We start from the raw sequence: 72,089 nt of genomic DNA on the forward strand, positions 1-72,089 counted from the left end.
CAAAGCACTCGGCAATGCTGCAACCAAAGTAATCGAGTTAAAAAAAAATATCGAATTAAGTGGGCTGGAAAACAAGTTATGCATCCTCACAATATTGATTCAAAAATGGAAGATGTAAGAACAAGGTAAAAACAGGACATTCTAACACAAGAAGGTGCATGAACGTTACCCAAAATTTATAAATAAGTCCCACCAGCCAAGAGCACCAACATTTCCTACAAAGGTTAAAATGATCAAAATACATTGACAAGATAAGCTCAATGCTTTCAATATTCACAACCATACACATATATAATTAAAAAAAACGATCTAGCACTTGTTTTCCGGCACGATAATGTTAATCCTTCATAAGATGAAAATTTCTTGTCCGACAGCATGTAGACATATGGTCAGAACCAAATGATGATCTTACAAGACTTTAATATTAACAATTAAATAGATCCATGCTGTCAACAATCCAGCACTCAACAAGAGTGTTACATGCATACAACATACATAACCATCCACGCAGCTGCATACGATTTAAAATCAAACTAAAAAGACTATGCCATCTAAACTGTGGGAAATAACTATTTAAAGATTAATACAAACACAAAACCTGGTTCTGAAAATTAGTGGTGATTTTCAGAACTGAATGCAGTTACTTGGGATCACACTTCATATGTAAAGAATAGGGGTGGAAAAAAAGCAAAAATATAAATACAAGAACTTACCACATAGCTTCAGTAGGGTAAATACTGTAGCAGCGACAAAGAAGACCATTGAAATGGCAACCCAAAAGTGCTGCAGAAATAGAGAAGAAAATTAGCTTTTCTCCAACAAGAAACTAATCTGAATGCCACATAGAGTACAGCAATTTTTTTTCAAGACCTCCCAATTGATGATTATATTCACTTGATATTTGCAAGAGAGGAGTGCATAATCCATATCTGGTTCATCATTGTCGTTTCCTTGTTCTCAACAACTTGCTTATTTAGAATATAGGTGAAACCTATCTAAAAGTGAAAATTGTGGACCTTTCTCTATGTGCAATAAGAAAATTGGTGACCAACTGTTAGAAACCTAGTAAGAGAATCTATGACATGTTGTGAAGGTAGCAACAAGGAGTTCCAAAACCACACAGTAGTTGAACCCAAGAGTATCCTAGGGGCCAACTCAATCCTTGTATTATTAAAAAACCCGTTACCAAATAGTCCAACACTTCATTTTTATCTCGTAAGTCAGGGTTAATAATTGTCAATCCAGGCTCTGCCTCACCAATGTAATCTACCAAAACTAGAGCCAGTTTACTGTTCTCTCTCTCCGAAACTAGCGCCAATTAATGATTTCCCATTATAGCAAATGATCACAATAAAAACAATTTAATGTTGTAACAAACCATAAAATAACGAGTTTGGGAGATCAATTTTATAGCACAAACACTATAAGACATCAAATACTAACAGCCAGAAGATTGTTGCTCTCAGCTCAGAATATAGGAATGCTGAGTTCTTTCAAGGGAACATATAACTCAAAAAACTTCAATAGGTCAGGCATTTCAGCATTCTCAAAACATCAATTTAAGATAAGGGATGGCCACATAGAAAGGTTTACTGATCAAAAATCTAATAAGACTTACAGGCAGCGTCTCCCATATTGCCTCATCACTCATGCTTTCATCATCACCAGGCATCAGTGACCTACACATTCTTCAAAGATAAGAAAGGCAAATCAGATCAACGTAGAACTTAGCTGAGATCCAAACACGCTCTTAAGAGCAAATAGGAAAAGTCAGCAGGCTTCTTGAGAAGGATTATTTAAAATACCAATTGCATATATTCGTGCATAAAACGTGTTTTTCTTGTGTGGACCAACTTGATCTCACCAGGCAACTATCCAATCTAATAATACTTGGCACTGAGAAACTCACAATATCTTGGTAAGAAAAGAGAGGCTAATTACCTAAATTCACAATTTAGAAAAGAACATTGTCAGACCAAAAACAGAATGCAAAACTGAGAGGGAGACCATAAGTTATGGGTTGTAAACATAACTACTATATTTATGTTCGGTAAGAAACCAAGCTCTCCACTGAGAAGAATGAAGGAATTTACAACATAATTAGTAAATTCAATATTCTATAACAAGACGATGTTAATTAAAAAAAAGGTAGAAATTCAGAACCAATTCTAAGATGAAATGAATTTTGTCAGAATGGTCCCAAGTATCAACAATAGTTTGGTAAGGGTCAAATGTGATCCAGCACAACAGCAGACATGCCAGTTGTTCTATTGGGACATATGGGGAGAAAGATTTAATAAGTTAAATGTCAAATCCACACAAGCAAGTTTAGATCAGTTAATCATAATTCTAACAAATACAAAGGTCAAGAAGGATGCAAACCATAAAGATAAGTTAAAAGACTACAGCATCAGAAAAAACAAAAGATATACAATAGTAATACATAATATCTCAATACATACAACATTAATGCAGTGAAAACTTTGACGAGCAAATACCTGAAATTATCAATTAAAATAATGATTTCAAATGCCAGCAACGGTAGAAAGACAATCTTCAAGTTCACAGCAGCAAAACCATAAACTGCCAGAAATGGTATTGCCTCAATTAACATACAGAACAATACCCTGTTGAATACTGAAAAATCGGGAACAAAAAGTGTTGCACTGGAAATAATGCATCAACATTAATAAACAATTACAAACCATTTGAAGGCGCCATAATTGAAATCAACAGCACAAAGAAAATGATAGATTACACTATCATGGACAATGGACATGAAAACACATCAATAACAATGGCATACCAGATAGGCTCTCGAGGTATATACAAAGAAGTAATTCAAATGCTATAAGCAAAGGTGTCGCAACGACAGCATGGCACGGTGCCCACTGTTCAACAGAAATACATTGCAGATTCACAAATTATGCCATATAAAAGAAACCATCAGGTAAAAAACACAAAACAGAGTCAATCTCAACAAAAATTCATTTGCCATTAATAGCTTACATGACGATTATGAGGAAGAGATGGGGCAGGTAATGAGAACCTTCCTCGAGCAACAACCACATGAAACACCCAAAGTGGAAAAAATATGACCCTGCATATCAAAATTTGTAAAACTTCAAAAGATATAAAGAGGAAAATGTGGTTTTTCATAAAATTACCACTCCACGGTCTACAACATTTCAAGCAGCAAGTGCACGCCTAGATTAAAAGTATCCATTTTAAAAAGAAAGAATTGCAGCGTGCAGCCACTACCTAGACCTCGAAGAAAAGTGCTCTAAAGAAATCATGCGAACAGGTTAAATGGGACTGGGACAGAAGGCCCGTCTTGGAAGGGAATGGAGCCTCAATTAACCTCTTTCCTTCTTTCTTTCTTTCTTTTTCAAATGAAGGAAAAAAAAGTACAAACCCGAGATTCAATTCTCGGATGAGAATGAGGAGCCGTTTCAAAACATGAAAAGACATGGTAATACATTTTGGACTCAATTTCAATTTATTCCTTATTTTAAGAGAACAGAAAATAAAACAACTACACACCCGCCGCCAACCTTTGAACTCAATCACATCTCCATAAAGTTTCAAAACTCCATCGGCCAAGGTTTATGATCACCTCAGTCTCTAAAAACCAAATATCCGATTAGCAATTCATCCTCCTATTGATATCCCCCAACGTTGTAGAGAAACAGTTCATAATTAACACGACCCATCGACCTGGAAAACGCATTAGCCCTCCCCAACTTCACAGTATTTTAATTCAAAATTGAGAGAATAGAAAGGGGGGGCGCGGGGAAACACAATCAAGTGAACCGCAATGGAACCTAAAAAATATAAAGACCCAGAGAAAAACAAAATTTAATCATCAGAGAGATCGAAGAACAGAGAAGGAAACAAATAAGTTAATAAAGTACCACCAACTGTGGGAGAAGAAATGATCGAGCTTGAGAACGAGCAAGAGCGTGAAACAGAAGAGTGAACCGTGGGCCAGAAGAGCCTGCACGGACTTCAACACTCTTCTCCAAGTCATTCCTCCTCTTCCCCAACTTCCTTCACCTCAAAAACCCTCCACCCTTGTTCAACACGCACCCCCTTCAAAACCCAAAAACTCAAAAACCCATCATGCAAATCATCGAAAAGAACAGACCCAGAATGGAAAGAAAGAAGAAAAATCAGAAACCGGGTGTGTAATAGGAAAAACAATGAAGAAGAAGAAAGGACCGGAAGCTCGGAATCCCGGTCTCTGTTTCTATCCCCAAATAGCAATGAATTGATGTAAAGTGAAGAATGAATTAAAAGAGAAAGGAGATGGATGGGTCTGTTTCCACCGTCGAGAAAGGAAAAGGAAACAAGCCCCCTTCTTCTTCTTTTATTTCTCTCTTTTTCTCTGTCAGACGATAATTATTTTAATCCCAGACTCTGTTCTGGCGAGTGTAAATGTTTTTGCTTGACGGCAAAATATACCCAAGTTTGAAATATCCAACCAAGTGGAGTGGGATGGATGGGAAAAGGGGCAAATGGCGAAGCGATGGGCGCTTGAAGTTGAGTTCATTGGGGGATTCTAATCTCACCCCCGTTTCTCAACCACCATTTTTGGTGCCTTCTTCCACGTGTGTAGGGTGAATTTTGAATAAGACAATCAACCACAACAGAGGAAGACTCGAAAATTAAAATCAATTCCGCTAGGTTAAGGTTTGGATATTCAAATTTCAAATGTTGTTTTTTTGTTTTTTATTTAAAAAAAAAAAAAGAAAAAATCAATTTAAATGAATCAATTTATACTCTAATTTCACTTCTTTTATTAAATAAAATTATTTTTTCCATTAAAATGAGATTTGCTTATATTATCATTTATCACCGATTCGTTTCCATCTCCAAAAAGAAAAAAGAAAAAAAATTAAAAAAATAAAATCTTTCCAAATTTGGAGTACGTAATTATTTATATATAATTAGAAAAAAAAATAGTTTACAACAATGGAAAAGAACTTTAATTAATTAAAAGTCGTTACTATATTAATTCTTGCATTAAATTAAATTTCATTTAATGGAAATTTTTTTAAAAAAAAGAAGAAGGAGGTTGCCAACAAAGCATAGCTCAACTACTATAGTGACTAAATTAGGGATTACAGTTTTTTTTTAAATCTTTTAGTTACTTTTATCCATTAATTTGGGGTCATGAGATTTTCGGCTGTTTCATTTGGAATAGTAATTAGTAAAGTTTCATCTTAAATAATTCTTAAGCTTTAAATGGTGAAACACTAATGTCTCTTCTATTTATTCTTTTTTATTGCTACTTAAATTATCTCTCAAACGTTTTTTTTTCTTTTTTTGAAAAATGAAAATCTTTTTACTTTTTAAGAAGAAAAAATCGAGTTCAAGATTTACATGTTTTGGAAAAATCTTTCTAACGTCAATAAATAACTTTATTATTTAGGCCTTGTTGGTTAGTCATTTTGTTTTTATTTTTAAAATTTGAAAATTAAGTCTATTTTCATCTCAATTCTTACAACAATTTGCAACTTTAAAATGATTTAATTTTTATCTAAATTACAAAAACAAAAACTAATTTTTAAAAGTCGTTTTCAAAATTTGACTTTATTTTTGTAAACGATTGGTAAAAAAATAGATAACAAAAAAAATGAATGAAGAAATAATGTCTATGGGCTTAATTTTTAAAAACAAAAAACCAAAAGTGAAATAGTTACTAAACGGAGTATAAATATTTTGTTTAAAATATTTACTATTTAAACCCTAAAATAATACTTTTTTTTTTCTTTTGCCAAATGTGACAGACAAAACTGTGAAGGATGTACATATAAATAACATGTATTAGGGCAACTAAAGGACCAATGGCAAAGGTTATTCTCACTTTTTTTTTTCATTGAAGTATCCCAATTTATGTTTCCTCTTTTTTTTTTTAATTTATTTCCTTATATGAATATAAAGAAATAATATATTTGACATCAGTGGATTTAAATTTCAAATAAAGCTCTACATCAACCCATATTAGCTTGGAGTGGGAAAGATTTGTTTTTATATATAGCTGAAAAAATCACAATTTTTACATATGAGATATTTTGGATAAAATTTGTATAGATAGTATCATTTAATTATGGGATTGTGGAGGACTCCCAGTCAAACAAGTTATGTTTACTATTTTACTGAGTTATATATGTTATTATTGTTCCATATTTATTACTAATTTATGATCTTTTTTAATGTTTCATGAATATATGGGTCATGAGAGATATTGATTGATATTTACCATTGATATCCAACTCTCCATTTTTTAAATATGTAGGGTGTGTTTGTAATTTTAATTTAAAAAATAAGTCTTTTTGAAAAGAAAAAAAATCAAAGTATTTCGCAACCACTCAAAATAACATTTCAAGTGTATTTTAATTCGTAGAGTGTTTAAATAAAAATGAGTTTTTTAAAAAAAAACATTTTTTTCATGTCAATCCAAATAAGCTTCTAAAGATATTGGAAATTTTATTTTTATAATCCATGAATTTTGAAGAATATATATATTTGTTCTCATAATTTTGGGAACATACCATTCTAGTTCTTGAGATTTTTGAAATAGGTTAACTTGGTCCCTAAATTTTTAAAACGAATCATTTTAGTCCCCAAATATTTAAGAACATGTTTAAAAGGTCATTGATTTTTTTTTTCTATTATTTTAAATAATTACAAGAAATTTTGAATTAAAGAATAAATTTAAAGAGAAAAAAGTTTTTTATAATTATTTTTCTAATATAATATCATAATTAAAAAAAATAACTGCAAAGACCCTTAAATCTATTTTTTTAAATATAGAGACTAAATAATGTAAATTTAGAAAATTTAGAAACAAAATATACACTTCAAAATTCGAGAGCTAAAAAGATACATTTTGAAAACTTATAAACTGAATGCATATATTCTTTAAAATAGAATATATTTTATTCTTTAATTGATCAATTGTCGATATTTTCTGTCCGTACGTATGTGCTTTTACTTTAGACTATTATTTTTGGTAGTTTGCTTCAAGAATCCCTCAAATAATTTAGGAGTGGCTTGCAAATTATGTCTAAAGAATCTTTCATGCTATGATTGTTTTTTTAATTTTGTTTATGATAATAAAAGTCTTCTATATATCATTATTCCCTAAAAATAAAAAAGTCTTATATCATCATAAAACTTCTACAACTTTTTATAGATCGATTAATCACATTTCTCATCTAAATGCATAGGTTTCATGTTTATTATGATTATTTCAAAATACGTATATATTTTCATATAATCAAAATACGAGTCTTCCACATTATATGATTACACAGGTTATATTCTCGCCAATTTAAGGACCATGCAATCTCAAGGCACGAACCACCTACTTACTAGGGTATGAACAATCTCATGTCGGATGTCGTTCTTCAATGAAAATCTTCACTTGTATAGTCAACAACTCAATCATCTTTCTTGTCCACCGTACTATAGTTTTTTTTATAATTTACATTCATATGAATTTACTAGTTAAGTGACACGTTAAATAAAGTGAGTGAATTTTAATAACACGCATAACAAAGTAAAAAAAAAAAAAAAAAAAAAACACTGTAAGTTGTCTTTACCTGTATTTTCTAAAGAACTTCTCAGATGATTACATATAAATCATCTATATTTAAATTAACTACACTATTTTTATATATGGAATTGCATATATAAGTTTATATGCACATTTATTAAGAAATACGTGATACTGCAAATATTTTAAACAAAAAGTTTCTTAAATAAAATTTATTTCCAGTTAAACAATTACATGAATAGAGAGGATGTCACCTAATTATTAACATTAGAGATTATAATGTATGTATTATATAACCAAAAGAGATTTGAAGCTCGATCTATTTTTATTTTTCAAAATCAAATTGCTTGTCATTTATTCTATTTTTTCTTAAAAAGAAATATCATTAGTCTTATCTTCATGAAATTTATATCTTATTTCAAAATAATTATTAAAAAAATATAGATATATTGAATAAACAAAACAATTCCTTACAAAACAAGTTATCCAAAAATTTAAAATATCTATTCATTGTTAGTAGAAGACAATATTTCAAACTAATCCAATTTATATCAAACTATCTAACTAAATTCATCCTATAAATTAATAAAGTCAATTCAACATTGTAAATACAGAAGCTCTTAGTTCTTCTTTTTCCTGTCAGGATCATTTAAAATATTTTAGAAGAATAGTTATTATATTCACATCTATTTAAAATGTTTCATTTGTTTGAGAGATGTAAATTTTGTTTATACATAAGGTTAAAATATCATTTTATTTCTTATACTTTAGATTTAATTATTCTATCTATCTTAATCCACTTTTTTTCTTTTTAAGTGTACAATTTTTATAATAAATATTAAAACTAGTCTACTAGTTTATCAACTTTTCAAAAGGAAAAGTTTCTATTTGTCTCTCTTCTATAAATTTTTAAAACAGGCTCATATTATGTCCCATTTTAAATGAATTTTATATTTTCATTTAAAATTCATTAAAACCAAGAATAGGAGACTATTTTTAAAATTCATTAAAAGTATCCGACTCAATTTCAATATTTAAAAATATAGAGATTAAAATAAGACGAAACTGAAAATACTAATTATCAGTTACGTTTTATTGACATTTAGTAAAATTAAGATTTCGACATTTTCATCCGTCAACATTAACATTTTAAACCTTACATACTCTATATACAAATAACTAAAAATATAAAATATAAGTTAAAATATCATTATTTATCCTTGTCCTGTGAAGTTTGTTTGATTATAGTTCTTCAATTTTCAAATGCCCAAATTCAGTTCGTCTTAAATTTAGTCTATATACTTATTTGTTGTTGATTTTTTTAATAAAAATCTCTTTGTTATTTATTAACATTTCCACGATAAGATTTTAAAACATATTCACATATTATAATTTATTACATGAAATTATTATTATTATTTAGTCAATTTCGATAAAAATAACCTTGAATGACTAAATTTAAAATTTATTAGAATTACATGAACTAAGATTGAACAAGCAAATTATTATTATTAGAAAAAATATCTTTTTGGTTTCTAAATTTTGAGTATAGTTTCTATTTAGTTCATGGATATCAAAATATTACACACTTCACCTTTAAGTTTTGAATTTGGTTTTAATTTAGTCTCTAAGTTTCAAATTGCTATAATTTTTCCTTTGACATTTGAGTTTTGCTTCAATTTGGTCTCTATGTTTCAAGATTTATACTTTCGACCTTGATTCTTTACTAATTAATTATTTTTAATTAACTAATAAAACTTGACATCGATGATTGAAAGTGAGTATTTAATAAAAAAAATGAGGTTAAAAATGTTGTAAAATCAAGAAACACATAAATAAAAATTGAAACAAAATCAAATCTCAAGATTAAAATTGTAAAATTTTAAAATTTAGGAGCTAAATTGAAACAAAACTCAAGATGGATAAAAAATAATTATTCTCCTATTATTCATATTATTATCTTCGATAAATCTAAAAGGAATGGAGACCAAAATAATATGGTAAAAAGGATGGGACCCACATGCATCAAAGGAAAAAAAAAACAAAAGGAAGAAAAAAGAGTAATAATAAATAAAGAAAAAAGGGGGACGCACCACCCCACCAATATGAAACTTCTTTTTTAAACGGGAACAGGCGTGAAATACAAGGCTTTGGTTTCCGAATTCCGAGTTGAGTGGAATTATCAGAAACAGGAAGTGCCCATTTCATCACTTTTCTTAAAATTACCCGCAGGTTATGCATTTCTGTCACTACCGTAAATTTGAGATAACGAGCAGGCTAAATACCAAAAAGAAAGGGATAAAAAAAAAAAAAGAAAAAAGAAAAAGAACTTGCAAATGACAAATACGTGCAAATAAAACTACACAAACAGGTCACAAGAAAAGGAATGAGGTATCCTGTGAAGTTCGAGGATCAAATTTCTATTTTATTCTATTTAATGTAATAAAGAAGAAAATAATGTTAATATGAACCTAGTTGAATGGTAATTGATATCTATCCTTTTTTTTTGTTTGTTGTATATATAGTCTTTAGCTTTTGAATTTTCAAAATATTATATTTTTAATTTTTTAAGTTTTGAGTTTAAAGTCATTGAGTTTTAAGATTTTATTGTTAAAATTTAAATTTTGTTTCAATTTGGTTTGTAAGTTTCGAAAACTATTTTTTGAATCTCAAATGTTCACTAAATGTTCACATTCAGTCTTAAATATTAATTTCAATAAATTAATTTTTAAAAATTATAGTTATTTAAATTTCATTATTGAATTATTTTTAAATTTCCACTTCCTAATTTTTTAAATTAATTCATAAATATTCCCTTCAAATATTGAAGTAGAGCATTTATTAAAAAAAAAAAAAAAAAAAAAATTGAGGTGACAAGTGTAATCTTGAACTAAATTGAAACAAAATTCAAATTCAAGTAAAATTGTAACATTATGAAACTTAGTAACTAAAGTCTAGTTTGGTAATCATTTGGTTTTTTATTTTCATTTTGATAATCAAGCCTATCGACATTACTTTCATCTCCAAGTTTCTTCATTTGTTATCTATTTTTTACTAATGATTTAAAAAATCAAGCCGAATTTTGAAAACAAAAAGAAAAAAGTAGTTTTTAAGAACTTGTTTTTGTCTTTGCAATTTTGCTAATAATTTAATCATTGTAAGAAATGAGAAGGAAATAGACTTAATTTTTAAAAAACAAATAACAAAAACGAAATGGTTATCAAACGGTGCCTAAATTAAAATCCAATTCAAAATTTAAGTAAGACGGGTTCAATATTTTGAATCCTAAGGATCAAATATAAATTAGATTAAAAAAATGTACGGATAAAAAAATATATTTTCCCAAAAGAAAAAAAAAATAAGAAAAGAAATAATTAAATATGTAATTTGGATGAACATTTGGCGTAATTCAATCAATTTGAATTTAATAAACACCCACCATATTAGTTTTAACCTATGAAGCACATATACTTCATGTGAGGGCAAAGAACGTATCAGGCACATATCGGATACCGATACTTATTTGACTTTAACATTTTAGATATTGTTTTTTGTATTGCATTTTTGTGTTTGTATTGTTTTTGTATTATTGTCGTTAACTTATATGCTGAATTTATTTATATCTTGTTTTTTAAGAAAAAAAAGTATATTCAACGTATCAATATCTTAATATTTTAGAAATTAGTGTATCGTTGTATTTTATCGTATCTATATCTTATATCTGTATGTGCCTGTACTTTATCAATTTTAACACCTTCCAAATCAAAATGTTTTAAAAAAATTAAGAATTTGTCGCAATAGTTGTTAGACATTCTGAAGACCAAAGAGGGCCTTCATGGAATAAAGCAGATACTTTAATAAAGCTCCAACAGCCGACAAGGTCGGTTATCCCACCAAAACCAATTATTTTTTTTTTCTTCTTTTATTGGACGGAAATGACCCTATTATTTAATATTTATATTTGAACACCTATGACTTGCACCATTTTTTTTAGCCAGACAATATCCGGTATTTAGAAAGTAATTTTAAAATCATTAAAATTAATTTTTTTTAACATATTCAATATTATTCTAAATATTATTATCTTTTATTATTTAAAATTAACTTAATATTTTATATTTTAGCAATTTTTTATCATCAGATTTGATATTAAATAATTAAAAAGTATCTTTTATATTTATTCTGAAAATGATAAAAATGATTTTTAATAATTTAAAATTACTTCTAAACATATTGATAATGCTATTTTTTAATACATTTTTTTTTATAATATTTGTTTGTGTCAACTTTGAATTGATCAAAGTATTGTATAAAATAATAATAACAATATTTGTTTTAATCCATATTTGAATATTTATTTTTTTCTATGACATTCCAATTTTCTACTATCTCCAATTGAATTTGGGATATTTTAATAATTTTCAATTATGTTGTTAGTAAATGTGAATAGGAGACAAAATTTCTTTGTTGGAACCTTACCTAAAATGAGGAAGGAATTCCTTGTTTGTGGCATTCCTTGTTTTAATATCTTTTGGTCTTCCTCATTTTCATTATTCACTTTTTATTTATTCTTTTCTTCATTTCCCAAGTTTTGTTTTTCCTTCACCTAAATAAAACATTAAATGTGTATTAAGAAAAAAAAATCATACGAAACCCTACTCGTCTAATTTTTCAATGAAAATGATCGACACAAAAATTATTAACAAATTTTGTAAGAACGATAATCGATTAATGATTGGAAAGAGAACGATAACTGGAAACGTCCAATTCATCAAGCCTCTATAGATGGGAGAATTTGCATTCGTCTTTGTCTATTCTTCTTATACCATTTTGAATGTTAAAATAAGTTATGATATATTATGTGACATAATATTAAAAAGAAATTAGATATTTGAGAGAGATTTTTTTTCCATTTATTCTCTACATTTACATTAATTAATTAAACTCTAGTTTTTTTTTTTTCTAACGAAAGCTCAAGCAACTTAACTTATTCACTAAATTATTATAAACTCATTAAGTATTACATTATATAAAGTTAATTATTATCAATTTCTTGTTTTAGTACACTAAATGGAGGTCAAGGATATTTGAACTTTCAACCTCGAATAAAGTAATATATATGCTAATTACAGTTAAAATATGCTCATTTGACAATTAGTGTATCTTTCACTCATGTATAAATATGTATAATAGGAAAATAATGAAACATAAGGGATCAAATTAATACTTTTGTTTATAAATTAAAACCTCAAAATTTGAGATTTAAGTAGTAAATAAATTTGTATCCAATCAAATGTTTCTTTTTATTTTTCTTGTGGCTTTGAAAATCTTTGTTTCAAATGTCTTTATGCCTATTTGGTACCCCTTCTCTCCACCCTTCCTTTTCTTTTATTCTTTTTCTTATATTTAATTCAAAGTTGTCTTAGCTTTCAAAAATATTTATAAAATTACTTATAATTAATACATATAATTAAGCGTTTAGTAAATCTTAAACTTAAAAATGAAAAAAAAGTTATATAGAATAAAAGTGAAGAGTCTTTTAGTTTGGTAGGAAGTCAATCTTAATAATGAAAAATAGCTAAAAGTCTATTTGATTCATTGAATTTGACAAATATGTGTTCGACAGAAAATTCGAATTTGATTTTTGAAAACTCTTTTTTTAGTTTATATAATTTAAACAGTGTAAATTCTAAAAACAACATTTTTACGTTTTCATTGTGTTCAATTACTTAATTTTTAATTTTCAAAATGTATAATTATATTAAATAAAAGATAACAACATTTGGAAATACAAAATGTCAAGTTATAAGGTAAATTTGTAATGTATTATAAATTATATAGTCTTACAAAATAATAATTGTACAAACTTTTTTTTAATAGGAAACATGATTATAAATAAACTATATTTTAATAGGAAACATGATTATAAATAAACTAATAATAGTTTATCGTCAACTAATATTTAATGGATGACTACAATTAGTTTTATGATTTATAAAAGTAATATCAAATACATTTAAAACAATTGTTTATATTATAATTGATATATATATATATATATATATATATATATTCGCTACCAACTACATATGAAAATTTGAAACATGAAATACAACTATATTTTCATTGAATTTTCTGTTTTCAAATGTATATTTTTTAGATTCTCTACTAAACAAACCCTAAAACTTTTAGCGAAAATGAGCATAGTTGCATTAGCTATCTACAATAACTTCAAGGTCCATTTTCCCTATCCCACATGCTTAAAAAAAATAATGAAAATAAAAAAAAACCTTAAAGACCTGTTTAGTAGAAAATTTGAAAACAATAATTAATGTAAACAAAATTGTATTTTATGTTTTCAAATATGTGTTTAGTAGTCGATTCAAAAATTAGATTATAATTTAAACAGATGTTTAAAATGCGTTTGATAGTATACATTTATAAATCATAAAACTAGATGTAGCTAAAATTTAGTTGATAATAAACTATTTGTTAATTTATTTAGAAATATGATTTATATTTTAAAAAGATATATAATTATTATTTTATAATATTATATAATTTATAATACATTACATAATAAATATTATATTTTTCAAAAAACTTAATTGAATTTATAACCCGATACGTTACATTTCTATTATATATTAAAATTTAAAATATGGATAAAATAAAAATAAATAAAATTTTATTTTTATTATTATTTTTTTATTTTATAAAATTCGAGTTATCTTGGAAACACATATTTACTAAATTGGATGTATCTGAAAACATACAACAGAATAAAAACTTTTTACTAAAGGGACTTAAAAATTTGTTCATAATCACTTTCTAACGACTTCAAAATCAATCACAAACATAGCTTTTAATGGAATGCCTTGGACAGTCAAAAGGCTAATAGGACGACGCTCCACTAGCCAAATAATGATGACGGTTGTACCTAATGACACGTGGAGCCAATATTTAAGATTATATTGGATTAATGTGAAACATTAAACAAAGATAAGTGTACTTAAAATATGGATGGTCCTACACGTCATTCTCATAATTACAATATGCATATTTTTTATGGACGTATTGTATTGAAAAATATCCTAGACAGGATAATGATTTTTATCATAAATTCAAACACAACTGACAAGATAATTTTATAGTTTGTATCGTTATCATAAATTTATTTAGACTAAATATAAAGTATTTAGCTGGTTTTTGTTTTTTCAGAAAGAGTATATATATATAGGGAAAATTAAAAAAATAGGGTAGTTTTAATAAGTCGAATTTTGAACCATCCACCCTTACTTCTTTTTTTTTTTTTTTTTTTTAATTTTCTATTTTATAAAAAAAAATTCTAAAATATTTTATTATTTTATTTAAACTCTAAAAAATAATATCTCATAAAAATAAAAATAAAAATGTAAATTAAAATATCTCATTTATATAAAAATAATTACAAAAATTAATGTGTCCCACAAGGCGGACGTCGTCGATTTCAAGCTGATTGTCGTCGTCGACTTCGAATTTGAGGTTGCTCTGGTTCTTCTTGATGTTGCTTTGGTACCTCTGCAAACACTTCATGATATAAATATTCATTATGCTCTCCATGACCCTGACCATGTCCATGCACGTATGAAGACGAAGGACCGGCCTCTAAGTCATAATGTCCTGAATCAAATGCTGGCATCATCATCATTGGACTAACATAATCAGTTTGACTCTGTGTCTGCATCACAGGGGCAACTCTTCTACATTATGGACAACCTCATCAAACTCATCATTTTCCCGTACAGGTCCTATACGTCTAGGAGCTAGTGGAGGAACAATAGGTATATCGTACATATAATGTATCTCCTCCATATAGCTTTGGTTGTCACTACATATAGCAAGAACCTGGTTCAGATCATTCGCAACATCACGGAGTCTACTGTTGTTCGATCTCTGTGAATTATAAAACAATTAGATAAAATTTAAAATGAATTTAAATTATATAATATTCATTCATTTACTAGATGAACCACATCTGCTCCCGGACAAGTGACGTAGCGCCTTGTGATATTGTTATACCAATGAATGTAGTCTTGAGTGACATCCCTGTTAAACTGTTCAATAGAAACCCCTACTGCAATAAACCTTATACGATAGTGCCATCGCACTACCAAATGTGCAACTTTTTCGGACAAATTTACCGTTCTTAAGTCGATATCATGCAGTAGGGGTTCAGTATTACAAGGCGATGGGACATCCTGCTGAAAACCGAATTGTCTCATCACCCTGTCAGGAAGATGCCACTCATCAATGTGAAAACATATGAGAGGACTCATCGTTCGCCATATGTTTTGACCATTCGTACAGAAATTGGGCAAAGTATGCACAATAATTTTGTACGGCTCTCAAATAAACTGAAACACAAAATATTATATTGGAGAACATTAAAGACAAATACAATAAAAATATGTATAAAATAATCAATTAGGTTCAGTGTAATGTACCTGATCAGGTTGAAGCAGATCAAACATGTATCTGTACTAGCTGACTACATGTGTGGCTGTCCTAGTCACACAAATTTGTCTCTCCATCTAAATTTTTAAATTGATAATTTAGAATATAAATTAACTAAACCAGAGATATAAAAATTAAATTGAATTAAAACAACATACTAAGAACCGTAGGCTTGTCTAGTTAACTGAGTTTCATTAACATGTTGTAGCTGTGGAGCTATTGTTGGAAATCGCTCCCAAGCCCATAGTTGCAAAAGTATGAGAGGTCCAAATATCTCTCGAACCTCAGATCTTGTTGCTTTGCATAGTTGCCTATACAACCATGTCAAACATGCTTCACCCCACGAATACCGCCCCGCATCATAGAGGTTAGCTAATGTTGACAGGAACATCAAGTAAATAAAATGACTTGATTTTTCGGAAAACAGACTTCCACCTATCATTTGTAGTATATATGCTCGCACATATCTTATGACGGTTTCCTCGTCTGCATTATCTATGAGCTCATGGAATTATGTTCCTAACCATATCAAACTTAACCTCGATCCTTTAATTTTTTCGGTAGGTGGGGTCACACCGAGGTACAGTTGACAAACTTGTGACCAGTCATCTCCGGTGACCGACTCACCGTCAACAGGTAGCTCCAACAACACTTCTATGTCTTGTAGAGTGATAGTGCACTTTCCATCAGACATATGAAATGTATGCATCTCGGGCCTCCATCTCTCGACCAAGGCTGTGATCAGATGTCAGTTAAATCCCAATCTGGCAGCCCATAGAATCCAGATGTATGCAGTAGCGATAGTATTCGAGGGTGGAGTGGGATAGTGCACTGGAGAACTGTCTCTCGACGCTTGCAAGATATTTCTCCAGTAGTACGATCTCGCTATACAACAGATGATCGATGAATAGACTGGCCGTACAAAACATCATGATCAACAGGTCCTGGGTTTAAAGCCATGATCTAAAAGAAAAAAATATATTTATTTCTCAATTAAAAAATATTTATTTCTCAATTAGAAGAATAATGTACAACTTAATTAACTTAATTAAATAATGTACAACCTAATTAAACGAATAATGTACAACTTAATTAAAAGAATAATGTACAACTTTACAAATTATGATAAAAAAAATTGAATATACAATAAAAGTATCTACACTTAATTAAATATACATGATAAAATATTAATTTATTTCTCGAATTAAATAATGAGCAAACTTAATTAAGAGAACAATGTACAACTTTATAAATTATAGATAAAAAAGATTGAATATACATAAAAGTATTACACTTAGTTAAATATCGTGATAAAAGATTATTTAAATTTATCAAATTAAAAATGTACAACTTAACTAAGGGGAGAGAATAATGTAGCAACTTAATAAAAGAATAATGTATAGACTTTATAGACTACAATAAAAAAAATTGAATGTACAATAAAGTGTTAATTTTTTATCAATAAAAGAATAATGTATAACTTTATAGATTAACAATAAAAAAAAAAAAATTAACAATAAATTATTATAAAAAATTGAAATATACGAAATTATAATAAAAAGAAATTTTTGAAATAATACCAATAAAATGAATATATAATAGAAAAAAATATTTATTTTTTCAGAATCCCTAACTATCTAGAGCCCGTCTTCAGTAACGAAGGAAACAGTTCCTTCGATTATGCCTACTGAATTACAAAAATCCACATCGTTGTCGAGTGACTGTTATGTCTAAATCCATTCGTTGTGATAACGTGAACGTTTCGCGTCTACCAAGTTTTCTCACAACGATGAGGATTCAGGAAGTAAAGTATGAAGTATATTAGGGTGCATGATCCAGTATCTTCATGCGTACGGTGAAATATAAGGAAGCAGGTACCGCTCGGACCTTGTTTAGCCTCAATATTTGAAGTTTGTGGACTGTAATTAGGGTAAGGCAATCGTGTAGGAGTTTTTGTGGGCCCGAGTCGTGTTAGTGAGGAAAGAGAGCTCTCAAGAGGCCATGCACACGTGGCCTCATCGTGTACTTCCACTAGAGCGGGTCGTGTAGTAAAGCTTAGCGATCGTGTAGCATTTGGTATACACGATCGTATAGTAAAAGGTAAGACCATCGTATAGGTTTTGATGAAGGAAATCGTTCTAAATTGTAATAGCTAAGCGATCGTATAGAAGTTTGTGGGCGATCGTGTAGTAGGGGAAAGAGAGCTCTTGAGAGGCTTTCGCAGTGTTGCCCTTCATCGTGTACTTCTACTATGCGGTCGTGTAGGCATTGGTATAAGCGACTGTAATAGTAAAAAGTATGCGATCGTAAGGTTTTGAGAAGGCATGCGTTATCTGTAATAGGTAAGTAATGTATGAGTTATGGTGAGCGATCGTGTAGATGAGGAAAGAGAGCTCTGAGAAGGCATCAGTAGCGTCGCCCCTCATTGTATACTTCCACTATATACGATGTGTAGTAAGCTTAGCGATCGTGTAGCAATTTGGTATAGCGATCGTATAGTAAAAGGTGGTGATCGTATAGGTTTTGAGAAGGCGATCGTCTAATTGTAATAGCTAAGTGAATCGTATAAGGAGTTTTGTGGGCGATCGTGTAGTGAGAAAAGAGAGCTCTCGAGAGTGGGAGTTCGGAAGACGCTGTCGCGGAGAGACCATCGCAGCGTGCCGCTCATCGTCTACTTCCACTAGGCGAACGTGTAGTAAAGCTCAGCGATCATATAACTTTTGGTATACGATCGTATAGTAAAAAGTATGCGATCGTATAGGTTCTGAGAAGGTGATCGTGTAATAGTAATAGTTAAGCGATCGTGTAGGAGTTTATGACCAATCACAGAGGATTTAGTAATCGATCGTTTAGTCATACTGAGCAATCGTGGAGAGATTGTAAACGATCGTTTAGCTTCTAATAAAGAAGTTGTTCATCGTTCACTTGTTCTTTCCGGAAGTTTGCATCTATTGTTACGTTAATAAAGAATTACTAAACGATCACATAGTAATTTTACTAAACGATTGTGTGCGATTGTGTATATAATTACTAAACGATTTTTTAATTTCCTTTTGATCGAGGGTTTATTCTATAATTTTTTAGAGGTTGAGGGTTTGTTCTATAATTTTCGAGAGGCCGAGGGTACCCTCGACCTCTTTCAAATTTTCTCATCTTCCCTTACAGATCTTCTTTGGTTTTCGACAGGTCGAGGGTTGAACCCTCGTCCTCTTCTCAATTTCCTTTAGGTTGAAGATCAAACCCTCGATCTCTTCTTTAATTTTCGACAGGTCGAGGGTTGAACCCTTGTCCTCTTCTCAGGTCGAGGGTCAAACTCTCGATCTCTTCTTTAATTTTCGACACGTTGAGGGTTGAACCCTCGACAAAATATTTTAAACTAAATCTCCGCCTCGAAATCTCCAAAACAACCATAGATTTCTAAATAGTTTCAAAACCACTATATTTTTCTAAATAGTTTTCCTAATCACAATATTTAAAAAAAAAAAAAATCCATATATGTATATGTATGTATATATATATATATATATAACTAACTGATAATATGCTTACGTGACATGACATCTTAATATATTATTCATGATCGTATTCATATATATTTATGAAAACAATGAAACTTTGATTATTTTCAAAAGATAAAGAAACTTCGATTAATTGTGATGCATCCACTTTTACTTTTTGAAAAGCTTGCATCAAAGTACTATTAGAATATAAACTTTTTGTCAAATATATATATATATATATATATATATATAATTTAGTTCCATTATTTTTTTCTAAATGAATTATTATGATATTTTTGGCTTTTTGTTAACTGATATTTATTCCACAAGTGGTGGATAAGGCATTTGACAAATTCACGGGTTGCTCTTTTGTAAGCACTAAGGGCTTCCTTTGAATGTGATTTTTAGTGGAATTTGAAATTAAATAGGAATTCAAAAGATTGTTGATTTGATAGATTTTTCGTATCATTTCGCAATCAATTTTCCATCAGTCAATCAAATCATTATGGAGTAAAAGAATAAGTTTAAAGAGGGAAAGACAAATAACCTCGTGTAAGGGTCGAACTTTGTAATAGTAAATTAACCAACAAAACATGTTACCTTTACTTTTAATTAGAGTAATATGTACGCGGAATTCAAAAGTTTGTGTTTAAGATATAAAATTATTTAGCTTTGATTTAGGAAGTATGTGTTTTGGATTTAAAAGTTGAGTTAAGTCAAAGGTATCTTGTGCAATTTTTGTAATCTAGAAAATTATAATTTTCATTGGTTATTTTTGTTCGTTTAACCTTTCAATTGCACACATATTTTTCTAAAATTTTAACACTCAATTGAAAAGCAGGAGGTGATAGAGTTCCTTAGTAAACATGCAAACTTCAATAATGAACACAATTGAAATTAATAAAGTTAAGTTATTTAACACTGACTAGTGAAGTTGATGGACCAAACACTGAGTTGAATAGAAAAAACCAATTCATTTCAACTCAAGTCGATGCTCCAAAGACCACTTTAGGAGATATTTGAGGCAATGAGTGGAGTTGTAAAGTCTAGAGAATTGTGAACTCATTAATAAGGTATAAAAATGATGTGTTTTTATTGAAATAGAAGAGAAAGAAACGATACAAGGAGTTTACGTAGAAAACCCTAATTCAGGGAAGAAAAACCACGATAGAAAAGACCTTATTATTTTAATGTCATACATACAATAGACCCCAACCTCAGATATAAATAAGATGAGGTGAAACCCTAATTTAGCAAATATAGTATAAATTACAAAAATGCCCTTAGGGCTAATTCAACGTATTTCAACACTCCCTCTCAAGTTGGGGCATAGATATCGGCAAGACTCAACTTGCTAATATAAGCTTCAAACGTCTGTCTTGATAACCCTTTCGTAAGAACATCTGCAACCTGTTGGACTGAAGGTACATAGGGAATACAGATAGCTCTGCGGTCTAACTTTTCTTTAATAAAGTGTCTGTCAATTTCTACATGTTTGGTTCTATCATGTTGCACGAGATTATTAGCAATACTGATGGCAGCCTTATTATCACAATACAGTTTCATAGGCCTCGGACTACTCTGATGAAGATCAGATAAAACTTTATGCAACCAGATTTCTTCACACATTCCCAGACTCATAGCTCTATACTCTGCCTCAGCATTACTTTTGGCCACTACACCCTGTTTTTTACTCCGCCAAGTTATCAAATTTCTCTACACAAAGGTACAGTACCCTGAAGTTAACTTTCTGTCAGTCACAGATCCGGCCCAATCTGAGTCAGTATAAGCCTCGATGCTCCGTGTGTCATGTTTTCTGAACACTAAGCCCTTCCCAAGGGTGGACTTCAGTTATCTCAAAATTTGAGTCACAGCTTCCATGTGCTCCTTATATGGACTCTGCATGAACTGACTTACCACACTCACAGCATAGGAGATATCAGGCCTAGTATGAGATAAGTAAATTAGTTTTCCTATCAAACGTTGATACCTCTCCTTATTCACAGGAACTCCTTCTGAAATGCTTTTCAGTTTGCTATTGACCTCAATAGGAGTGTCAATGGGTTTGCATCTAGTCATTCCTGTTTCCTTCAACAAGTCCAGAGTGTATTTCCATTGAGATACAGATATTCCTGCTTTTGATCTTGCCACTTCCATCCCAAGAAAATACCTCAAACTACCAAGATCCTTGATTTCAAATTCACCTGCCATCCTCTGTTTTAGTTTAGCAATTTCTGCCTTGTCATCTTCTGATAAGATGATGTCATCAACACAACAATCTTCCCTAAGAGTGATTTTTTGGTAAACAAGGTATGATCAGAATGCCCCCGAACAAACCTTGGGACTTACAAACACGGTGAACCTGTCAAATCATGCCCTAGGGGACTGCTTCAACCCATATAAAGACTTCCTGAGTTTGCAAACATGATTCCCAAACTTAGCTTCGAAACTTGGAGGTGGACTCATGTAAACTTCCTCTTCTAACTCACCATTTAGGAAGGCATTACATCTAGTTGATGTAGGGGCCAATCTTTATTTACGGCGACAGGCAGAAGAACACAAATCATGTTTAATTTAGCCACTGGGGAAAAGGTTTCTGAATAATCAATCCCATATCTGAGTGAAACTTTAGCAACTAAACTGGCCTTATATCTCTCGAGCGTTCCGTCAGACTTATACTTCACTGTGAACACCCATTTTACAACAGCGTTTTGTGACCTCTAGGGAGAGCTACTAACTCCCAAGTCTTATTTGCCTCAAGAGCTCTCATTTCCTCCATTACTGCTGCTTTCCACTCGGGAACTTCCATGGCCGCATGTACACTAGTAGGTATTGCTAGAGCATCCAGTTGAGTAGTGAAAGCCTTAAAACCAGGAGATAAGTTACTATAGGTCAGAAAACTATGCAAAGAGTACTTTCTACATGACCTGGTTCCCTTTCTCAGAGCAACTGGCATATCCAAAGTGGTATCATAGTTATCAGTTTTCGTCTGTCCCTCATCAGTATCAAACTTCTGAGTCAATTCTGCATCTTTTTGAGGATCTTTCAGCACCTCATTACCTCCTGAAATTTCAACCTTCTCTGAGCTCATCTCATTATTTTCTATGTTCTCAGACTTCTCTTCAAGAATCTCCTCTGAAACAACAGAATCTTGAACCTGAGCTGGTTCCGACGCTTGGATACTTTCCGATGGAACACCAGGGGTTTCCTGAATTTCCTTTCTGAGATTCTTCCTATAGTATGTTATCCAGGGCACTTGTCTAGTAGGAAGGACAGACACAGGAACAACAGGAGCAGAGTTAGGTTCAAGACTAGGTAGACTGGGTCCAAGAATATTAGGATTAGGCTCAAGATTGAAGTTAATAGGTATGAAGTACGTGGAACTGTTAGTCTCTTCATTCGTGGTCTCCCCCTGAAGATGACTAAACGGAAAGAACGGTTTATCTTCAAGGAACGTAACATCCATAGTGACAAAATATTTTCTAGAAGATAGGTGAAAGCATTTATAGCCTCGCTGATGAAGGGGATACCTGACAAACACACATTTTTGAGCCCGTGGAGAAAACTTAGTCCAGTATGGACCACGAGTATGAACAAAAGCTGTACACCCAAACGCACGAAGAGAGACCTCAGGAATAAGACGGGTAGACTGATAGGACTCTTTGAAGCACTCAAAAGGGCTTTGAAACTTTAGAACTCGTGAAGGCATTCTATTAATGAGATGAGCTGCGGTAAGAACCGCATCTCCCCATAGGTATGAAGAGAGAGATGCTGGAATCATCAAGGAACGAGCAACTTCAATGAGATGGCGTTTTTTTCGTTCAACCACCCCATTTGTTGTGGAGTATACGCACACGAGTTTTGATGGATGATCCCCTTTGACGCTAGGAATTCCTGGAGGGTGTGATTGACAAACTCACGACCATTGTCACTCCGAAGAATGACAATCTTTATGTTGAATTGTGTTAATATATTGGTATAGAATTGTTTGAAGGTAGGTAGAACCTCAGACTTATCAGCTAGGAGATATACCCATGTAAGTCGGGTATGGTCATCGATGAAAGTTACAAACCACCGTTTACCAGACAGGGTAGAGATGTTTGAGGGACCCCAAACATCACTGTGGACCAGGTGGAAAGGCTGGGAAGGTTTATAGGGCTGAGAAACAAAAGACACACGAGGTTGTTTAGCACGTATACAAACATCACAAGATAACGAAGAAACATTCACATTATGGAATAAATGAGGAAAAAAATATCGCATATATTGAAAACTCGAATGTCCAAGACGAAAATGCCACAATAAATAATTTGTTTCAGACATAGTAAAAGAAGATAAAAGACTAGTCCTTAACAAACTCCTGGAGGAAGCATCTTCAGAAAGGAAATAGAGGCCTCTGTCATATCGGGCAGTGCCAATCATCTTCCCCGAGCTCAAGTCCTAAAACAAAACAACATCTAGTGAGAAGACAACTCTACAGTTCAAATCTTTTGTTATTTTACTTATTGATAATAAGTTGTAAGAAATTTTAGGCACGTGTAGGACATTTTGCAGAGTTAATCCCTGAAATGGTGACAGTCTGCCTTTTCTAGCAACAGGGGCGAAAGACCCATCCACAATTCAAATCCTCTCATTTCCAACGCTTGGATAGTATGAGAGAAATCGGTTAGATGAGCTAGTCAAGTGATCGGTCGCTCTTGAATCTAGAATCCATAACTCATTCCCTTCAACAAGGAAACTAAAAGATTGAGGGTTACCTGATTGAGCAACTGTTCCGATCCCTATGGTACCTGAATCACCAGGGTTGATCACTGGAGGCTGTGTCTGAGGTTGTGCGACCCTTTCAACTAATTCACTCACTAGAGCACAACGAGATCTCAACTTGTCATTTGGAGGGCGACGTTTACCATTCGGAGGGCGACCATGCAATTTCCAGCACTGATTCTTTGTGTGCCACTGTTTTTTGCAATGCTCACACACTGGGGGTGTTTTACTATTCTGTTTGTCACCATCAGATCCAGCGGACTTCACCCCAAAGGCAGCTGACTCTACAGTGGTAACACCCGACCCATTCATTGCACTTAATCTATCTTCTTCCAATCTAACCTCTGAACAGACCCCCACGAGAGACGGTATTGGTTTCTGCCCTAGTATTCGACTTCGAACTGTATCAAATTTGGGGTGCAACCCTGCAAAAAAATCATACACACGTTCAACCTCTTCTATCTTTAAGTATTGAATTCCATCTTGCGGGCAGTTCCAGATGATCTCCCGACATAGATTCATTTCTTGCCATAACAACAACATTTTCTTGAAGTATGACGTTACATCCATGCTCCATTATTTGCATTCATGAACCTGTTTACGTAGAGTATACAGACGGGATGCGTTCTGACACCTCAAATATAACCGTTGGACTGCATCCCAAATATCTCGGGCAGTGGCTGAATAGAGTAAAGGTTTCCTAATTTTTGGTTCCTGCTACTAATCAACATCGAGCGAAGCAAAGAATCCTCTGCCTTCCCAGACACGCCTTTTGAGGATCCCCAAGATTCGGTCATGGTATTCTCTCCAGTTAATAATCCAAACTTATGACGTCTCTCAAGAACCATTTTAATTGTTTGGGACCAAAGAGAAGTAATTTATCCATTCAGCTTCTCTCCCGTGATCATTCCTGCAGAATTTCCTATAGTCCCAGATAAAAGATTAGTAGTAGAAAGATAGGAAACATTGATATCGATTTTTCTGAATACATCGGGGAAGAATCATGGCCATTCAATTTGGCTCCAAGGGCGGCCATCTGTTGCTGGAGGCTAACCAATTGTTGTTGGAGTTACCCATGAGATTCAAATCTGGAATTTTTCTGTCCATAGGTCATGGGATTTTCTTCAACGGAATCACCTATTCGAAACTGAGATTGAACTGGGTACACATGAGGAAGAGGATGTCCACCATGGTACTGTGAAGAGGCTACTGTCGAAAGTCCACTGGCAGCAAAATACGGCAGTCCGTGATCGGCGTTGCTCCTAGACGGCTCGACGGTGGGTAACGGACAGAGGGCTCGGCGATCGACTGCGAGGTTAAGAAAAATACGTCAATCTGACCCGACCCGGCAGCTGGAGAAAACCCACGCCGCTTGGAGGCAAATCTGATCCTGTGTGAAACCAAGTGTGGGCCAGTTGTGTACGAAGTCGAAGGACCGAGTATGTGCACCGTAGAAGAATTGATCACGTGCGAAGTCGAGGGACCTTCATCGATGATGTTCGACTGGAACGGTTGCGTCTAGGAGCTGATCGACGCGCCAACTGAATCGAGTCTACCACCTGCTGTTCGGCTCGCCGGCTAGAACTGTTCGGTTGCACCGCCTGGGATAATGGTTCGAAGATACCGATCAACTGCTGCTTGAATCACAGCCACATTAGTCATGTCTGCCAGTGTACCTTCACCTATCAAGTTTGATGACTGAGTTTCTTCTATTGGAGCTAGGGTTTCACCACCTTGCTCTGATACCATATTGAAATAGAAGAGAAAGAAACGACACAAGGAGTTTACGTGAAAAACCCTAATTCAGAGAAGAAAAACTATGATAGAAAAGGCCTTATTTTAATGTCATACATACAATAGACCCCAACCTCATATATAAATAGGATGAGGTGAAACCCTAATTTAGCAAATATAGTTTAAATTACAAAAATGTCCTTAGGGCTAATTCAACGTATTTCAACAATTTTTAGTATAGTAGTGGGACCCACGAACTTCTTGGACCAAACAAGAAGTGAAGTTCACAACTCTACATTTTCCAACTTCGTACTTCCAACTCCTTAACCCAAACACCTTTTCAATGTCTACTTTATCTTTATATAAATAAATTTGATTAATCTTTTAGTCATAATATTGAATTTTTTAAATAAGAATGCCAAACACAATTGAAATAATATGATTTGCTATAGTTTAGCAATACGTAGAGATAGAGATTTAAGCCTCTAATATTTTAGACAATATTATAACACCTTAATAGTAAACAAGTTGAGTTGAACTCAAGTTGGCAAGATAATTAGAATTTGATAGCCTCAATCTGTGGGGTCATAAACTTATTTGAACACACACATCAAAGTATAAATAGTGAGAAAATGTATATACACCCTAATAACTATTTAGGAAGTTTAAATTCGTTATCAGGAACATATGAAACCATGATAATCAGACACTTAAACATAAGATTTAATCAGAAGTAGTCCACATATTCTCCAGGCATTCATTCTTGCTTTGATACATAATTAGCTTTTCCCCTCCACAAAAGAACCAAAATTGTGAGGAAGGATACTAAAAACTGAAGCTAGTAAAGAGTATTTGGAGATTCTGTACATCCAAAATTGTGAGGGAAGATACTCAAAATCATCTCCTTACGCCTTAACAAAGCTGTACAAAGAAGGCACTGCCTCAAAGGAATTGTTGGAGCCAATTAGAGTCCACGGCATCCTTCTTCAAACCATCTCGCAATTGACTCACTTGCTGTAGAGCTTCCTTCAGATCCATTTTATCCAAGGGCAGATTAGAGAACTCCTCTAAGAACTGACGAGCCCGCGCTACACCTTTGGACATATCATCCGAACCGAACTCACGTTTTCGCTTTAATGGTATCTGTATATAATGTTGTGTATTCAAATCCGATAGGCACTATACTGATAAGTAATGACACATAAAACATGACTGGAGTATCTATGTATTTAACGGTAAAACATGTTCTCTTTCCACAAAGAGAAAAACAGCAAAACACACTCATATACATGCATGGACTCATACATCTATTAGAACAGAAGAAAGAAAAAGAAGCAGTAGCAAAAGCTTGTTGATATCTTTTTCAGCCTTTAAGAATTGTAAAAATTACATCCAGTTTTTTAGCAAGATGTTAATCGAATTTCGAAAGAAATAGAAACACACGACTTAATGAATAAAGAAGGTAAGATACGTTGGTCTTATTTGAATTTCGGATTCATTCTCCCATAATTTAGAGTAGATAAGCATAGAATCAATTATTTTCGAACGAAAATGTAAGACTAAAAGATTATATACCTCTTTCCCAGTAGTGGCTGAAGTAGTTGTATCAGAGGAGAAATCTTCCAGTTCAGCAGCCTTTTCTCTGGCAAGTGCCACGACACTAGAAGGAAAATTTGCAAATTCTGCAACATGAATTCCAAAGCTTTGATCACAAGCTCCGGGTTCAACCTGTAAAAGACAGAAAAGCGAAGGAAAAAATGAAGCTGAGTAACATAAAAGAACTTACAACAGCAGGTAATTGAGGGGCAAGATAATAAACTTTTACTATCTCCAATTTTAATGAAGACCGGTAGAAAACATGACGTTCCTACTTGAAGGAATAAATTTAGATTCTAAAGTGAAATCATAGGTAAAATACCAAGGCTAAATTCACTAGAGATAGTTCCACAGTATTCTTGAATAGATCTTAGAAGACGATGACTTTGATATCCTCCATTGTAATTAAAAAGGCTCAAGAACATGTAGACAACAACACTCTAGGCTCTAGCTCTACTTTCACTCTCATCGGTCCCATAACTGAGTCTGCAGATCAACATACTACAGACGCCGTCCAGGTTAATATTAATCCAACAGAAATTATTCAAATGACACCTCCAATGCCTTTCTGTGGTGTCTTTCAAACTACATTGTTATATTAACCTGTGTTTTTATAATACTAATGTATTCAGAAAAATATACTACTGAGCTCCATGTCCTCATTTTTCCTCACAAATCTTTTAACAAAAATACAGAATCCAAAAGAAACAGTAAAAATTTAAGAATGCTCTGCTGTGATGTCCTCGGCCAACCCATCTAATTTAAGACAGAGAGGTGTATAAAATACAAGAAAAGGAGATATTCCAAGCAGACATTTACCTTGTATAGCATTGTCAACTTGTGATTTGACGAGTCTATGTGTGCACTGACATGAAAATTTTCCACACCAACCATTTGCTTTCCATGGGGCTCAAGATCAGTATTCCCATGAGCTAGTGCAGTAAGTTCATGGAAGTGGGTTGCAAACAAAGTGGGTGCTTTAATCACTTCAACAAGATGTTCACAAATGGCCCATGCTAGACCTGATTATAATTTTCAATACAGAGTAATTTAAATAAAATCCAACTTTAGAAAATAACTGATTTCATTTAAAACCAGCAAACAAAGCATTGCCCTGCCACGCATAAAAATTTAAGGTGATGGTCTTCATGTAATAAGAAAGTGTCATTAAAGATGTATTGAAATTTTAAGCAGGTTAAAGTAAACGTAGAGAGGGATCAGTGTTGATGGGTGAAAATCAGCACATTATAAAGAGTCATTTAAACTGTGCTACAATTTTCAGCAAATGAAGTAAAAAAAGTGAAAGAAAGATCAATTTTATTGGATAAACTGATCTCCTTGAGTTCTTCATGCAATGTGCTTTAATTCATTCTAATGCAAAAATAATAATCGTTGTCATATATAAAATGTTCAATGAACGTTCATCAACTCGTTTGGATATTCTTCAAAAAGGGGACAAGTGATAAATAATTGACGATGCACCTTATGGAATAACTTATGGGAACTCTATAATTCAGAAACATCAAGAGAAAGTTAAAGAGTCAAGAATTAAACAAACCAAATCCATCATAAGTGGATGTCCCACGGCCCAATTCATCAATGATTATCAAAGATTTCTCTGTAGCTCCCTTCAGTATAGATGCAGTTTCGAGCATCTCTTGCATAAAGGTAGAAACTCCACGAAGCTAGAATGGTAAAATAGACATTCTTAGATTTCCACGACAAAGGAAACAATGGGTTCCATATACAAGTAACTAGAATATAATTTTACCGACAGAAAAGCTGTCAAACGAATGCTTCAACAGAAGGGGAAAAAAAGATATTCATGATTCTTCTTCTTCTTTATAAATATAGATATTCGTGAGTGTACGGACCAGCTAACACATGCTTCAACTATTCCCATGAGAACCATTTGACCCTACTATATTTGGTCACAAAGAAAAGTTGTAGGATATTAAATCCTATGTGGTCATAAGACTTGGAACGCATTCCCTCAATGCTCTTTAATATTTAAATTAGCACTAATTGATGACTTATTCAGAACTTAAAAGAATCTAAAAGATTTTTTTTCTGCTTTTGCTTTTTCAACCCTAGTTCTCTGTGTCTGATTTCTAGATAAGATTCTGTACACGTGCAGGGAATGATTTTTTCTTTTTTTGGTTGGTTAAAGAAGTTTTCAGCAGAGCCAAAGTAAAGAAAGTACAATTAATTTCTTGATTGATCTTTTCAAACTTACTCAGCATCGAAACTAAAGTAGTCCATTGAATGAGATTAACGCATATAACCAACAACAGTATGCAGCATTCAAAAACTGAAGTAAACACCACATCATCAAAGTCATTTGCGAATATCAGGAGATAGATTGCAGGTAGAGCCAGTAAAGAGGGATGCCATGAAGGCCAAGAGAAAAGATTATAAGCCCTTTGGCAGTTTTTTTCCCTAATGTGATTAAACTTGAAACGAAACCAGCTCATTAGTCACTTTGAGTGAATTGAAAATCTGAAGTCTGAAAAACCATAAAACCATGCAGACTCTAAGTAAGTCCAAAACTAAACTACCATATGATTGTGAAGACAATAAATTAGTCAACCTAACAAGTGGTTGCTTAATTTTCATTTCCTAATGTATGATCCAGTGTTCAGCTACAACTAGGCAGAGGTCGGCAGGACTCCAAGGTGGTTGATGAATGCTTATGCATGTGATGGACTAAGTAATTAGAACTGTGATGAAAGAGTATGTGACAAGCGTCCAGTCATAGATACGAACTCACGTACAAAGGAAGGGAAGGACAACGATGGATGAGCATTAATAGTTTTATATGTAGGATGAGGTTCAATTAGTTGATGAAACATGCGAATTAGGCAGGAATAAGTGTAAGCCCTTGAACTTATTTTACCAAGTCTTTATGGTTATGATGTTATGTTCATATACTTGTATGCCATGTTGTGAAGTGTGTGTAAACATCAAGGGTTGAGAGAGAAATTTGGCTAAGTACGTGGAAATGTACTCTCGGATAAATGGAAGGTTAGCACTTAGAAGTAGAAACTTGGCCGGATGGGTGAGTTAATCGCATAAGGGTTGAATATGCGAGCAACTAAGTAAGCCTAGGTGGTCGCGTAGCGTGCGACATGTATTGCTAAGATGGTAGGGAGGATGGCCAAGAGTGGGCGACCACTAGGAGTATGCGACTTGAAGGCTCAACACATGGGACTTGTGCATAGCCAAGGGTGTGTGCGATGAAGTGCCCAAGTGCGTAAAGAGGTTAGTTGAGGGGCTGGTGAGCAGCAAACCACCCCACATGACCGCCAAGGGTATGCGGAACGCATGAGCTATGCGATGAGCCTAGCAACCCGGCGATGTCATGGCTATGCATTAGGCAAGGCACCAAGGTTGCGTTGAGGTTAGGGAGGCGGCAAAGTCAGGCGATGCGAGCAGCTTGAGTCCTAGGTGATGAGCGTGGGCGAAGGCCGCAAGACAAGGCTAAGGCGACTAAGTGTGTTGGCAAAGGGGACTATGCGGCCATCAAGGGCCATGTGATGAGGTGGCATAAGCACCTAGCTTAGTCATTGGTTAGAAAACAATGGCAGGATTAGAGGCCCTAAACACAGATTTATGTGGCCTAGGTGTCACCTTAAGAGGGCTTATGTTCATGCAACCTCAGCTATAAAAAGGGGAGCTTAGCTTGAGCAATTTCCTCGTGCCAAAGAGAGGGAAATGCTGCCAAATTAAGGAGTGAGGAGTGCTGAAGATGACCTAGGGCTGCCGGACAAAAATACCCACAGGATTGAGTTGAGAATTGAAGATTTTCCCAAGTGTGCAAGGCTGTCGGATCACTTGAGCAGGATGTAAAGATTTGGGAGTTCCGAGTTCGTTAGGTGGAATCTGAGGCTGAAATTTTGAGGTATGTTAGTTAACACATGTGGGAACAAATTCTTAGAAGGAAATTTTATAAGAAAACGCCTAGATTTTGAGTTATGTATGCTGGAAGATTAAACTGGGAAACTGATAGGTTGAACAAGCAAGCTGCTGCACCCAAGCACAAGTGAGCAGCTGGCCGGTCAGGGCCATGCAGTGACGAGCGCGCGCGAGGACAGGCTGTGTGTGCTATGCATTAGGCGTGGCTTGGGGCGTGTGAGTGGGCTGTGTGACATGGTCAGGTGCGCAAGGAGTGTGCTGAACAGGTAGGCAAGTGGGGCGCCTCTTGAGCACCCTCGGGCGACCGTGTGTGGGTGGCAAGGTAAATTTGTGAGGACAAACGCCCATAGGGGAGGCCTAAAAACCATGAGAAATTAGCCCAAAAGATTGTGAGTGACTAGTTTTATTAAATAACTTAAATGCTCGCGAATGAAGTTTTACAAAAACTAAAGTATTTCGATGCATATTGAATGCATAATGAGTATCCTGTTGTTTGCCAAGGGCTATGTTTTCCTTAGCCTTTGAAAACATAATTGATGAGGATTATGAAACCTTTTTAATAAGCATTCCCCTGCATGAGCATTTCCTAAATGGCCTTACTATTTATATGTTTTTAGTGGAATGCTTTTGATGAGATTTCTGAGTTATGTGAGAAGTTTTATAATGATGACGTTATTAAGGAAACCCGATACTGAAATACTAGGAGAAGGTATCTGGGTCCCCTGATACCTAAGGTATGATAATATACCCAGTAGCTTTTGGGGCTTGACCACATGCACATAGGTATTACCGACGTTGGTTGTGTTGAGATTACTCCACACCAACTAAGGACTTCGACGTTGAGTGATTGAGCAAAAGGACTCTCCTCGACTGAGGATTGATGGATGGAAGTGGTTTTCTTGAAATGAGGATAGGGTTTTCAGGTTGTTATGTATTATGACTTAATCACTTCCAATCCCTGAGTTTTTAAAGAGTTATACAATTTATTGACGATACCGATTCAAGTTTAAAAGAAGTCACTCACTGGGCGTTTAGCTCACCTTTTCCAATGTTTTCTTTCCCCTCCTAGTTAGCGGTCTACACCGAAGAGTTTAGCTGATATGCCAGTCTGCCACACGAGTAGATCAAGTTTTGAGGGTTGAAGAGGAAATTTAGGTCTTTATCTTATTTTGCTAAGTCTTGTCATGTGCATACTAGGGACTAGAAACAGAAGTTGAGAACCCACAACTGAGTAACCTGGAGATGGTTGTGGTTGTGATAAGTATATACTTCTGGAGTTGCTAAGTATATTATGTGATAGTTAAATGTCTTATTTTTAAAATGAGTACTTATCAGGTATACCAAGCCTAAGTTATAAACTTCTGAGGAGAGAGAGGGCAGTAGAAGTCATAAAAGGGTTGGCATCTACTGTCTTCACACCTCCTAGGTTAAAAAGGTAATTTAGGAGGGGGTATGACAATAAGATTGCAATAATAAGGAAGAAATATCAGTTGATGATAGGAAAAATCTATCACAGATTGATCAAAAGTTTAAGAAAGTCGGTGAATCTTCTTCCCTCTCTTGTCCATATGGATAGAAGTGAGAAACTACGCATTAGTTCTAATCAGTGTTCTAGCATGAAGACAGCTCTCCAGTTAACTGAAAGACACAGAGAATCAATCTCCTTGAACTCCTTAATGGAAAGTAACCATGATATGTTTACAGAAACAACGGTCCAATGTTGTATTTAGTGAAGGGATGATTTTCTTTTTTAAAGAAGTAAAATAAAGAAACGAGTGTGTGTTGAGAACTCACTTGACAGTCACCTGCACCTACACGGGCAAAAATGCAGTCACGAACAGAAATGCTAGCTTTGTCACAGGGAACAAAACAACCTACTTGTGCCATCAGAATGTTCACTCCAACCTACAAACGCACATATAAACTGGTGTTCAGATGGTTTATGGACGCCAAAAAATAGTTCCAGTATTCAGAGTGAATACAAGGTGCAACAGTATCGGCAAGCTGATATCAAGCACCTGTGAAACTTAATCATCCAAACTCAGCACAAGACAAATTTAGAAGAATAAGTCACAGGTCCAAGCTATTAGACCACAAAAAGTTTAAACATATTTGAAAATAAAATATTGGTGTAAATGAAATCAACATAGCACCTGTCGGATAAATGTAGATTTTCCACCCATATTAGGCCCAGTAATGATTTGAAACCAACTTTTACCCCTTACCTATTTACAAGGGAAAGAAGAGTTCAATTAGTTATTTCATCTAAGACACAATAACAACAAATGAGAATAGAACTAACGTATTCATGATTATCCAAACAAGCTACTCACTAGTTTACAATCATTTGGTATGAAATTAACCCAGTCTTGAGCCTCAACACAAGGGTGCCTACTTCCTTCCAATATAATATTTCCCTCATCCTGTTGTAGATGGCCAGTAACAAGTTAATTTTTTTGAGTAATTGCAATTTTTAATTGAGATACAATATCTATTGAGGCTTAAGATAGCCAACGGTAAAAAAGATACCGATGAAGTGATGTTTGGTCTAGTATAAGGAGTGGGACAGCTAGAGGCTAAATCAGCAAAACCAAGTAAAACATCCAATTCAGAGAGCATTTCCGCCAATGGTCTGAATACCTACAAACAAACAAAGTTCTTTAGAACTCAAGGACACGGATGTACAACCTATAGAACAGATCCTGTTCAAGTAAGGTCGTCAAACAAAGTTCTTAAAGTCCAATTAGAGTGCTAATGAAAAATAGATACATCATAGACAGAAATCCACCTCATTAAAGGATGAAGCGGTTTCAATTACTCGGTGAACCAACTCTTTCTGGCAACTTTTGTACTCCTCAACTATTTTCTGATACTGGTCACCCAGCTTTTTAAGTTTGGTATTTGTAAACTTCACTCCATCTTTTCGGGTTTCAAGAACAATGAAGTGGGTGGAAAGCTTTTTCCTTACTTTTGGTTCTTCTTTCTTAGTAATTCTAAAAACGTGTCCAAATTGTGTACCTTTGTCTAACTTCAAAGCCTTGTCAACTGGAAGATCAAGATCATTAGCAACTTGCCTGTGCAAGTCCTGTATTTGCTGCTCTATTGTTTCTTGCACATTCTTCAATTTGGATAGACCCCGGTCATAACTAGATGAAATCATATATTCTCCATTCTCGAGCTGATCAAGATCAACAGCAGTCTCCACGAGATTATTGAACTTGTTCAGGTGATCATTGTCAGTCCAGATCTCAAGAAATTCCAAGTACTTTTCCTTGATCAATGAGGAAAATTGTCCTTCATAGTTCTCCAAGGCATTTTTAATGAATGGAATCCTTATACTTGACTGCATCATAAAGATGAAAGTTCAAATCAGAGTATTATGAACATAAAATACCACTTATCACAAAAGCATAAATCTCACAATGAAAACCAAATCCGGGTAGCAATTTATGCACGATAGGACAAGAATCTTGAATAACCCAGTGTCAAGACTTAACCCTAGACCCAAATAAAAAAGAAGAGGAAACAGAAATCAAATTCTTTCCTTTTACATATCTATTTACATCCTTCACATACTTGTATAAACATCCTCTTTTTCTTTACTTGTCTATTTTACTTGTTTATAAATAAAGTAAAAGGTATATATAGTTTAGTTAAAGGGGTATATTTACAGATATCATGACGTATCAGTATTCAATTGGCATCTGATTAGTCATTATCCAAACCATTTATAACGAATCATTTCAATTAAAACGAGTTTCAGCGGTTCATTTAAACCTATACCTGATAAAGTTTAACAATGTGCTGTAACCCAGCTCTTCTCTTCTCGAGATAGTGCGTCAATCGTTCAATATCTGAGATTCGTTTGAGATGCTGTCTCAAATCCTGGCGGAGAGCAGTATCCTCCACAAAAGCTTGAACAAGATCCAGTCTAGAACTAATTTCTTTGACATCTAACAGAGGCTGTTTTAACCACATATGAAGCAATCTTTTTCCCATTCCAACAGTACAGGTTCTATTCATAAGACCAAACAAACTGAAGTTTTTGTTTGCATCGGTTTTTCTTTCGAGGACGTTTAATGCTCTCATGGCAGCAGAGTCTAACCTCATGTAGCTATCAAGATTGTACTTCTGGATGTTATAGTTTCCATAATTGCTTTCATCTGCCAGTAATTCTGCATAAGCCAAAAGTGCTCCTAAGGCAGCAGGTGCAAATTCAAATCCAGATACCAAATCTCGAACAGGTTCAACAGAACCTTTGACAAGCCTTGAAAGATCCTGCACCAAATCTCTCATTTTAAATTCTGATTTCTTCCTCTCAGTTAGCATCACACCACACTTTGTCAATGCATCATGTAAAGGTTTTATATCACCGAACTTTCCACTTTCTAGAGGCAGAAGGCATTCCTTACAACCAAGACCAACCAGAGCTGACTCCACATTTGTAAAATGGCTATCGTCAAGAAATTCGGCCATCCCCATTACTCTTTTCGTTAAATCAACATAGCCTAGTCCGACCATGCACCCATTTTCTCGAAAGTACGGAAATAGTGCCACGATAGCAGGGCTATCTTGCATTTCATTATTGGCAAACAAAACATCTTCAAAACTGCCAATATTACCAGGTGATCCACTTTTGATCAGTCTCCAATTCGAACCACTACCCTCATAAAGCTCCAATATATGGTCCATTCTTTCCAAAAGAAGATCTCGGGTAATGGATTCAAACATATTTTTGCTGACACTCACACTAGACAGGGCTTCAGATGCATTGCCCAGTTGTCGTAAAGCAGTTGTAGTACGGTAATAGGTCTTTGCAATAAAAACTGCATTATCACCATGGGCAGTATAGTAATCCTGTATGATCAGAATATCTTAAATAAAATTAATAATATTTTCTTGTGCTAAAAGAATACAATACTTAGACATGAGAGAATCTGATGGAACTCAAGATAGCCAAAAAAAGTGTAAAATCTATTCTTTCCATGAAACTATCAAGCCCGGAAACTCTTATACAAAGTAAATGTTTAAATCGGAAACATTGATTGACTGGAAAACTAAAATGGCCTCTTCATTCTTATACCATCCAAAAAACAAAATATAATAACATAAGCATACGTTCATCAAATTCCATATAAGATGATACAAATAGAGGGCATGTGAACAGGAGCATATCCGATTCCAGCTTCTTAAGGATATATACGAAGAAATGGCATTTCAGACTGATATAATAAGCAAATTGCTTCACATAGATGATAACCAGAAAGAAAAACCGACTGAGTTTCAAGTAGGGTATAATATATTTCATTCACATGGCTCCAAGGGATGGCCTCTGGACAAAGTTAACAAATGAAGATTGAATAACTAACCCGGCGATCAAAAAATCGAACAGCTCTTGAGTCCTGCAGCAGAAAAATGAAATTAAAATAAATTACATTACCTCCGCTAAAGGAGTATCTAAATAATTCTGACAGCCCGGAATGTTAGTAGTATAAGCTTGTTCTAGAATAATTAATTAAGCATCCAATTAACGTTTCTATCCTATATCGCTAGAGAACAACAACTAAACCAATGGCAGACCAATAATCTAAAAAATTTCAGCCCTCAGAGCGCGAAACCAACTTGAAATATGAACTTACAGGGGGTAGGGTTTTGAAGAATGCGAGAAACCCTTGAGCCTGCTTAGCGTCTGTCAACATTTTCAACCAAATGGATTAAAAAACTCGAATGCCAACGTGCAAATAAAGAACCAGAAAAGAAAAAGAATGATTTTGTAAACTGTACCAAGTTTGAGCTCGGGAAGCTTGCTTTGCTCGTCGACATTTTCATCCATTTCTTCTATAACGTTTGAAGCTTTTGGTTATGGGTATTTTTTTGACTTCCCCTTGTTCAGGTAGATGAAAAACCCTTGGAACTTCGAAGGCTTGGCGATGGGTTTTACATTCAGTTGAGTGCCGATTGGTAATGGCGGGAAACTAAGACGGCTGGCGCCTTTGTGAGTATGCGCGTCTTCTTCACGCTCCGGGCTCAAAAAAACTCTTGCCTTTTCTGGAGGTTTTAGTTTAATATTGCAATTTGAATAAATATTTAGCGGTGGTTTTAAAAGTATTTAGGGTGTGTTTGATGTGTGATAAAAATAGAGAGTTGAGTTGAGTTGGTAATTGTTATCTGGAGAGTTAAATTATTTGGGAAGTTAAATTATTTGTATTTGTTTGCAGAGTTGAATTGAGCTGATAATTATTGTCTGTGTTTGTTGTGTAGAGTTGAGTTGAGTTGAGTTAGGGATCTGATGCAGTTTTTTGTGAATGACATTAGTTTTATTTTTTTCTGTTTGTTTTTTATTTCATTCTTTTATTTTTTAGTTTTATGTTTTGCTAATGTTGATTAATTTTCAAATATACACGTATTTTCTCAAATCATTTATGACATAAATTGGACAATCTCAATTTTTTTCTCAATTTGTATAACATAATAGATTATTTTTCATATATTCTTTTCAAAAACTGTAATAATTCTAATTCTCTTCAATCGATAAAACATACCAACAAAATATATTTCATATTGTTGCTCAATTAATTGGTATATTGTATATTGTATGTATATATATTGAATGTTTATATATATATTGAAGGTAATTATCCCAATTACTAATTGGTATATTGTATGTATATATATTGAATCTTGCTAACTTAACTTTATTATTTCACATATCATACAGTTTATTTTTATATAATATGGATAGTATATTTGGAATTGAAAGATCAAGATCCTCATCACAAAATTAGCGAGATTCCTAGCGAGATTCCCTTCTAGAGAGAATCTAGTGAGATTCCCTTCTAGAACGAGATCCTCGTCACAAAACTAGCGAGATTTCACTTATCGAGGGTTGAAGTTTCGACTTATGTATGTCGAAACTTCAACCTTCGACAACACTTTATACATATTGTTTCCAAGTTTTTCTTTGTTTGTCGAGTTCTCAACGTTCGATTAATGTTCGACCTATGTATGTCAAAACTTCAACCTTCGACAACCCTAATATACATATTGTTTCCAAGTTTTTCTTTGTTTGTCGAGTTCTCAACGTTCGACCTTTACATTAATCGAATCCTCAACCCTCGACTTCTAGCAAAACAACAATATTTCTCTAATAAGTTTTGAAAACAACCATATTAATATAAAAGGTCTTAGTTTTGAGGGGATAAAAAAGGAGAGTTTTGAGTGGGTAAAAAAAGGGTTTTAATAACCCATACGTTTTCTTTATGGGCTTAACAAACATGGGTAGTAAATACCCACCAAACTCAATAACTCATACTCATTTATCAAACACCTCCTTAGAGATTTGGGTAGTTGCAGCCTTTTTAGATGCTTGAGATGAAAAAAAAAATTAAAATTAAGTAGAATGTCGAAAACAAAACTAACGTAGGTCAAATTTTTAACATTCAACGTAATGTCTCGCCTGCCATTGTCTGAAGTGTCTGTCCATCTCTATTGGGTGAAAATTTAACTTTCAAAACAAGAGGGAACAAACCTTTTGGTTGGAGAATCCCACATTAGAAAATTTGGCATTGGAAGTCTCTTTTATGTATTCCAATCTTGAGCTTTGGGTTTAGGCCTCAAGGGGTATCCATGTGTTGAAGGGAGTGAGGAGATAGACCAATGTGGGTTTGGTGGACGTCCCACACGCGCGCTGCCATCCGGTCGGGCGTGGCATGGCGAGGCGCGTGTGTGTAATTATTAATTTTTAATAAAAATATTATTTTTATTTATTACTTTATTACTTTATTTTTTTTCCTTTAACCGAGAAAAAAAAAGGAAAAAGTCCTCCTGTTCGCGTCGTTCGCTTTCGTCTGCGCATGGGCAGAGCCGCAAAATGTCTTAAAGAGAGCAAGCTCCGCGACTCAGCCTATAACGAGTTTCTATTTTGCAGGTTTTGCTCTTTGCTTGACCGTTTACTGTTCGTCGTTCTGAGGGTCCTGCCGATTCCATCAATTTTAAGACATTTGCCACATCATCAATGATCCTCAGTAGCAACAATGACGTTATGATATCTTACCTCAACCGTCCATTCCGGATCGAAGGAGCAAACTTCAAGTGGTGAAAGCAAAGGATATTGTTCTTTCTCACCGTCAAGAAAGTTGTTGAAACTTGTACCAGAGCTAAGTCGATCGTCCCTTTAGAAGAACCAACTGCACAACAGATAAAAGAAGCTACTGACTGGGAGGATAAAGACTTTCTTTGTAAGAATTTTAGTTTAAATGGTTTGACCGATGATCTGTATGACTACTATAGTACAATGAAGACAGCGAATGAGATCTAGGATGCCCTGCAAAAGAAGTATGACATCAAGGAGATCGAGTTGAAGAAATATGTTGTTAGTCGTTATCTCAAGTTCCAAATGACAGATGACAAATCCGTGGAGGCCTAATCTCATGAACTTCAGAAGATAGCCCACGAGATAATTACTGAAGGTATGCCTCTAGATGAACAATTCCAGGTTGTTGTTATTATTGATAAATTGCCCCATTTGTGGAAGGACTTTAAGAAAACTTTGAGGCATAAGACCAAGGAGTTCTCCTTGGAGATTCTTATAACCCAGCTAAGGATAGAGAAGGAAGCTTGGAAGTAGGACCAGATGAAGGAGGTGAACGCAGTATCTGGGAAACCCGCCTTTTTCGTGGTAAAACCTGACAAAAAATCTAACGGGACAAATAGGAAATGTCAGAACCGTAGCTCCAACAATCAGAACCAATAGAAAAAACAGAAGCACCCTTTAGGAGAAACTGTACAGTTCCTCTGCTTTAATTGTAATAAACCTGGGCATATGGCTAAGAACTGTAGGAACAAGCGTCGTCCTGCTGATCAGGCGAACCTGACAGAAGAACCGTTAGTCGCCATGATCACAGAAATAAATGTGATCGGTGGTTGTGAAGGGTGGTGGATAGACATTGGTGCTACGCACCATGTCTGTCACGACCTTAGTCTATTTAAAATTTATACTGAAACTAAGGATAAGAATATTCTATTGGGAGATCACCACTCTACGAAAGTTGTTGGAAGGTGGAATTGAAGTTTACCTCTGGAAAGATCCTCACGTTGAAGGACGTTCTACACACTCCGGAGATAAGAAAGAATTTGGTTTCGGGCTATCTTCTCAATAGAGTCGGGTTTACTCAAACTATAGGGGCAGACCTATATACCCTTACCAAAAATAATGTCTTTATAGGGAAAGGGTATACAACTGAGGGAATGTTCAAATTAAATTTAGACCTTAATAAAATGAAATCTTTTGTGTATATGTTGTGTTCTATGAATATTTGGCATGCTAGACTTTGTCATGTGAATAAAAATTTAATTAGTAACATGATTAGGCTGGAGATGATACCTAGGTTATCCATGAATGATTTTGATAAATGCGAATATTGTAGTCAGGCTAAAATTACTAAAACTCCGCCATAAATCTGTACTTAGGAATTCTGAGCCTCTAGATTTGATTCATTCTGATGTTTGTGAATTTGATGGCATATTGACTAGGAACAGTAAAAGATANTTATTTATTACTTTATTACTTTATTTTTTTTCCTTTAACCGAGAAAAAAAAAGGAAAAAGTCCTCCTGTTCGCGTCGTTCGCTTTCGTCTGCGCATGGGCAGAGCCGCAAAATGTCTTAAAGAGAGCAAGCTCCGCGACTCAGCCTATAACGAGTTTCTATTTTGCAGGTTTTGCTCTTTGCTTGACCGTTTACTGTTCGTCGTTCTGAGGGTCCTGCCGATTCCATCAATTTTAAGACATTTGCCACATCATCAATGATCCTCAGTAGCAACAATGACGTTATGATATCTTACCTCAACCGTCCATTCCGGATCGAAGGAGCAAACTTCAAGTGGTGAAAGCAAAGGATATTGTTCTTTCTCACCGTCAAGAAAGTTGTTGAAACTTGTACCAGAGCTAAGTCGATCGTCCCTTTAGAAGAACCAACTGCACAACAGATAAAAGAAGCTACTGACTGGGAGGATAAAGACTTTCTTTGTAAGAATTTTAGTTTAAATGGTTTGACCGATGATCTGTATGACTACTATAGTACAATGAAGACAGCGAATGAGATCTAGGATGCCCTGCAAAAGAAGTATGACATCAAGGAGATCGAGTTGAAGAAATATGTTGTTAGTCGTTATCTCAAGTTCCAAATGACAGATGACAAATCCGTGGAGGCCTAATCTCATGAACTTCAGAAGATAGCCCACGAGATAATTACTGAAGGTATGCCTCTAGATGAACAATTCCAGGTTGTTGTTATTATTGATAAATTGCCCCATTTGTGGAAGGACTTTAAGAAAACTTTGAGGCATAAGACCAAGGAGTTCTCCTTGGAGATTCTTATAACCCAGCTAAGGATAGAGAAGGAAGCTTGGAAGTAGGACCAGATGAAGGAGGTGAACGCAGTATCTGGGAAACCCGCCTTTTTCGTGGTAAAACCTGACAAAAAATCTAACGGGACAAATAGGAAATGTCAGAACCGTAGCTCCAACAATCAGAACCAATAGAAAAAACAGAAGCACCCTTTAGGAGAAACTGTACAGTTCCTCTGCTTTAATTGTAATAAACCTGGGCATATGGCTAAGAACTGTAGGAACAAGCGTCGTCCTGCTGATCAGGCGAACCTGACAGAAGAACCGTTAGTCGCCATGATCACAGAAATAAATGTGATCGGTGGTTGTGAAGGGTGGTGGATAGACATTGGTGCTACGCACCATGTCTGTCACGACCTTAGTCTATTTAAAATTTATACTGAAACTAAGGATAAGAATATTCTATTGGGAGATCACCACTCTACGAAAGTTGTTGGAAGGTGGAATTGAAGTTTACCTCTGGAAAGATCCTCACGTTGAAGGACGTTCTACACACTCCGGAGATAAGAAAGAATTTGGTTTCGGGCTATCTTCTCAATAGAGTCGGGTTTACTCAAACTATAGGGGCAGACCTATATACCCTTACCAAAAATAATGTCTTTATAGGGAAAGGGTATACAACTGAGGGAATGTTCAAATTAAATTTAGACCTTAATAAAATGAAATCTTTTGTGTATATGTTGTGTTCTATGAATATTTGGCATGCTAGACTTTGTCATGTGAATAAAAATTTAATTAGTAACATGATTAGGCTGGAGATGATACCTAGGTTATCCATGAATGATTTTGATAAATGCGAATATTGTAGTCAGGCTAAAATTACTAAAACTCCGCCATAAATCTGTACTTAGGAATTCTGAGCCTCTAGATTTGATTCATTCTGATGTTTGTGAATTTGATGGCATATTGACTAGGAACAGTAAAAGATATTTCATTACCTTTATTGACGACTGCTCTGATTTTACTTTTGTATACTTGCTGAAAAACAAAAGTGATGCTTTTAATGCCTTCAAACCTTTTGTTTCTCTGAAATAGAGAATCAATTTAATAGAAAGTTTAAAATACTTCGCAGTGATAGGGGAACCGAGTACGACTCGGACAGTTTTAATGAGTTCTTTAATTCACATGGAATAATACATGAAAAGACCGCACTTTATTCTCCTGAAATGAACAGAAAAGCCGAAAGGAAAAATGGAACTTCAGCCGAGCTAGTAGTTGCTATTTTACTTAGTTCAGGAGCCGCATCTTATTGGTGGGGTGAAATCATCCTTACCGTGTGTTATGTCCTAAATAGAATCCCAAAATCTAAAAACAAAATTTCACCTTACGAAATTCTCAAGAATAAGAAACCAAACTTGTCCTACTTTAGAACATGGGGTTGTCTAGCCTTTGTAAGGATTCCAGACCCAAAAAGGAGAAAGTTGGCCAGTAGAGCTTACAAGTGTGCTTTTATAGGTTATGCCTTAAATAGTAAAGCTTACATGTTCTATGATCTAGTGAATTAAGTGATCATTGAGTCAAATGATGCCGACTTCTTTGAAGATAGTTTTCCTTTTAAATCCATGAATAGTGGGGGCTTTGGATCAAGTGGTATAACCCTAGAAAGGAAACTGACCCATAACCTAGAATAAACAAAAGAGCTAGAACCACCAAAGATTTCGGAAATGACTTCCTGACCTATAATATAGAAGAAGACCCTAAAGATCTGAGAGCTGCCCCGTCCTTAGTAGATGCCAACCTATGACAAGAAGCCATAAATGATGAGATGGACTCACTTGAGTCGAATAGGACTTGGCACTTAGTAGATCTACCCCTAAACTGCAAGGCAACAGGGTGCAAATGGATCTTAAGGAGGAAACTTAGACCTGATAAGACTGTCGACAAATTTAAAGTCAAGTTAGTAGCAAAGAGCTTTAGATGAAGAAAAAACGTAGATTTCTTTGACACCTTCTCCCCTGTCACTAGAATTACCTCAATCCGTATCCTGTTCTCTCTCGCTGCCCTTTATAATCTCGTAATACATCAGATGGATGTAAAGATCGCTTTCCTAAACGGTGAACTTGAAGAAGAGATTTACATGGAACAACCTGAGGATTTTGTTGTCCATGGTCAATAAAGTAAGGTGTGTAAATTAGACAAATCTTTCTATGGACTAAAACAAGCTCCTAAGCAATGACATGAAAAATTTGACAACCTCATCCTATCTAAAGGCTTCAAGGTCAATGAAAGTGACAAATGCATCTACTATAAGTTTGATAATAACCTATACAGTATCTTGTGTCTATATGTAGATAATTTATTGATCTTTGGTTCAAACTTGCACATCATAAATGATGTAAAATCAATATTGAATGCAAACTTCGACATGAAAGACTTAGGAGAAGCTAGTGTAATCTTAGGCATAAAAGTAAATAGGTATGAAAAGGGAATTAATTTGGATCAATCTCACTATGTAGAAAAGATTATAAAGAAATAAAGGAATTAATTTGGATCAATCTCACTATATAGAAAAGATTCTAAAGAAATATAATTACTTTGAGTGTAAACCAACCTGTACTTCTTATGACCCTAGTGTTAAGTTATTCAAGAATACTGGTGACAATGTTAATCAATCCGAGTATGTGAGCATCATAGGCAGTCTTAGATGCGTTGCTGACTGCACTAGGCCTGACATAGCTTATGTTGTAGGATTACTTTGCAGGTTTATAAGCAGACCTAGTAAAGAGCATTGGAATGCTATAGAAAGGGTAATGAGATACTTGAAGAAAACCCAAAACCTAGGATTACATTATCAAAAGTTTCCCGTTGTCCTGGAAGGGTTCAAAGATGATGATTGAAACTCTCTTTTGGATGATTTAAAGACTACAAGTGGCTATATCTTTAACATAGCGGAGCTGTCTCTTGGAAGTCCAAGAAACATACTATTTTAGCCCAATCTACGATGAAGTCAGAAATGATAGCACTAGCGACAACTAGTGAAGAAGCAGGCTGGCTTAGAAGTCTGCTATCAGAGATACCTTTATGGGAAAAGTCGGTACCAACCATATTGATCAATTGCGATAGTACTGCAACAATCGCAAATGTTTAGAACTGTTACTACAACGGAAAGAGACGTCAAATATGTCTTAAGCACAATACCATTAGAGAGTTTCTCATTACTGGTGCAATTAGAGTGGATCACATATGGACTGATGAAAATTTGGTAGATTTCTTGACGAGAGGACTGCCTAGAGAAAAGATTTTCAGAACCTCATAAAGGATGTGACTCATGCCTATAGAAAGATGAATCATAGTGAAGAAAACCCAACCTGTAGACTGTAAATCCCAAGAAACAGGTTCAACGGGTAATAACTGATCACGAGTGTTATATAGTGAATCATGCTAAACCAAACACAGAGTTCCATTCCTATGACTTAAAGTCTGAGCATGATATCCTGAAGCGTAAGAAAGGTTGAACTCAGTTCTTAATGAGATCTATACTTGATGACAAGTGGGGTACCTAGCTATAGGAATACTCTTGATAGACTCACCTGTGTGAATGTAGAAGTGATGACCGCTTCCTATGGAGTTTTTAGGCAAACTCTCTAGAGCATTCACTAAATCGGGATACACGTGCTAACCTTAAAGCACGTATTTTCGTACTACACCCTAGTGACACTCTGTGTGAGATGCTGTTAGAGATAGAGTTCAAAACCAAGGGTTACTCTAGTATATTCTGAATCATCTACACTATGTAAAGGTTCAAGTCGTAAGAAACCTTTGCTTATGCACAGTATTGTATAGACTAAAACTGCTCGATGAAAAACTTTTCTCTCTCCCTCTCTCTCTCTTTTTTTGTTTAAAAAAAATTTCCAAGTGGGGGATTGTTGAGTGAAAATTTAACTTTCAAAACAAGAGGAACCAACCTTTTGGTTGAAGAATCCCATATTGAAAAATTTGGTATTGAAAGCCTCCCTTATGTACTCCAATCTTGAGCTTTAGGTTTGGGCCCCAAGAGGTACCCATGTGTTTAGAGGGAGTGAGGAGATAGATTAATGTGGATTCGGTGGACGTCCCACACGCACGCCGCCGCCGCCGTCCATCCATCGACGCGTGTGATTATTAATTTTTAATAAAAATATTATTATTTATTTATTACTTTATTTTTTCCTTTAACCGAGGAAAAAAAAGAAGGAAAAGGTCCTCTTATCCGTGTGCAAGCGTTTTGTCCACGCACGTTCTGAGGCTCACCGCCTTTTTCGTTCCCTACCGTTCCCTGCTAAAGGCCTATAAAAGGTGCGGCCTTCAGCAGTTCGAAAACACAATTCATTCTTTCACTTCATTTCATTTTCCTCTCTTCTTCCATTTTAGTTTTTCGAGCAATGAGTTTAGAAAGGGTGTATGTTCCAGTCGATAATGGTGCATTTTCGATCGGGTTTCTTTTGGCTGTTTTATCCTAGGGACAACGTGAAAATTTTGAGATTTGCTTGCACACTTGGGTAGAATCGCGAAACGTCTTAAAGAGAGCGAGCTCTGCGACTCAGCCTATAACGAGTTTCTGTTTTGCAGGTTTTGCTTTTTTCCTGACTGCCGTGACTTGACCGTTTACTGTTTGTCATTCTGAGGGTCATGCCGGTTCCAACAAAAGTGTTTGTCCATCTCGAGACTTGAAGTCTCGACCTGCACATCTTATCACATCTCTCCCCGCTTTTACACCGTGATTTTTCACTCACTTGCCGCATTACTTATGTACTTTTAGACCCCCACACAACCTTCTCATATCACCTCTCTTCTCATGTCACTTCTCAAACTCTCCGTGCCTCATATTTGTGCCCGTGTCTTCTCTTTTTTGTGCCTCAGATTACTTTCTGCCTCTCTTCCTCACTTTCGATTTCTACTTCTCACAAACTCACAAATTACTCTCTCCCACACATTTTTCCTCCTTCTTCCAAAAAATGTTATTAAATCTCTTTTTTTCCCACATTCGTCCATCAAATTGTGAGGTTTCTACCTTCACTATGCTAAATTTCTATTTTTAAAAATAATTATAAATTTTGTTTCTATTCTCGTACTAATATATATATTTTTATACTTTTTCTTGTTGTTTGGGAAACAAATAATCATAAATAGGTAATATTCACTCAACTTAATTCCTAGTTTTTTTTTTAATTAAAAATAAGTTATAGATCCTGTCTCTTATACACATCTAGATGTGTATAAGAGACAGCTACTATTGAGCTTAACTTTGTTATTACTAGTTTTTTGTTTTTAATACTTTTTGATATTTATATTATGCTAGATATACCATTTTAGTTCCTTATATTAATGTTAGTTATATATTGATGTTAGTAGATCTGTCGTGTTAATTTTTTTTAATAGTCGTTGAATTATATATTGATGTTAATATTAAATAGTATTTATATATTGACGTTAATAGTTTTTTTCTCTATGGTTTAATATTCTTATTTATATTATATTAAATCTACCATGTTAATGTTATTATTTTAGTATAATATTAGTTATTTTGTTAGTGCTAGAGTTTTTATGGTTTAGTGTTCTTTTGAATAAAATTTAGTATTAGAGTTATAGGCATTAGATTTAAGTTTGAAAATTAGTAATGTATTGTTATTATTTTTTTTTATAATATTCTATTTTTTAGTATAGTTTTTTTTTGTTATTTAATACAAAATTATTAATTTGAGAGATTTTTTTTAATATATGTTTCTTATAATATTCGATTATTTTAGTATTTAAATTTGATGTTTAAAGTTTTTAATTAGTTTTTTTAATAAGTTCGATGTTAAAACTAATTGAAACTTTTTTAATATTTTTAATATTTTTGTTTATTTTTGTTTCTATTTAAGTTTGATAATTAGTAATGTATTGTCTGTTTTTTATAATATTTTATTTTTTTGTATTGTTTTTTATTCAAGAGGTTTAGTTTTTTTTTTTTTGTTATTTAATACAAAATTATTAATTTGAATGAACTTTTTTTTTTAACAAGTTTGATGTTCAAACTAAGTGAAACTTTTTTCCTATCTTTAATATTTTATTGTGTTTTTTTGTTTGTATTTAAGTTTGATAATTAGTCAAATAATTAGTAATGTATTATTTGTTTTTTTTAAAAAATTAATATTCTATTTTTTTAGTATTGTTTTTTATTTAAAACAAAATTATTAATTTGAGTGAATTTTTTATATATATATTTCTTATAATATTCAATTGTTTTAGTATTTAAGTTTGATGTTCAAAGTTTTTTTTATTAACTTTTTAATAAGTTTGACGTTCAAACTAAGTGAATTTTTTAAATTTAATTTTTTTTTTGTATTTAAATTCGACAATTATTAAAATTATTAATAGTGTATTGTCTGTCTTTTTTTTTTAAACGACAAATGTTTGAGATTTATATTGTTTACAAAAGGTAATGTGATTAATGGTGTTGATGGAATTTATTATGACCAACCATCATGTGGGGGTTTTAGCATAAATGTGAAACTTGTTTTTTTAAAAAATTCATTAAAATGGTAGATGTCACTTGGTGTAGATATGAGAGCAAACCAGTTAAAAATAATAGACATCATAATCTAGGGGTATTCAAATAACCCGAAAACCCGAACAATCTAGATTACCCAACTCAAAATGTAAGGGTTGGGTTGGTTTGTGGGTTGGCTAAAAAATTTTTGGATTGACCCAACTCAACTCGAATTTTGTGTATATTAACTCTATATATATATATATTCCTCTTCATTAAGTTTTATTACCTTGTGTTGATTAATTTGTGATCTTTTAATAATTTTCTTTTAAAATTATTATGATATTTGTCTTTGTTTAAAATTTACAATAAATATCATAGATATTTGGTATTTAGAATTTTAATTTTGTGAGATTTTAGTTATTGGTCATATATTGTATATAAGTTTACATATTTTCATTAAAAATAAAAAGATAAGTTATAACCCGACAACCTTAAGTGTTGGGTTGGGTTGGGTTGGAAACTTTATTTGAGTCATTTTTATTGCTAATCAAACCAACCCGTGGTCCAAAAAACATCCCCAATCCAATCCATGTACACTCCTATCATAATCTAACACATCATCAGTAAGGTTTATGTTATTCCATATTCATAATGAACAAGCAATGAATTTGATGTTCTCAATCGCGATATTGCTCCCGGATTTAATGCATTTTTATGTTAATGTGAGTAGGGTAGAGTTGGATATAAACTCGAATGTACATATCTTTAGTCAGTTTGAAGATCCAACTCAATGTATTGACTCTCAGTTGCGATAAGTCCCCTCATATATATTTCACATTGGTGAGTGGAATTTTCCTGACTGGGTGATCAGACAAGTTGGTCTCCAATAGGATGCCCTATCAAAATACAGTTTTGAACCTCTACTACGTGACATCGACCTAAGAACTGGATATTGGTCTGAAAAAGTTGCACATTTGGTAGTGCGACTTGCACGATTCATTGCAACGGGTATCCAATCGAGCAATTTGATAGGGATGCAACTCGAAATTACATATATTGGTACAATATTATTACAAAGCACCAAGTTACTCGTCCGGGAGCAGCTGTGGGTCGTCTGGTACATAACTAAATATTGCCTAGTTATTTTTAATTTAAATTTATTCTAAATATTATCTATTTTTTTATAATTCACATAGATTGAATAATAGTCGCCTTCGTGATGTTACAAATGATCTGAACCAGGTCCTTACTATATGCAGTAATAACAGAGCTATATAGAGAAGATATTTATATGTATGATATATCTATTGCTCCTCCACCCGTTCCTAGATATAGGGGACATGCTTGAGTAGAAGAAGATGAGTTCGACAAGGTCGACCACGATGTGGAAGAATTGCCTCCTATGATGCATACTAAGTCAAATTGGTTACACTAGTCCGACGATGATGATGTCACCGTTTGGTTCAGGATATTATGATTCAAAGGCCAGTCCATCGTCTTCATACATGCATGGATATGAGCGCGGTCGTGGAGAGCATGACATATATTTTTACTACGAAGCGCCTCCAGATGTACAAGGGCCACCAGAGCAACATCGAAAGGAACCAGAGCAACCTATAATTCAAAGTTGACAGCGTCCACCTCGTGGGACACATTGATTTTTTTTATTAATATTTTTAAATGAATGAGAAACACTGAATCGTTATATTGATATGAACATTTTAATTTGCATTTTATTATTTTTCAATTATGACCAAGTTGTAATATGGAAGAAAAAAATATTGAAAGTTTGTTTATTTTTTATAATGTCTTTTAGAGTTATCGGTCACTGATGTAAATTTTACTAATTATTAAAAAATACAAGGGTAAATTTTTCTTCTTATTAAGAAATAGAATGGTAAATTTGCGTAGAGTATTTTTTTTAGGGAATGTAAAGCAATAATTTTTTTTTAAAAAAGGGTTGAGGGTCAAATGTGTTGGTCGAGTTGTGAACAAGGGTCAAGTTTTGAACCTTCGACATACATCAATGAAAAAATTATACAATCTCTAAAACTACCATATTTCTCTAATTATTTCCAAAACTGTAATATTTCACTAATTATTTATATAACTACAATATTCCTCCAATTTTTCTTGCTTCTTTCTCCTTTTTTTTTTTCAATTTCTTAAACATTTTTTTAAGGTAAAAATTTGAAAAAATAAATTTGAAAATTTAGGTATTTGGATATTCTTCGCATTGAATGACAACAATTCAAACTTTTGCTTGAAAGTCCATATAGATGACATTGTTGATGTATGCTTCGCCAAATAACGTGCCAACCAATTGCAATCCGTGTATTAACACATAAAGCACTCGACCCGATTTGACAAATAGCCTACAACCATAGATGCAGTTGCAATCCGTTTACTATCCCATGGGGCACTTGGTGGACATTACGGATGCAAGTTCGCTAGATACCCTACAACCATAGATGCAATTACAATCATAGTATTAACCAATAGGGCATGTAGTTAATGGTTCTTACTTTATTTTCTTTATATATATTTAGATATTTTGTCAAATCTCGATGGGACCATTTGTATTAAATAAAATAATTTGATTCAATTTGATATTAATATTTTGGCCAAAGTTCAACTGCGCCTACAAAATATGCTTAATTTAGCCTAGAGGCCAGCAAAGGCCCAAATCCAATTTATTAAGGGCTGAGGGCTAGGTCCATGGGCCCTTAGAATGATATAATTTTAAATTTATCTTCGTTTATCAACTTAAAAATTTGGATATGGGGTCACATGTTCAAAATTGCAATCCATACAGGAGCACATTGTGGATGTATGATATGCTAGATATCAACTATAGTGGGTGTATGATTCACCAGATACCTTGCAACTTGTTTATTAACCCATGGGACACTTGATGGACACTATATGGTTTCCAGATTTGCAATTCATGTAAAACAATGGGACACTTTGTACAACCCGAACCCTAATTACTTTAAGTAAGAGTAAGTAATGAGATGTTTCCTAATGAGCTAAATGAAGCCATATCTTAGGAAGAGTGAAAGATGGTAGCAAGAAGAAATAGGCTCTTGGGTAGCTAAGTGTAAAAGTAGGACAAAACCCGGCTAGGCTAAGGAAGATCATGCTTGATGATGGAATTCATAATAAGCATATGAATCAGACCATGCCATCTAGTGAGATGTAATACTGAAGTAATATTGTGAGTGAAGTTAACAAAAGGAAATTTGCTCCCTTCATCACTAATAGTAGGTCAGGTGGCACAAGGAAGATTCATGCTGGATTTTGGGCGGTAATATAAGCAAGAAGATCGAATTCATTGGGTCGGTTTGGAAAAGCTACTTAGGCTATTTGTGTAATTTCAGTGGCATTCGAAAGCTCTGTGTGTCTTTTTTCTGTGACTGGGCTGCTGGAAGGAAAACTTGTCGGAATAAGGTCGGAGGGGCAAAATAAAGATGAAGGGTTCATTTCTAGGGTGAATCTAGGCCATCAGTGAAGAATTGGGGCTCTAGGATGAATTACGAAGCGTTTTGAGCTAAACATTTGAGGTAATATTGTACTCGGTTATAAATAACTTTATAGAATGAAAATTTTTAAGATGAGGCCTGGAAATCGAGTTATATAATTTTGAAGTTTGAACTGGAAATTATTGAACAAGCAGGCAGCTGCTTGAATTGGAGCCAATGATGAAGTTTTGAATCTCCAAATTAAACGATGAGGAAGTTTGAGCAGAAATTTTAAAGTAATGTTGCTAACTCAATTCTAAACATGTTTGTAAAAAGAAGTTTCTTTAAAAGAAGGCTGGATTTTTAGTTATGAATTTTTGAAGTTGTAACAGAGGATCTGTGTATAAGTAGACAACTACTTGGGAAGAACAAGCAAACAACTCAATTGGAGAAGGAGGATCTCGCTTATGAAGGGAATCTCGCTAATTTTGTGCTGAAGATCTCGCTCTAGAAGGGAATCTCGCTAGAAATTGGGCTGAGTATCGCTGGTAAGGGAGTATCGCTAGGAAAAGCTTGATCTCGCTCATGAGGAGAATCTTGCTAGTAAAGTTGTCTTTGATGATGAAAGTTCTATTAGTAAAAGAACTATTTCAGGTATTTTGCTAAGAATTCAAGTAGTTTAACCGATAATTACGTCCTTTAAGGCCAAGAGGAGCTAGGAGAGGCGTATAATCTGTTAAGAGGCCAACGAGCTGTGAGTGACTATGTGATGACTTATTATTTTAATGATTTAGAAACTAAGATTTCTTGAAGATATTCCTCATGCTAAGTGTTTAAATGAAGTGCCAAGCAACGTATTTGTGAAACTGTTTCTCATGCTAATTAAAGCATGTTTTCCATGCAATTGATATGATTTAAATATGTTATCTTGTTCAAATACTTTCAACATGTTTAAGTAACTCCATTTTTATGATGAACTGGTATGATGGATGAATTAGTATGATTATTTGAGCACTAAGCCTTAGTGTTCAACTAAATGTTTATGATTAGTTTTACTTAAAATACGATACCGAAGGACATTTTAGAAGGTATCTGATCAAATTGGTACCAAAGGACATTCTAGAAGGTACCGGACCAACTTGATACCGAAGGACATTTGAGAAGGTATCTTAGCAGCTCGATACTGGAGGACGTTTGAGAAGGTATCTAAGCAGAAGTACCTAAGGATACTGAAGGACAATGAGAATGTATCCTAGTCAAGTATCTAAGGATATTGAAAGACAATAAGAAGGTATCCTAGTCAGATACATAAGGTACAATGGTACTCAGTTATAACCACGTGCATATAGGTAATACAACGTCGAGGGACTGAGCAAAAGGGGTTCTCCCCGACTAAGGTTGACGTTGAGGGTTAGAACTAGTAGTTCACTCTCAACTAAGGATAAAGGCAGTTATATATTCTCCTAGACTAGAAGGATAGTTTGAAATTTCTAATGCTTATGAATGTTTATCAACACATGGTGTTTACTAATGTATGAGTTTTCCAAGTATGTTTTCCATGTCTAACGCATGCTTGTGGTTTTACAAGCTAGTTCAATATGTTTTAAGCCAACTTATTTCACAAAGTATGAAGCATGCATTAGGGTTAAAGCTAAGGTTGAATGAAGCTTGACGTACTATGTTTTAAATACCTAAGTTTACCAAAGTACATGCGTTGGTGTTTCTTAATATAATGAATAGGGATACCAAAGGTAGGGAAGATATTTGAATAAATGTACCTAAGATGTTGATGGTACATAGCAAACACCATGTGTATGTAGGTAGGTTTGAATGAGAGGCCAAGGTATGGGTCTCTTGGCCGGTAACTGACGTTGGGAGCTAGAGCGATGTATGCTCGTTCTCAACTAAGGAATAATAATGTTTAATGGTGGTTTTAAAGGTTTTATGTACACGTTTGTTTGGTATACTTTAGTTCAATATTATGTTTTCAAGCTTTCGGTTAAAGCATGAAATCTATGTTTTATTATGTCACTCACTAGGCTTCTAGCTCACGTTTTCAAATATTTTCTTTCAGGTAGCGGTCAGTTCCCAAAAGACTATTCTGCTACTATTCTGTCACTCAAAGAAACAGGTTAAAGGATGCGTAATTGAAGATCGATATTAGTTAGTATACATGTGTCTGATTAGTGACTAGTATACTAGATGAGGCTCACTAAGTTGCAATATTCATGTATGAATAATGCTGCGAAACCCTATAATGTAAATGTGTTAAGTTCTGAGTTAATTTGTATGTATTCAGGGTTTTGAGCAATATTTAATAGGTAAGATAGGCAGTAAGTGCCAGCAAAATGATTGGTAACTGCTGCAGTCATCATCCCGTCCAGGTTAGGAGGGTAATCTGGTGCGGGGTGTGACATACTTAGTGCACATTATGGGTGTATAAGTCGCCAGATACCCTGCAACCACATATGCAATTGCAATCCGTGTATTAACCATAACACACTCGATGGACATTTTGGTTGTATGTTTTGCCAAATATCCTGCTACCACAAATGCCATTGCAATCGTGTATTGATCCATAGGGCATGCAGTAAATGGTTCTTACTTTATGTTTTATTGTTCCGATCTTTCGTCAAATCTCGAGAATGACACGTGGTTTCGTGGCGACAGTTGTAACGAATGAAATAATTTTATCCAAGTTAGTATTAGTATTTGGCCCAAGTTAAATTAAGTAAAAAAATGTGTTTAATTTGACCTAGATGTCAGTTTGGTCCAAATTCAATTAGGAGGGCCAATGCAGTGGTTCTTACTCTATTTTCTTTGTGTTTCTTTCCATCTTTTTTCAAATCTCAAGAATGTCACATGTTTTCGTGACGACCATTAAACGAATAAAACGAATCCATTTTTTTTAAAAAATAAATAACATGTCATTCCTTTCATGCTCTAAGTGCCACCTTTCAATAAGTCCATTTGAGGGGAAAAATCTGTCATGTCATTGGCTTAACATTTTTCTTTTAAGTTTATTTAGCCTGTATTATTTCTTTATATGAGCTCCAGTTTTAATTATTCAAATTATGTTAAAAGTTATTTTGAACTCTACCCAACGAACACTACTCAAATTGTTAATAAATTAATTCATGTTTGTTACTATTTAAATATTAATCCTTTAATTAATTAAAAGTTAATTAATTTGAGTCTAAAGGCCAAAAAATCAACAATCTCTCCATTTTTTATGATTAGTTTGTTACTACGTGCACTTGTTATGTGAAGTTTAAAAAGACAACTTAATTATAAAAGTTTAGTAATACAACTTTCATTTATGAATAAGAGAGTTTGAAAAAAGAAATAGAAGCTCAAATAAAGAAACATTATGGTTAAAAGATAAATCTAAAGTAATCTATTTCATCCAAAACATAAAATTCCAATCTATTTAATTCTATATCATAACAAACAAATATCAACCATCAAAATAAAGTCATAAATCATAGTCTGTGTGTCCTATTCCACCAATCAAATATCTGTATAACATTACAAACAATATAAATATATATTAAATATTGATATACAATCATTACTCGTGGCATTAAATGCAATACTTAATGGAATTCACTGCATCTTAAAATCTAATCTTTCAAAATCATTCAAGAAATCAAATAATTATCAACAAAATAGAAGTTACCAAATACCCATTTTTCTTTGGTTGAATTCAAGCAAGCTTTTTAGTTGCTCAAATTTGAATTAATTCTCCAATTAAAGTCTCGACAACAATTTCTTCTCGAATCACATCTACAAACAAAGTTTAACCAAAATATTTTGTTATCCATTTAACAAATATTCCATTTATGACCAATTTTGCGGTAGGAGTAACAAGTCACATTAGACAATAATTTATTTTTAACTAACTGATTTTTCACAATTTTTTTCTCAAAGAAATTCTTTTTTGGAGCATTTTTTAGTTTAAAATGATTTGGTTCAATATGACTTTAACTCCACAAAAATAACACGTCGGCACAATTTTGGAATTCATTTAGATATCTCTATCCCTTTCATGTCTAAGCACAAATTTGCCATCATGCTCACTTTTTTATTTTTCATGAACGTGTTTAACATTTTCATGTTTAAGCACAAATTTAGATTCAACAAAATTAGACACATTAGGTAAAACATCTAAAGACATACATGGGTAGTTTTAACAAAAGTAATCTTAGAACTAGATGATGAATTTTCATTTACATATCTTAATCATTTTTCATTACAACATTTACCTATATCAATAATTTTATCCAATTTTTGTACACCTACAGTCAATTTCTTTATACTTTAGTTTTAGCACATGCAAGCTCATTCACAAGATTTGACTCTTTTTCTTTAAGAGTTTTAACAAGTTCATTTTTATCCAAGAGATCATGCTCAAAAAAATTTAATCTTATTAACAAAAAAAAATTATCTTCTTCTATTGCTATATTGCTAGCTTCCAAATTAATAATTTTATTTTTCAAACTAGCAATTTGATTATTTAATTCCAAGGAACAAAATTCAAAATTCTCATTTTTTTTCTCAATTCATTCACTTCAAGTTTCAATTTGCAATACAAAGATTTAAATTTATCATTCTCTTTTTTAAGAAACTTGATTCTATCATTCGTGACATTTTTCTCAACACAACAAACATCAATATTATTATGCAACAACACATCTAGCTTCATTTTTCAAACATCCATTTTCATTTATCAAATTCTCGTTCTCAATAGACAATGCTTTAAACTTTTTTTTGATAATTTTACTTATTTAGAGTTAAACTTTTCTAAGATCTGATTGCATATTCAAAACCATCATATAATTCATCATAACTTGGAGATTTATGAATCACTTCATCCTAATCGCTTTCACCATCAGAATCATTAAGTATAAGGAGGATTCATCACATTTTTCATTTTTCCCGTCACATAAATTTTATTGATTTTGAAAGTAATAATTATTCTTCACGTTAAATAAATAATCAGTACATGGAAAATTTTCTATACTATATATATTGTCAAGAAAATTTCAAATATCATATGTATATTCAAATTGTGGAATTTTAGCACGTACTTTACTATCCAAAACATGACATATGGTATTTATGACTTGAACATTAAAAGAAAGCAATTTATCATTCAATTTTAACATAGACAAATTATGCTCATAAACATACAAGATACTAAAATCAATAGCAAGTAAAAATGTCTTCATTCTTTTTCCCAAACACCATTTTTTTTTACCATTTAAGAAATGAGGTGTATCGACCCATTGATCTTTTAAAGTTGCCATACTCCGACAATTAAGCTTTTTAAAGAATTTTTCAAAATATTAATAAAATACTCCATGTATCAAAATAATATGTGAAAGAAGATACCAATTATAGGGTAAAAAACTCAAACAATGGGCATTAATCCGAAATGATTTATGAATATATATTTATATAAACAAGAGCAACTGGCTCTGATACCAATTATAGGATTGATGTAATAACCCTAAACAGAGTGAATAGAGTTTATTTTAAACTAGTGAAAACTTTTGATCCAATGTGGGCCCAATTAATATACTTTTGCTAATAAATAATTTAAACAATAATTTCATGCAAAAATAATTCAATCCAAAGTAGCAAAAATTAAAACCAACACTTTTAAGCATCCAATTTAATTATAATAGTAATATTGGTAAAAGATATACAAATTTAAGGACTACCAATCAAAATAAATAAATTTGAGCAATTCATTACAAGGAATCAATATTGCAATTAATTTTATACAATAAAATATAATAAAAAATTAATTACAAAAACTAATTAGAAGAAAGATAGATAAATTGACACCGTGATTTTATATTGGTTCAATACAACACGACCTACATCTACTTCTCAAGCTCCTATGGGGTATGTTGCTCAAACTTGATTCTTTTCACACTTAAAGTCAAACCACTACAATATTCTTTTTTCGGGAGTAAGAACAAACTTATTCTTTCTGCGACTGAGGATCAGACCCTTATGATACTCTTGTCATGGATTCAAGAGTAATCCTTACAATAAATTTGGAAATGAAGAATGAGAAAACTCTCACAAATAGTAGATTTAACAAATTGTAGCACTCAACAAAAATCAATTCTCGCCATACAATAAATCTCTCTTAAGAATTAGATGAAAAGAATAAAATCGAAGCTTTGAGAAAACAACAATAGAGGCTTTGTGTTTTATGAAGGATTGAAAATATTGTGAAATTGTTGTTGAAATTTAGAGAAGACGAAGGGTTTGAAAGAAAAGTTGGTGAAAATTAAATTTAATTTGGGTGATGTTGGTAAAAAAAAAATTGAATGGTGGAAATTTAAAAATAGCATGTGCTCTTTATTATTTTAATTTATAAACTCAATTAACCGTTAGACCTAAACAAAATATAATATTAAATTTAGTTTCTTTTTAAGTTCATCTTATTTTTAAAACCAATCCAAAAAAAAAAAAAAAAAAAAATCCAACATATGTCATTCCTCCTATACTCCAAGTATTGGTCCATTTTGATGAAAAAATATGTCACGTCATGAATTCAAGATTTTTCTGTTATGTTTGTTTTGGTTGTATCTTATTCGTTAGAGTTTTGATTTGAGTGATACAAATTGTATGTGAATCATTATTTCGATATCTTTTACTTCAAAGCATTCAAAATATTAGTAAATTAATTCAAGTTTGTTATCATCAAAATATTGATTAATTAGTTAAAATTAATTAAATTGAGATTAAGTGCTATAAAGCCAATACGAGGCTATTTTGGTCATTTTTATATATCACGAGAATTTGGAAGGGAATTTCAATTAAACACTCAAAAAAACACTTCAAATTAATTGACTCTCTAGAAATATTTAAATTCTAACTTGTCTTTTAATCACTTTTCTAAGAAGTCATTTCGAGTGATTGTCAAATGGTATTATNGTTCACACATAGTTGGACTATGTTGTATTGTTCATTAGAGGAATCAGTGGTACTTAAGGAGTGAGATGTAACTACAGGGGCAAAACGGTAAATTGGTCCAGCTATACTTATGAGCATCTAGGAAGAGTCATCGTATTCATGATTGGTTATGTCTGATGGACACAAAAATATATCTGTGGTAAGAAGAGTTCAACTGTTGATCTTTAGTGGAATCACTGACAGTTAACGGATGGTGGATCTCGTGGCTAAAGAGTTTAGTCAGCTATTCACGTACTGTTGGAGCTTCGAGCCACAGGTCCATTAGGTCACCTAGATAGCTTAGATAAAGTCGAGAACCAGTGTTTTGGTTAATTTGAAATGTTTAAATTGACAAGAGGAAGTTTAATTATATATGATATAATTGGATTGGTTAATTATATATGATATAATTGGCTAAATGTATGAGATACATTATTTTGGAGGAAATTAGATATAAATATGATTTATATCAAGTAGGGGAGAAAATACTATATTAGATATATGATATCAAACTATAGGATATAAATATAATATGATTATATTTATTAATTAAATTAATTGATTAATTATTTGATAATTAACAGATTTACCCACGTTTGGACGTGGGAAGTGGGGCTGCGATGGTTATGGTATCCGGTGAATTAACACAATGAAAATCGTTTTCATTTTAAAAAAAACATCGTCATGCATTCGTATTCGCTCGCGCCCAAAAGAATCCGTGAAAGCGATCGCGAGAACCTATATGATAGTAGCTCGTTCGTCTAAACGATCGTCTACCTCACGCATTCTCTAAACGATCGTATACATTTTTCCTAAACGATCGTTCAGTTTTTCCTACACGATTGTGTAGCTCTACTATACGATAAACATTTACGCTATACGATAGCAGAGTTTCATCTCCCACTTGCTTATCGTCTACAAGACGCCTTCTCCTTTGTCCTTTATCAAACTCACCAGTGCCCACTCTTTGGATTTTTGACACCGAGGATACCTGGGTTTCTCTTGTGGTGGTGTCGTCCCTGCTGCATTGTTCGTGTACGTTCGGATCGTTCTGTTGCAATCGACATATTTACTGGGTGCTGGTAGATCGGTGGGAGGTTTTCCGCTGCTGAGGGTTCAGACATTCGAAGACAGTCTTCGTTTGGTATGAACCTTTTTCCTTGTTGATTATTGTATTCTGAGCATCCGATAATGAGTTTTATATGCATAACTGTATGTTTGGAATGTATATCGTTTGCATTTCGGTCATTGTGGAATCAGCGCGATCTAAACCCGCTCATGAAAATCTCGGTATGAGATCCTTCAGCAGGAACAAGAAGAAGAAAAAACACACTCCACTCTCTCTGTTAACCATGCACATAATACGCGAGTGTAGAAAATATTGGGGAGGGAAGTTAATTCCCTCCCAATAATTCAAAATATTAAATAACTAATTTAAAAAATTATATATATATATATATGTATATATATATATTAAAAAGTCAATCCAAACTCATGGAATATATAAAACCAATTTTGTGCCAATTGTCACGTTCTTGTTTTTTCAGGTCAAATGTTGAATGCACATATCCCATTTGTTAAATAAAAAAAAACACACACACAAAGAAGAACAACAACATTCTTAGCATTCAGAGGATTTAAACATATATAGTTAATAAAACTTTAGGAAGAAAATTGGGTTAATTAGATTTTTGGGGTTGAATTTTATTTTAATTAGATAAAAGGGGCACGCCAGCTTATTGGAGTTGTTTTTTTGTCTTTGTCCGAATGCACCTCTTGAAGAGACGCATTCTAGAATATTTTATTTTATTTTTTTCTATGCATGAATATGCTCTCTTGAAGAGACACATTCATTAGAAAAATAATAATAATAAGAATGCATCTCAAGAGATGAATTCATTAAAAAAACAATAAGAATAAGAATGCATCTCTTTAAGAGACGCATACAAGAAAAAAAATATTTTTTGTTTTTATTTTTTTTTATTCTTTTAACAACTCTAAAATAAACTCTTTCATTATTTATTATTATAATTTTTTTTTACAGTTAATAATATTCCATTTGTTTAATTCTAAAACATTGTTACCTAAAATCAACTATCTCACTAACCTCATTTTTTGTTTTGATAGTAATATTAATAACTTTTTAACAGTATAAACAATAATGTTACTCTGAGATTAAGAAAGTTCTATGATTGATTTGAAATACTCCATATTAATTTTAATAGTATTCAATTAGTTTAATTTCAAATTATTGTTTTTGTTTAAAGTTGTTAAAAACTTATGCAAAAGTATAAGTATTAACTTTTGACTATTGTAAATAATATTCAAGGTTCTTTAGAATGTATTGTAGATTGCAAGTTCATTTTCGTGTTTGAATTTCATTAATAAAGTTAATTATATGTACAATTTTCTCTATTCACGACTAGAAGTTCTTCTATTATGCCTAGATCGATCATGTTGAATCACTAGTGTCCACGATCGCCACGACCTCTCACAGTTGATGGTTGGCTTTCTTCTATAAAGTGTATACCCTCACCACGATGTCGGTATGTCACGTACTGGTCATGGACATCTGGATGGACATGTGCAGTTTGTCCTTCTTCAATACTTAGTGTATTGGGGGTTGTTAGAAAAAATTCAAATGTTGAGGGACAGGACTGTTGGGGTTAATGCCCTAAAGTCTCGTATCATGTAGTTTGTAAACAGTATATATGAACACCTGTTATTGTTAATATATGATATTTACTTCACATCTTGTTGTTTTGCTCATTTACATGTTTTATTTGTTTTACCACAAACTAATAAACATAAAATCCCTGGTTATCTATATGTGATTCAAGCATGTATGTGGTGACATACAAATGGATCATGTCTTGAGAGATAACCAAAATGGTCTGTAGTAAATGGATAAAGGAGAGAAACCTTATCCTGGTAACACTACGGACACAGCCCACTTTGTGGAATGGTCACAAGTGTTGTGACTTGCCACAAATGATCTGATCCTGATCATTCGTGTTGGGGACATGCGAGCGGGGGCGTCCTATACAAAGAGTTTGTATAAGACCTAACCACAAAGTGTTAATGTCTCATTATATAATACCGTTAATGACAGAGACTTCACTTCACTAGGATGACCATAGGTAATATGACCTCAATCCTGAGTGAGTTGGGAACTCCTGCCATTGAAGGCTGTCCTTTGATTTGTATGGGTGCGAGTGGCCAAGTCACCGATTCAAACCTACCATTTTGGGGATACGTCTGATTTGGGAGCTGGGAACTCAACTACACAAGATGGATTTCACTCCTTCCTTGAGGCAAGGGTAAGTAGATAGATGGCTCCCTCAAGGGTTGATTCCGGGGCTTGAACAATGTGGCGCCACACACCTTCTCTTGGCTCGAGAGATGTTCACACATAGTTGGACTATCTTGTATTGTTCATCAGAGGAATCAGTGGTACTTAAGGAGTGAGATATAACTACAGGGGCAAAACGGTAAATTGGCCCAGTTGTACTTACGAGCATCTGTGAAGGGTCATCGTACTCATGATTGGTTATATCCAATGGACACAGAAATATATCTGTGGTGATAAGAGTTCAGCTATTGGTCTTTAGTGGAATCACTGATAGTTAACGGATGGTGNTAAACGTGGCTTGTCCCATAGACCCAAACTTCGCAGGTGACCCTCAAACACCTTAGCCATAAGGGCCTTTGTAAACAGATAAGCAACATTGTGCTTCGAAGCTATCTACGTGACGATCACGTCTCCTCGATGCACAATCTCTCGGATGAGATGATACTATAGGTTATATTGTGTGATGGGCTTTGACATGTCTGGAATAACTTCCAGATCTGTCAAGAATTTCCTGAGCCAAACAACTTCTTTAGCAGTTTCACAAGCTGCTATATACTTGACCTCCATAGTGGAGTCAGCAATGCACCCTTGCTTGGTGCTCTTCCAGACTACTGCTACTTCGTTAAGAGTGAACACTGATCCTGATGTGGATTTCCTAGAATCCTTATCAGTCTGAAAATCAGAGTTCGTGTATCCAATAAAGATCAGATCCTTAGAACCATACACAAGCATGTAGTCCCTCGTTCTCCGTAGATACTTGAGAATATTCTTAACAGCGGTCCAATGATCAAATCCTGGATTAGATTGTTATCTACTGACTATCCCTATCTCATAGTAGATGCCAGGTCTCGTACATAACATCACATACATTAAGCTGCCAATAGCCGACGCATAGGGGATCCGTCTCATTTTCTTAACCTCTTGAGGTGTCTTAGGACACTGTTCATTAGACAATATAACTCCGTGCCTGAAAGGTAGCAAACCTCTTTTAGAGTTTTGCATTGAATACTTGACAAGCATTTTGTCAATGTACGATGCTTGAGACAGAGCTAGCGTTTTGTTCTTTACTAAAGATCTAAATTCCCAAAATAAACTGAGCATCTCCAAAATCTTTCATTTGGAATTGGGTTGTTAGCTAGTTCTTAACTTCAGTCAGTAGACCTATTTCATTCCCAATGAGTAGGATATCGTCTACATATAACACTAAGAAAGCTATTGAACTGTTGATGATTCTCTTGTACATACAAGGTTCATTAACATTTTGATCAAAGCCATAAGATTTGATAGCAGCATCAAACCTTATGTTCCAAGATCAAGAAGCTTGCTACAATCGATAAATGGACCGATTAAGCCTACAAACCTTTTGCTCTTGACCTTGGGTTATAAATCTCTCGAGTTGCTCCATATAAATTGTCTCATCTAGATTGCCATTCAGAAAGGCATTCTTGACGTCCATTTGCCAAATCTCGTAGTTATAATATGAGGCAATGGACATGAGGATTCTGATAGACTTCAGCATGGCAACAGGTGAGAAAGTCTTCTCATAGTCGACTATCACAACCTTGGTATAACCTTTTGCCACCGGTCTAGCCTTGAAGGTTTGTACCTTCACATCAACACCCCATTTTCTCTTGTAGATCAATTTACAACCTATAGGTTTTACTCCATTAGGTTGATCTACAAGATCTCATACTGAGTTGAAGTACATTGACTCCATTTCGAGATTCATAACTTTGATCCACTCATCTTTGTCAACATCCTCTATTGCCTTCTTGTAGGACAATGGATCCTCAACATCTCTTTTAGCTACCACAACAAGGATTTCAGTTAAACCCATGTAACAGACAAGTGGGTTTGCAACTCTCCCATTACGTCGAGGTTCCCTCAACACTTGAGGTAGATTTGACCTACTAGATGATCCATTTTCAACAACTCTTGTTGAGGTGTTGGGTTCTTCAACAACTCTTGTTGAAGGTTCAGTAGTTTCTTTGGAAAGTTCATTCAACACAATCTTACTGTGGGGCTTGTGCTCCTTTATGTGGTCTTCTTTAAGAAAAGTAGCATTTGTCAATGCAAAACACTTTGTTTTCTTTTGGGTTGAAGAAGTAACCACCTCTCGTTTCTTTGGGATAGCCTATAAATAGGCATAAATTTGAATGAAATTCTAGTTTCTCAAGATTAGCCTTAAGCACATGTGCTGAGCAACCCCAGATTTTGAAATGACCGTAAACTAGTTTTACGGTCATTCCATACTCCAAAGGTATTTTGGTAACACTCTTGAATGGAACAAATTCAAAATATACGCTACAGTCTCCACTACATAACCCCAAAAGGAGTCAGGTAAGGAAGCGTAACTCATCATAGACCGAACCATGTCCAACGGGTTCGATTCCTCCTTTCGGATACACCATTTTGCTGAGGTATACCAGGTGCGAGAGTTGTGATACAATTCCATGTTCTATCAAATAGTTTTGGAATGTTAGATCCATAAACTCTCTACCTCGATCATATCAAAATGTCTTTATTGTTTTACTTAATGCATTTTCAACTTTAGCCTTGAATTCTTTGAACTTTCTAAAAGATTTAGACTTATGTTGCATTAAATAAATATACCCATATCTTAAATAATCATCAGTAAAAGTGATGAAATATTCATAACCTCCCCTAGCTTTTACATTCATCAGACTACAGATGTCTGAATGTACCAGCTCTAGAAGTTATTTGGCTCTATGACCTTTTCCAGTAAAGGATCTTTTAGTCATTTTGCCTTTAAGGCATGACTAACACACAGGTAACTCACTTTGAAGTCCATTATTCACCAATCTCTAAATCTTATTGAGATTAATGTGTCATAATCTTAGATGCCAAAGTTGGACATTTTCTTTAGGAGAAATTTTAAGTCTTTTATGTTGAGCTACCGCAATTTTAAACATTTCAGTGTTATGGAGTGCCTTAGTTGCTAACGGTCTTAGCACATAAAGGTTGTTTTCATGTTGAGCTACCCAAATATCAACACAATTTTTTTGAAATAAAACACTTTATTTACAATAAAGTTGATATTAGTACGATTGTTCAAGAAAACACTTTACAGAAATTGGATTCCTTTTTAAATCAGGAACTACATATACATTTTCTAATAAAATGAATTTATTTTGTAACGTTAACTGGAGACTTCCCACTGCCATAGCCAAGACGACGTGCCCAGTTCCAACTCGCATCGTTATCTCACAAGCATCAAGTTGCCACCATGAACTAATTCCCTGAAATGAAGAATAAACGTGGTTAGTGGCGCTAGAATCTATAATACAGGAAGAATCATCATTCTCTACTAAACATGTTTCCGATACAAGCAAATCACATTTACCTTGTTTGACCTTATTCTTTTCTGCCAAGTACTTGTGGTAGTTCTTCTTTCAATGGCCATCTTGGTTGCAATGGAAACAGATTTCCTTTGCAACATTGGCTTTCTTTTGAGTAGCGACCGGTGGGTTAGTTTTCCCCTTTCCACCTTTCTTCTTCTTCCACTTTTTATTGCTAGAGAAAGAAGGTACAAACTTAGTCCTAGAAGTCGAACCTTTGTGGAACTTAGGATGAAACAACATTTGCTTCACCCTTTTGTCCTTTACTTTTCATCAAGGACTAAATGGTCTATAGCTCGTTAAGGAGGATGGTTAGGTTATAGTCAATCCTGTTCAAAACAACATTGCTAAGGAAGTGAAAGAAACTTTCAGGTAAAGATTCCAAAATGAAGCTAACCCGACTGACTTCATCGATGACGTACTCATTCATCTCTGTCATGTTGAAGTAAACCATCATGTTGAGAACATGTTCTCGAATAGATACCCCTTCTTGTATACGAGCATTAAAAATGTGTTTGAGAGCGTCATGCCTAAGCTGTGCAGACGGTTGTCCAAACATTCCTTTCAGGGACTCCATGATCTCACGGGTTGTAAGCATGAGCTCATGCTTCTTGGCCAAGACTTCAGAAAGACTAGCCAAGATATATGCTTAGGCCTTTTCGTTTGCCTGTGTCCAACGCTCGTATGTTTCTCGAACATTTCAAGAAGCATTGGGAGCTGGAATGGGAGAACAGTCCTCCATCATGACGAAACGAAAGTCATCAATTATTAGAATTGTGTTGATCGTGTTTTTCCATGAAGCGTAGTTTTCGCTCGTTAATTTTTCAATGACGAATAAATTTAATGTTGCCGAAGTCATAGTGAAAAACGTTTGCTGAAACCATACAAATTATTTATTATTAGTTTATTTGCATTAAACCAACAAGACAACCAATCAATTCTAGCAAAATAGTATAATGTATCCTAAATGACATCTATTTTGTAATGATGTTTTAGTGAGACATGACAACAATCACTGCAGGGTGATCATGTGCCCCTTCACTAAAATGAGACATTCTCAACCATTAGACAAAAACAACTCTTTGTCACTATAACTAACCATCACCATTGTTTGGTCCAAAATGTGTTAACTTGCTTAACAATTCTTTTAAGTGTAACCCCTCTTTTAGGTTCTAGAGTTTCGCTCCAATGAACCAACCATAGGGAAAAATCGATTGGGTCATGAAACAGCAATCCTATTCATTTCTGGAGATCGAATAAAGCATCATGCAAAAATGTTATCCTTTAGAAACTTTATTGCCTTTAAAATCATCGAGAGTTTTTATTATATATTCAAATTATCAACATATATATAGCAAATATTGACTATAATTTCTTATAATATCATATTGAAAAATAGGGTTAATTTTGTACCCTTATTTCAACAAATATTTGATCAAATGATTAAACTGCATTCATTAGGAATGTTTTATTAGAATCTTTGTGATATATATATATGTATATATAATGCTTTAAAATTTGAATTATATGATTCTGGTAACTTTAATCATTCATGGATTTTTATAAATAAATATCATTATTAAAAGACTCATGAAAATGTTGTATGACTACATCCTTATGATGTATGTTAATTAGATATCTCCTGGTGTTACATCCACCATTAGAAAATATGTCTACTCATAATCAATACCAATCCATTGCAAGAATTATTGTGGAATCTATCTCGTTTTCTACCTTGTAACCTTACACTATTTGTTTTTCTTACAAATACTCATCATTTGTATCCCACATGTCTAATATTCTCTAATGTCTTACTAGTAGTTCTCACGATTTGAAAATGAGTTTATTTCTTTTGGATTGTTTCTTTCTACATAAGTCAATCATTTCTATGTCCACATTTTTCAATATATTTAAGTACATCATACTCATTTTCATTAATAATATCATGAGTAACATTATATGCAAAACATGTTGTCAACTTATATAAATTCGGTTCCTTCCTTTTCTATCATGACATATAATTTATTGAGATCTCATTATTATCCTCATTTTCTTCAAATGAGTACTCATATTTAAGATTTTTTTCTGAAATATCCATATTCTTAACTAAATCATTTTGATTATTGACCTTTTTTTTCGATAATTTTTATCTTTAGAATCGATTTGTCTACCACACTTCAGGCACAATGTAGATTCATTAGTAGTGAAAACTTGTCGTATTGAAATATCAATTTTAGATAGCGTAAACTGTAAAGATGTTGGATGAATCAAAGAGCAAGACCAAGAGCCATTGAAAGTCCAGATGCTGACCTAGTAGAGAAAATAAGAACTTGGTCACTCATTTAAATTGTGTTGAAGGCAAGTCCCATGCAGCATAAGAAACAATCCACACTTCTGCAATCGAAGTAGGTTGAGTAGATAACCGATAGAGGCGAGGAGGACCATAACAAGGACCCTCAAGTTAGCCAAGAATGATGCCAAAATGTTGACTAACCATTACCAAGACATCTGAACAAGACTAGCAACAAGACCAATGGTGAAACAAAAGAACTGCCAAGTTGATTTGTAGAACCTCCTTGAACTGTCTTAGGCCAAATGACAATTCTACCTTGGAAGAATGATATTTAGCAACAGTGAGTTTATGCCAAAGAACATTATCCTTATGTAAGAACCTAAAATCTATTTTGTTTAGAGAGCTAAATTGCAATGCTTGACTCTCTCAATAACAACAGCCCAAGATATATAGAAGGCCAAAGCAAAGACCCCACTTGCAACCAAATTTCACCATCAAACGGCCCATTTCTGATTTGTCAATATGAGTTCCCAAAAACTCGCTCTTGGCAAAGTTAATTTTTAGTCCAGAGGAAAATTGAAATATCGTGATAATATCAAAAAGATTATCCAAGGTTTTGAAGTCAAAACTAGAAAAGAACAATATACCGTCAGCAAACTGCAGGTGATTGAAACAAAGACAAGAGTCACCAATAGAATGAGACAATTTGATCCAGACATGCACGGTGAGATGATGAACGGCTAAGGAAATCGAGACTAAAATGAAAAGAAATGGAGGTAGAGGATTATAATTATAGGGGTGACTTTGATTTATTTGTAAACCATTTGGAAATCATGGAACAATGTTCAAGTTTCCCTATCTTCCATTTATCCCACGCAGCTATCCTTTTCTTCAACAAGATAAGAAATTTTGACTTAATTTTAATGCACACCCTTGAGTTTTAAGATGACATACATATTATAAAAGTTGACTGGCAAAGCTTGTACTAGGCTGTATTATAATATGGTGCCTCATTTTGAACTGTTGATAGGTGGTGCATGGGAAGCATTTATCTAGGAAGCATATATCTTTGTGAGTAGAATGTGAGGAATTTAAGAGCCAGTACTTATGGTTTAGAAAGCACTTTTGACTTTTATTTTTCATTGGCTTTCATGTTGATAGTGGTACCAATGCTTGCTGTTATTAACATTTTATTACATGATTAATTAGTTGAAATGCTATTTTATGTGGACTTCTAAAATGCTATTTATACAGCTAAATGATTCAGGGGGCTTTACCTGAGTGTTTCTCTTCAACACATATTTTGGCTTGGTTAGAGCACCATGCTGGAAAAGTCAAGAATCCTGCTTGATATTAACTTGTTCCCTTCTTGGCACTTGTCGGGCAAAGATACCGAAGTAAATACTCATTCGAAGAACACATATCAACCAAATCCTGATGTGTTCTGGTGATAGCCATCTGCAAGGATTTTAAGGCAGGAAATAGGTTTGTAGAATTTTGTTGAATGTACTTACCATGAATTTTGCAAAGTAAATAAATTAATGGTGCGTTTAATCATTTCCACAACTAGAGTCTCTACAGCTCAAATACAATATCTACATGTAAATTGGAAACTCAAGAAACTACCTGACACCTACAGTCTACAGCTCAAAAATCTCTTCCTCATGACTTAATGTGGAAAGCAATAGAATCCATGGGGAGAACAGGTTTATCTCAAGTACTATAAATTACACAATAACCAAAAGTAACAGAATCCAATCTAAATCCTTTCAACATAAAACATGATCAACAAACAATTCAAGATTTTCAATACAACACAAAGTTGAAAGCCCAAACCAAATCAGGGGAACTGAAATTTCATATACTTTATATGACTTTTGTGGTGTCGTGACGTGACAACTTCCAATCAAACAAACAAATCATATATGACATTTCTATTTGCATTAAAGCCTCGAACTAGTTAAATGATTGCAAAGATGATATCTGAAATAAAAATAAAAGCAAACTGACCTTGATCAGCAATGTTCCTACGCCCCCTCGATTGTATACATCGATCGGATCCCAAGAACAACTCGGCGTCGGAGATTGATGAACAAAAATACCCCATCGGCCTTCGGGAGAGACGGCGATTCAGGAAATATTGGAAGATGATTGAACGGGAAGAGTCGCTGTTTTGTTTGAGACTTAACAAGGTCGGTAACGGAGAACCGGTTACAGACGGGTAAGATTAACGCAGTCACAGTGTCCTCCGAATAGAGGTAGGGTTTTTGAAGGGTTTAATAATTTTGGGCCAAAATAAATCAAATTAAAACCCAAGGCCCAAGCCCAATGATGGCCCAATTATAAAAAATAATTCCCTCCCTTATTATTTTCATTTTCATCATCTCCCATAATTCCCTTATTCTTTTCCTTTCTTCTTCCATAATAATCCCTCAGTTTCATCCTTTAATCATATTCTTTGCTTTTTGTCAATAATTTCATCCTACAAATCTTGCTAAATTCAGCATCTACAACAAAGGTTTGAAATTCCTTTTCTTTTTCTTTTTCTTTTTCTTTTTTTTTTTTAATTCTCTCAAATTACATAATTTCTTGAAGTAATCTTGATATGACCTTCTTTAATAACTGAAGAGATTATTTTGTGAGACAATAATCCTACAAGCATTAGTGAATAAAGTATTATATGATCTTCTTCAATTTAATCATTTTGTTCTTCCTTGTGATTGTTTTCAAATTATAATAAAGAAATATTATTGAACATTACTTTAGGGAAATATTTACCAAATTACTTTCACTTACTTTATATTGTTTTTGTTTTATGTTATATCTAAGATTTTGCTCTCAATTCATAATGTCTTCCAAACACCTTGCATCTTCTACTCATTCAGAGCTTAGGATTTTTGAGGTATGAGTTCTCTCTATTTTTATTTTACTTTCTATAAATCATTCTAGTTTTATAATTTGTAATCTTCCTAAATATTTAATTAATGCATTTTCTGTGTTTTTCTAAATTGAGAATATTTTCTACTTACAATGACATGCACTTATATACCCTTGTTGATTGGATAGGGATGTTTGTAGAAAAATTAGTTTTGCTTGTGAATGTGATTCTTTTTACATTTTAGTATTTATGATTATGATTGTAGTTTTGTATTCAACTCTAATTTTGGTTGCAATTTTTTTTTCTTAACTAAAATTTTAAAACAAAAATAAGTTTAATTTTTATTTTTAGTTTTTAAGTACTTGGGTTTTTTATATCACTCTTTAAAAGTAAATATTTATAAGTTAATTTTTTTTAAATACAAAAATAACCTTTTTAGTCCCTAGATTTTGGATCTAGTTTCTATTTGGACTTTAGGTTTCAAAATGTTTTATATTTAATTCTTAGTTTTAAATTTGGTTTTAATTTAGCCCCTAAATTTTAAATGTTGCAATTTATTCTTGAGATTTGAGTTTTGTTTCAATTTTGTCTCAAGATTTCAAGATTTTACATTTTTAACATTTTTTCAATGAATACTCGCTTTCAATTATTAACGTCGATGTCTCTTAATTAATTTACGATTATTATGAAGTAAAATTTTAAATTTAATTTTAAAAGTGATGGAAATAGTGAAACTTAATTAACTATAATTAATTAAAAAAAAGTTTTTAGTACAAATTTGAGGTTAAAATTATAAAATTTAAAATTTAAGGGAATAAATTGAAAGAAAACTGTAATATCAAGGATAAAATTAAAATTAAACTCAAGATTTAAAAACTAAATATATAATATTTTTAAAATCTAAATACCAAATACAAACTAGACCTCAAATTTAGAGAAAAAAGAATATTCTTTTTCCTTAAAAAATCAAAGCTCGAATGATTATAATGGGTATTAGTTAATGATCTATGAATTGGACTTGTTTTTTCATTATGTTTTACACCGACTTTCATATCTTTCCTTAAAAAAACATTATATTTTAATTTATCTGAAGTTCAAAAAGGGGAAAAAAAATCTTTATTCATTAATTTTGAAAACTTGATTTGATTTTTAAAAATGTATGAATAATAAAAAAAAAAGAAACACATCAGTAACAAGTAGTGATCCTAAACTTAATATTTTTTAAAGATATTATTGAAATGTTAAAAGCTTCATTTGATAATTATTTGACTTTTGATTTTTGAAATTAAACTTATTCCATCTCCATTTTTTATCATGGATTCTATTTTTTTTAAGTAAGAGAG

The 72,089-nt window shown here is 33.4% G+C and overlaps 3 protein-coding genes, 1 long non-coding RNA gene and 1 pseudogene across 4 annotated transcripts in view; 1 reads left to right on the forward strand and 4 right to left on the reverse strand.

Moving 5' to 3' along the window:
* Positions 1–4,530, reverse strand: part of LOC120083085 — an 8,239-nt gene extending 3,709 nt beyond the window's left edge. Inside the window, exons 1-8 of the mRNA XM_039038630.1 lie at positions 3,915–4,530; positions 3,010–3,100; positions 2,807–2,891; positions 2,499–2,583; positions 1,619–1,688; positions 714–783; positions 170–215; positions 1–17 (exon numbers count right to left, since the gene is read on the reverse strand). The exon at positions 1–17 is cut by the window's left edge and continues 233 nt beyond it. Of these exons, the coding sequence (XP_038894558.1) occupies positions 1–17; positions 170–215; positions 714–783; positions 1,619–1,688; positions 2,499–2,583; positions 2,807–2,891; positions 3,010–3,100; positions 3,915–4,030 (580 nt within the window). The 5' untranslated portion in view covers positions 4,031–4,530. The remainder of the gene's footprint in view (positions 18–169; positions 216–713; positions 784–1,618; positions 1,689–2,498; positions 2,584–2,806; positions 2,892–3,009; positions 3,101–3,914) is intronic.
* Positions 4,531–21,276: 16,746 nt separating this feature from the next.
* LOC120079967 lies at positions 21,277–25,172 on the reverse strand (annotated as a pseudogene).
* A 1,479-nt stretch (positions 25,173–26,651) lies between these two features.
* On the reverse strand, positions 26,652–37,615 carry LOC120079711 (DNA mismatch repair protein MSH2). Its single transcript, XM_039034076.1, has 13 exons — positions 37,354–37,615; positions 37,209–37,258; positions 36,939–36,971; positions 35,353–36,426; positions 34,358–34,912; positions 34,099–34,209; positions 33,903–33,992; positions 33,723–33,794; positions 33,364–33,474; positions 29,213–29,339; positions 28,474–28,676; positions 27,634–27,786; positions 26,652–27,201 (listed from the first exon to the last, which is right to left on the reverse strand). The coding sequence occupies exons 1-13, from the start codon at positions 37,400–37,402 to the stop codon at positions 27,001–27,003; spliced, it is 2,829 nt and encodes a 942-aa protein (XP_038890004.1). The 5' UTR covers positions 37,403–37,615; the 3' UTR covers positions 26,652–27,000.
* A 28,141-nt stretch (positions 37,616–65,756) lies between these two features.
* LOC120073217 lies at positions 65,757–70,105 on the reverse strand. The gene is made up of 3 exons (XR_005480700.1): positions 69,879–70,105; positions 67,886–69,326; positions 65,757–66,449 (listed from the first exon to the last, which is right to left on the reverse strand). It is a non-coding gene; the product is annotated as an uncharacterized LOC120073217 (long non-coding RNA).
* A 160-nt stretch (positions 70,106–70,265) lies between these two features.
* LOC120070250 (protein tesmin/TSO1-like CXC 2) overlaps positions 70,266–72,089 on the forward strand; it is a 5,546-nt gene continuing 3,722 nt past the window's right edge. The window contains exons 1-2 of the mRNA XM_039022141.1: positions 70,266–70,386; positions 70,698–70,770. Coding sequence (XP_038878069.1) covers positions 70,717–70,770 — 54 coding nt within the window. The 5' untranslated portion in view covers positions 70,266–70,386; positions 70,698–70,716. The remainder of the gene's footprint in view (positions 70,387–70,697; positions 70,771–72,089) is intronic.

The sequence above is a fragment of the Benincasa hispida genome, chromosome 1, assembly GCF_009727055.1.
Source record: "Benincasa hispida cultivar B227 chromosome 1, ASM972705v1, whole genome shotgun sequence".
Lineage (NCBI taxonomy): Eukaryota > Viridiplantae > Streptophyta > Magnoliopsida > Cucurbitales > Cucurbitaceae > Benincasa > Benincasa hispida.

Coding starts and splice junctions, on each gene's coding strand:
- LOC120079711 (XM_039034076.1), bottom strand. CDS start 37,402: ATGGATGAAAATGTCGACGAGCAAAGCAAGCTTCCCGAGCTCAAACTT. Junction 36,427..36,938: donor TTCGATTTTTTGATCGCCGG/GTTAGTTATTCA, acceptor CTGATCATACAG/GATTACTATACTGCCCATGG. Junction 34,913..35,352: donor ACATTGTTAAACTTTATCAG/GTATAGGTTTAA, acceptor TTTATGATGCAG/TCAAGTATAAGGATTCCATT.